At 43.9% G+C, this 72,089-nt stretch overlaps 2 gene segments (V, D, J or C); both read right to left on the bottom strand.

Moving 5' to 3' along the window:
• Positions 1 to 899: 899 nt before the first annotated feature.
• On the bottom strand, positions 900 to 41,917 carry LOC115510818. The segment is given in 4 exon segments: positions 900 to 1,430; positions 5,258 to 5,292; positions 41,133 to 41,445; positions 41,813 to 41,917. Coding segments are annotated over 4 exon segments (729 nt in total).
• A 23,532-nt stretch (positions 41,918 to 65,449) lies between these two features.
• On the bottom strand, positions 65,450 to 66,094 carry LOC115510820. The segment is given in 2 exon segments: positions 65,450 to 65,812; positions 66,009 to 66,094. Coding segments are annotated over 2 exon segments (372 nt in total).
• Between the last annotated feature and the right edge of the window lie 5,995 nt (positions 66,095 to 72,089).

A 72,089-nucleotide genomic window follows, 5' to 3' on the forward strand; every position in this document is an offset into this window, starting at 1 on the left:
TACTGTATGAATCTCTCTCCGCTTTCTAGAACTTGCCCAACATTTAAAATTTTTTATTTATTTTTATTTTTTAATCAAGTTTTCAAAGTTTATGTGTTTTTGAGAGAGACAGAGACAGCATGAGTTGGGGAGGGGCAGAGAGACAGGGAGAGAGAGAGAATCCCAAGCAGGCTCTGTGCTGTCAGCACAGTGCCTGATGCGTGGCTCGAACCCACAAAACCATGAGATCGTGCCCTCAGCCCAAACCCAAGAATGGAATGCCCAACCGATTGAGCCAGCCAGGTGCACCTTAGAACTTGCCCAACATTTTAATGAACATTTTTAACCTTGCAGTAAAATAAGGTTTAAATTAGGTTGTGGAAAGCACTCAGTATGGTTTTTGGCAGATCGAGAGATCACATTCCATTAAGTTAAAGTGCCATAATGGACTTTACCATTTCCCTATTGCATGTTCATTTAGATCATTTTCATTGTCTTGTTATTTTATGTAATGTCACAGTGAATGACTCTTTATAGATGTTTCTTTCTTTTGAAGAATTTGCTTTGAGTAAATTCTTAGGTAAGTTCAACTGGATCAGAAGATACGTGACTGTAGAAACTGTCACCCTTAAAAGGACTCTGAGGGTCTGCTGAGGAGGGGAAAATGAGGAAGCAAGCCTCTTACACCATGGCCCTGGGGGGTGGGCAGGATATGAAGACAGGTCGCTTATGGCTTTCATGGAGTGTCTCGTAGAGGACAGGAAGGTCAGGTAGAATGCGGGATGATGATTTTTATACGTGGTGGTGATTTTATAGCAACTGGGTGTTTAGTTCCTTAGAAGATAAACTGGGTAATTGGAAAAAAAAAAAAAAAAAAAAAAACAACTATACCAACCATTAACAGAGGAGGAAGAGGGAAATCACTGGTGCAAAGATTCACTTTATTTAATTCATTTCCCCCCAAATATTATTAGCATGATTAAAGCCAAAGAGGGGGAGGCAGTAAGGTGGGGACAAGGGCCTGCAATAGGTGTGGGTCTCCGATGGGGAAAGGTCCGGAGGCCTGAGGAGGGAGACAGAGAGTCTGGGACTGAGGCGCAGGTGATGAGGCCTGCTAGGCTACTCTCTCTGACACTCGCTCCTGTTGAAGCTCTTGACGAGGGTGGAGGCCAGGCTCTTGTGAGTGACCTCGCAGGAGAACTTTTCATGACTTTGGTATTCCGTACTGGACATCGTCAGGGTGCTGCTGAGGCTGTAGGTGCTGTCCTTGCTGTTCTGCTCTGTGGTGCTCTCCTGGATGCCTTTGTTTTGGACAACGCCATCCACTTTCCACTTGACGTTGACCTCTTTGGGGTAGAAGTCATTCAATATGCACACGATAGAGGCACTTCCTGTATGTAACTCGTCCAGAGATGGTTGGAAGAGAAAGACAGATGGCTGAGCATCACTCCCTGAGGAAGGAAGCACAGAGAATGGTTGTTAAGTAACAGGGAAGTTCTCCATTTGGGCATATTGTTTGTGGGCAATCCCGGAGCCCGTAAGGGAGACAGAGCAATTTATTCTGTGTAGCAATGAGGGAGACCAGGAAGCAGATTTATAATCTCCATGATTTTGAGTGTTTCTCTAGCCCCTATCTCTTAAGAAAGTTTTACACTGTTTTGTTTGAACTCTTTGCAGCCATTTTAAGGGCTTTTTTGCTTTTCTGACCTCACCTTCTTTCCTTCAGCTGTGTTCCCTGCCCCCTGCCATACACCCAGTACTGTAGGCAAAGAAACAAAGGCCATTTAGTCTGACTCCCTCAAAGTTTAGAAGAGAAAACAGGTCTTGGACTCCCTTACAGAGATCATTCCTCCATGCCTCTCCCAGAACTGTGTGGCAATATCGGGCTGCTTTTTCCTTCCAGGGTTTTCTTTGAATGTGTTAGAGCCAGACCCACCCTATAGAGTGACTTTGAGCCCCGAGTCTGTGCCTGGGCTGAGGCACAGCCCTGTTACCTTCTGTGATCAGGCTAGCAACTCTCCCACCTCCTTACAAAGGCCTTGAAGGAAGACTGAGCCCTCGTCTGACAGCTGTCATGATATGGGGCGATAACAGACCAGACAATGGGGGTCAACTGTAATTTTGGCCACCTGCCTACAAGGAACTAGCTAGCTTCGGTTCTGACCATGAGCAGCTGCCAGATGGCGTCTGGGAAATCCCCCCCTGTGGGCATTCAAGCTGTCTGGTCAGAGAGCAAGGGCTAAAATAACAAATCAAGAATCCTTTGCTGGGAGAAGACTGCAGATAAGTGAACAGGTTTTTATAAAGCTAACCTCCATTAACGAAGCATTTCAAAGTAAGATACTGAACTTTCTATGTTTTGATTTTTTTTTTCTCTTTTCACCTTCATTACTAATTTTTTTCTGAGAGTTTTATAAAATAGCATTGGCCACAAAATAGTGTGAATTTTAGAAAAAAAGGAAGGGAAGTATTCTAGAAAGACTCCTTGATGCCTTTAAAATATCCATCCTGCATTCAAATATTAAACGATTAGCACATTGATATGGAAAGTCTTACAAGACATTTTATTAGCTTTTAATGGAGTTTAAACTTCTAAAACAGGTTTTTAAAAGGCCCTAAAATAGTTTTAAAAAGCTACATAGTTTAAATAGTTCTAAAATAGTTCTCAGAGTTTTAAAACAGCTCTAAAATAGTCCTATAAAACTGTTGCAGACCAAAAATAATCTTTCATAAGCATGACTTTTGAAATCAGCTGAAGTAAACAACAAAAAATTAAACTATTTTAGAGGGTATAGAATTAAAATACTCAGATTAAAAATTTTCTACCACAGAATGAAAGTATTGGAAAATATATTTATATCAAGTTTTTATTAATGGCATTTGTCTATGATTTGATATTTCATACAACTGAAAAATAGTCCTTCCCAAGCCATTAATTTTTTGAAAATTAAAAACATGTCACAAATTTATTTTTTTATCTGATGGTATTTAATGTGAACTCAGTAAAAGTTAATTGATTAAAACTGGAATGGCCAGATGGCCTTAAATTCAGTTTTTGCTGGTAAGGATTTTACTCGGAAAGAATGATATACATTTCTTTCTTTAGGATTGTACTTTTATTATTTAAATATATTTGATGAGAGGATATTGAAATCATTACATGTCACTGAAAACAAAAGTAGCTGTAACTTTTTTATAGTCCTCTAATGGAAATTTTCATATAACAATGACTGAATTTTATTTCTGAAATTTCTAATAAATCAGACTTCTCCCTGTTTCTTCTATGTTAGCTCAGTGCCCACTACATTTCTATTCTTTTTCGTTAGTGCCATTATTCGTATCACTGTGTCGGGAGAGCCACCACAGTAGAGTTGAACAGGCGAACAAACGTGGAATGGCCGTGGCCTTTAGTGGCTAGGCGCACTGCCACACGAGTGCTGTGGCCTGATCACGAAAGTTATTCAGTCATGACAAAAGACCGCCATGAGGTCTATAGACCACGCAAGATGTGCCATGGCTTCCTTGACGATATAAAGTGGCCAAGTAATAACGGAGGGAAAGAAAAGAACACACTCACTAAAATATTTACTATTTTGCTACAAGTCCATGGGCATTCAAACATGCAATTATTTTATTTTACTTAATTTAAACGAATGTTTTCAAAACTGAGATTTTCGCGATAACCATCTTTTCACCATTACAATAAGAAATCATCTCACGTTTAGTCTAATATAGAAATTGGATTTTTACAAAGAAGGTAGCTATCAGGATATAGAACTTCTGTAGAATTTTTGAATATTAACAGTTTATCACTCGTCTTAGGCTCCAAAGATAGCATTGCAGCTGATTCTCAATTAAGCTGCAGGTTTTACATGGCAAACAACTACGCTTTTCTAACTTCTTACCAATTTTTCATGCATTCTATGGATTTTAATTGTTATCTTATAAAATTATTTATCAGGAGAGAAAAAAGACTAAGAAATAAATTTCTGTATCACACAGAACAAGCAAAACTCGCTATAACATCTGGTAAAACTCAGCGAAAATTAGTTCACTTTTTCTCTCGAGCTTCAAAGATTCCTTTTCATCTACACTAATTTTTTTTTTCCTTTTGAACAATGAAATTTAGATTAAATTAATCTTTTTGTCTAGAAATCCATTTTTGGAGCTGAGTTTAACTTTTGAAATTGAAGACACATCTGAAATGGTCTCATGTACCCGTCCGCACAAAATTCATACTTCAGTCTCTGAAAGTCATCACTGATATTTAGACCCAAATTTCAACAGGCAACAGAGAAAAATTACTTACGTTTAATCTCCAGATGTGTCCCTTGGCCAAAGGTGGTCCACTGTATTAACTTGATTACTTTTCCCTCAACAAAAACCTCTTTTTGCTGCTAAGCTCATTAGATTGATGGATACAGAGAAAATCTGGCAATTTAGATGCCATGTCAACTAACTGTCTCTTTGCTCTTCCTTGAGACAAATTGATTTTCAGTCCCTTACTCATCTGATTTTCAGAAGAATCCCGTGCTCTTCAGAATTGACCTCAACTCACACTCCACACATGAAAACCCCCAAATTTCACAACGCTACCAGAAAAAGGACTAGAAAAGTGTACTCATGTTTGATCTCCAGCTTGGTACCTGGGCCGAAAGTGAGCCACACTGAGGGCTTTGACACTTTAGCCCTCAACAAAAACCTCCTTCTGACGCTGATCATATAAGAAAGTCCAATTCCGAGAAAAATCCAGCTGTCTTTCCCCTTCTCCCCACAAAGCCTACTCTCATCACAAACTCAACGATTTGTTTGCTTAGCTGAAAAGTTGGCTATTTTCTCATTTTCTGCTCTTTTCTTTTGGGGCACCAGGAGTGGCTCATTTTACCAAAATGTCACAAACTTGAACAAATATTACAACAGGACGAAAACCTCACACATAATTGAACAAAAAGGTACTTACGTTTCATCTCCAGTTTGGTCCCCTGGCCGAAAGTGAACCATAGTGATTTCCCTTAACCTCCACCTCTATGAAAACCCACCCTGAAACGGTAGTCTCTCTCCCCAGTGACCCTATTTTGATTTGGAAATCTTAAAAATCAGCGGTCAGCTAGCCTCCAGTGGAATGATTTTCCCTCCTCTGTACCTGGTCTGGGAATGAGATTTGTTTTATCCCTGACATGTAATTAATTAGAACACGTGAAAAGGCAGGGGGGCGGGGGGAGAAAAAGCAAACCAATTAGACAAAAACAGTGAAGAATTAGTTGAAAAAAATACTTACGTTTTATCTCCAGCTTCGTCCCCTGGCCGAAATTGTACACACAGTAGTTCCTCCTAATCTCCTTCCTATACGAAAACTGAATTTCCTTTTCTGACAACTGAGCAAGGCTCTGTGTAGAACATATAATTATGCTCCCCCATAGATTTCTGAAACTATCACTTAGACAAGTTATTCTCACCCAATGACTGAATCCCGTTCCTCACAGAAAATGTGTAATCCACTTTTGAGTTTGTTTATAGACTTTATCTTTGCCTTAGAGGATGTCAGATCCTGGTTGCAAAACGTCAGCTTATACAGATTGCTTCATAGACCCGGGAATCACAAGACACAAACAACTGAAGAAGGAAGGTTTGGGTTTTACTCACGTTTGATTTCCAGCTTGGTTCCTTGGCCAAACGTCCACCACAGTGATAGCTCTCCATTGTGTCAATGTACAAAAACCCTTCTCACTGAAGGGGACCAGAGGCCCTGGGTCAGCTGCTGAAGCTTTACTCTGTTTTCCAGCAGGTGTCGAACCCTCAGGGCTTCCCTGATAGAGAATGTTTTTTAGGTAAGATCTAACATCTTGGAAGAGGATATATTTATGTCTACGGGCTGATGATCCCTTTCTTTAGCCATCTACCCTATCTGGACTGCCTATGTATTTATTTGAAGGTAGGCTGAATGGAAATGACAAAGAAAACAAATAAGTTTTAAAATTTTCACTCTTTTATACCTTCTCCTGGGGCAGGGTGCTTTTGCAAATGATAAACCTCATTCAGTATAATTATGGGATTCTAGTTTCTCTCAGTTAAGGATAATTAAAGAGTGTCTTCGTATTTGACCTCCCCTTTGCCATGATGTTTCAAAAAAGGTAGACTAAATGTATATCAGATCAGATCAAGGCCCATGTTTTACTTTGAAACATATTTTGGCATCAAGCTGTGGAGGACATCTGAGCCCAAAACAAAGATCAAAGATCAATAGAGTAGAAAGTAGACTTTACTTAGTTGATCATCTGTTGTCAGAGGGGTACCCACCATGTTTAATGAGATGAACCACGTACAGAATGTCTTTGGAGCTGCCGGGGAATCGTGCCATGCCATGGTGTTTCCGTGGTAACCCCATCAAAGTGTGTGTGTGTGTGTGTGTGTGTGTGTGTGTGTGTGTGTGTGTGTCATTTTGAGAGACAGCGTGAGGGAGGGGCAGAGAGAGAATTCCAAGCAGGCTCTGTACTGTCAGTGCAGAGACCAATGAATTTTTTCAAAACTCAGTTCAAGAGAGACCTTCTCTTGGATTATCCCCCAGCCAAGTGACTCTGCTTTGCAGAATACAGAGACAGATCTAGAACACCTAGTTGTTCTTATCTGCTGTCAGATTCTTTCTACCCTACTGGATTGTAAATTGTTTGATGTTTCATTGTCTTGTATTTGGAAGGCCCAGTCTAGTACCTTCACTTGGCAAATGTTCAACAAACATTTGCAGAATGAATGAATGAAAAAAAAAAAAGACATTCCACAATGAAGAGTTGAAAATCAATAATGAACCAGAGCTAATAAATTATAATAAACCAAAGACTAATACTAACCACTGAAATAGTGTGTTTCAGGGGCACCTGGGTGGCTCAGTTGGTTAAGCGTCTGACTTTAGCTCAGGTCATGATCTCAAGGTTCATGGGTTCGAGCCCCACGTGGGGCTCTGTGCTGGCAGCTCAGAGCCTGGAGCCTGCTTCGGATTCTGTGTCTCCCCCTCCCCTCTCTGCCCCTCCCCCGCTTGCACTCTGTCTCTCAAAAGTAACTAAACAATAAAAAAAAAAAAAAAAAAATATTTGGAGCTCCCGGCTGGCTCAGTCAGTTAAGTGTCCAATTTTGGCTCAGGTCCTGATCCCATGTTTCATGAGTTCCAGCCCCACATCAGGCTCTATGCTGACAGCTCAGAGCCCCCGGAGCCTGCTTCAGATTCTGTATCTTCTTCTTTCTCTACCCCTCCCCCTCCCTCTCTCACACTCTGTCTCTGTCTCTCAAAAATAAATAAATGTTAAAAAAAAATTAAAGAGATAGTAAGTTTCATAAGAGAAATTGTAACTGTAATTCTGAAAGGTAGGGGTAGGTTTCCTTGATTCTGTCAGCAAGAGCTTTGCCATTGTCTTTAATAGCAAAATCAGCAGTGGATCTCACCAGAAGATGAGGAAAGAGAGGAATCATGGAGGTAGACAGAAGAGAGAAACTGGCCAGTGGACATTTAGTGTGCAAAATGGTTGACTGAGGACATAGTCAACATAGATCCTAAAGAGGACAGAGTGATTTTTCTCTGCAGAGATACAAGCAATACTAGCCATATTACTTGACATTTATTGAGCACTTACAAAGTGTCAGACATTTTACATGAATCATCCACATTTAATTATTCCCCAGAATCTAAGAACAAGAAACTGATATTATCCCTGTTCTATAGATGAGGAAAATTGAGTTCAGAGATGTTAAGTAACTTCACCCTAATAGTGAGTGGCAGCGCTGGGAGCTCATGCACTTAATTGGCCCTGGGAGTAGAAACACCCAATGGAAGCAGCATGGATGGCCGATGACATTGGGGTGGGAGAAGGAAAAGGGATCTCCTTAGACTGTCCTAGGGATGGAAATGAGTAGATGACTGTGCTCAAATGTATATACAAGACTGATCATTGAAATGTTTAGAAGTTGAAGAAATGGAAAATAACTGAAATTTTCACCAATAGGAATTTGGTTAAATGGATTATGATAGAACTTTGCAGTGGTGCACTAAGCAACCAATAAGAGGATGAGGTCGGTTTCTATATAGTCACAAGGAAGGTGTTTGTGAAAATACAGGCCATGGAATGATATGTTTTTGTGTGATGTTGACTCCATTTTAATGGATATATATGGATATAAATACAGGATAATTCCTGAAAGAAATACAACAAGTTTTACTCAGTAGTTATCTCCTGGGCTTACAGAGGTATGTTGTTTGGGAAGAGGAGAGCAATGACACTTCCTTTTCCCCCTTCTGTATGTTGTAGATTATCTGATTTTTAAAAATTAGGTGAATACATTCATTTTGTGGTTTTCAGAAACAATAAGGCTGCAGCAATTTTGATAAAAAGTAAACTCTGACATTGCCTACTAGGATTCTCAATATTCATGTACAATGTATAAATATAATTTTAAATGATATATACACGTGCATGAGGGTTTTTTTGGTCAATTAGTGTTTTTCTGTAATCTTTAAATCAAGAATTAATCTGGTTCTGTATAGGAGATACAAATGTAGCATATGTGGGTGTGATGTAGGGGCTGGAAAGTGGGAATGATAAAGATGATATGGCTCTACTGGGGATTATGTTCCTCAGTGAATAATGTGAAATTGGAAACTAATGTGAAGTTGGGATCTACTGTGAAGAGTGCATCTAAATTATTGTACTAATATAGTATTTGCTACAGTATTTGCTTATCATAAGAACTATTGTGACAGAAACTATTTTACTGATCCCATATAGTTGTGATCAATAAGAATGGCTGCTGTGATGTTGTAACATAACACGGATCACTGAGAAATGGTTGAGATCCTTAATATGTGTATGGTTCATCATTCGAAGGTAAAGGTTGTCTTCAAAGCATCTGTGAGGTTCTGCCAGGATCTACCATTCTACAAAACGCCCATGATGGACCTTGATAATACTGATTTACTGAGGAAAGGCACACTGTCAGTACACTAGTCTGACAGGTTCTTGGATTTGTGTATAAGAGTGACGGAAATAAAAATTTGGGGAGAGCATTCCAACAAACTCATCACTGAAGCTGTTTCCCATTTGATCCCCAGCAAAGTTAGATTCTTAGAATAAATTCTAAACTGCTTGTGGAAGAGAGAGAGAAAGCAAGGGAAAGAGAGTGAAACAAGAGAGACCAAATGCCCACCTGTAAGTCATCCTGAAAACTATTGCTAAACTGTCTAATCAATGTTTTTCACATCTACCATTTCAAGAAACACTACTTTTGCCCTTTAGTTGGCATAATTGATCAGGCTATTTGGAGACATCCGCTTCACTCACACCGGTAACATACAGTAAATCAGCTAACTTGTCCGGGACACTATGGCATAGTTTTGCTTTTTGCAAGGTTTGAGGATGGTGGTTTCCTTACCTGGCTCTGGAATATTTGTGTCTGATAATCCATCTTGAAGTCTGTGGTTCAGTATTTTTTTCTAGCTCATCAATCACAGTGGAGTCCAAGATAGGTGCTTCTTTTTACATCAGCTTTACTCCTCCTTAGGATTGTAATGGCTATCATTTATACTTGATTCAAGTTGATATCCCATAAGGTAAGGATGAAATTCTTGAGTCCACATTCACTGATGCCTAGAACTTGATCAATTGGTGGTCTTCCAGCTAGAGTGCCACAAATTGACACCTATCCTGAATTCCTAAGGGCAAGGTGGCCCCATAGTGAGAAGAAGGGAGGCAGAGGAGGTTACTTGAGAAATTGCTGCTTCCTTAGTCCTTTGGAGCTGTATCTGTTTCCACTCATCTCTGAAGGAAGAGGTGCTGAAAGAAGCAAAATCCTTTGTTCTAACATGTGCACATGCTTGTGCCGTAAACATGACCCAAGATTTTGGACCTGCTCTGGAAAATGTAGATGTTCATCATGTTTCCAAGAAGACATTAAGGCTGCGGGTATTTTCTGACTTCCTAGAGTGAAAAAGAAAACAGCTGTAACAGTGCAGGGTTTATTACCCTTGGAGAGGCTTGCCACCCAGATTTACATGTCAAGTGTTGTGGTTTCTGGTTGGTTATACACAAGCGATGAGTCCCTCGAACTCTGCTCTGGAGTTCCCTGCCCCCCTTTGTTTGTCCCCTTGGCATCTAGCCCTAGCCCTGTGTCCTCTTTTATCCTACTACTGAGAAACCTATCATGGACAACTACTTTGATTGGGCTAGCTCTGGATGCAGTTGTGAAATTGATGATTTCAGGCTTGATTCTTCATACTTGTTTTCTTCCCCACTGTCAGATCTTCAGGTCCCTCATGGGCACTCTGCTTTGCTCCCTGCTGGCTCAGGACCCAGCCCTGAGTGCCCTCCACCCCCCACCTAGTCTTGCTCATCTTGGGTAAGGACCTGGGCTCTGGATCTTCTCTGCGGACAGTCCCAAACTGCCTTATACCTTCAATGTGTATAATCCTGATCCCATGCAGAAGGATTCTGATCTCTCACTGCTTTCTGTTCCCATTAGCTTTTCTTTTCAGCTCTGTGGGTCTTGGTTACCACTTGACCTAATATTGTATTGTTTTTGCCTCTTGCCCTATTCTTCCTGTTCTTGTGGGTTTATTTCTTTAAAATAATATTCTTAAAAGTCTTTTTTTTTTTGTATTTTAGGGTGTTTAAAAAATTTTTTTTAATGTTTATTCATTTTTTGATATTCATTTTTGATAGAGACAGTGTGAGTGGGGGAGGGGCAGACAGAGGGAGACACAGAATCCGAAGCAGGCTCCAGGCTCCGAACTGACAGCACAGAGCCTGACGCAGGGCTCGAACTCAGGGACTGTGAGATCATGACCTGAACAGAAGTCTGTCAGAAGCCCAACCGACTGAGCCACCCAGGTGCCCTTGTTTGTTTGTTTTTAACAAGCAGGTATTGTGATGGAATGTATGTGTTTAGTCCATCATCTTAACCTGGATCCTCTCTTAATTGACTTCTTTGAGTTCTAAATGGGGTTACTAGGCCAGGTCCTGGCTCTCTCTCCCACCCTAATCAGCATACACATTCTAGGGCTATTAGTCTATTGTTGGTGAAAGAGGAAGCACAGATTACTCCTTTCTCCATCACTGCCACCCCCCCAACACCCCAAGTATCCTGATTATCCTGGCTGATAACACAGAGTTACAAACAAGGCAGAAGGATGGGAAGAGGGTAGGCCTACAGGAAAACGAATGCACTTACACACAAAAGCAAAACCGAAACCCAACAGATTGAAACAAGGAACAATTTGGACTTAAAAAAAAAAAAGTTTATTTATTTATTTTGAGAGGGAGTTGGGGAGGGGAGGAGGGAAAGGGGGGGAGAGAATCCTACGCAGGCAGGCTCTGCATTGTCAGGGCAGAGCCCAATATGGTGGCGCTCAATCTCACGAATCTTGAGACAATCTCACAAACCTTGAGATCATGACCTGAGCCAAAACAAGAGTCAGATGCTTAACCAACTGAGCCACACAGGTGCTCCTGATTTGGACTTTTAAGTTGAGTATAATGGACCTGTCCACCACTCGTTCAAAAATCCCCCTTGCAATGACAGAAGAAATATAAAAATGAAAATAAAGCTATTTTGTGATTGGAGAATCATGCAGGATCCCATTAGCAGAAACAAAGTTGTGGAAAATCACAAAGATTTAAATTTTTTTTTTTTTTTTACAAAGATTTAAATTTTGTGATTCAATTGATGGAGAAACTGAAATCTAGAATCTTCCATTCCATTGCAAAAATAGAAGGGGTCTTTGAGTAGCCAGTACTAATTTTCCCTCAGAAAATCGTGGAAAACACGTACCTCAGAGTTATTAGGGACTGGGCCTGTGTGTGGGATGGGAATAACACCTGGGCTGCCCCCATTGAGTTTGCACTCACCCACCCTTCAGGCTATGGTGATAGTGATAGGAAGAAAAAGAGGCCAAGTTACAGGCATTCAAAAGCAATGGGATAAAAATCTTCCAGGCCACTAGAAGAAACAAAAAATGGACAAAGCAAATTAAACCAGTCTGGCAAAATTCAGGAAAAGGAAATAAAAAAATCAAGAGAAAAATGTTAGATAAATAGAATTACAAAATAAGATGGAGAGACTAAGTCCAAACAGAACAGTCATAAACTGTAATAAATGCTGTTAAGTTATTCAAAACTTGAAAATGAGGCACAAAGATGACTGTCAGTGAAGACTCTTTCCTTGACCAAACTGTACTCTGGCTCCTCTGAGCTCTCTTCTCAAGTGGACCCCGAATTTTGGGCTTCTGTGTTCATCTTTGCATTGTCCAATTTTAGCAAGAACCCTGTTAAGTCAGTTTAACCAGAACCCGCCTCCTTGATATCTGATCACTGATGAGGGAGCATAAGGCAAGCTGAGGACAAAGCACAAGCTTACAACACCCCCCCAACCCTGCCCTCCCCCCCTCTCCCACCCCAGGTAGGATATGTGTGATATTCCTCAGGTACCCTGGCCCCTGGCTGCCCATCAACAAAGGAAAGGACAGAAAACAAATGGTTAAAGGATAGAGTCTCCATCAGTTTACAAATATCTCATCCCCGAGGGCCTAATCTCCAGGAACTCCCTACTGGTTTAATGATAATGCTTTGCTAGAGGGAAAACCACTTTAGCTTGACAATAGCTAGGCCTCCAGTAATCCTGAATCTTCTTCAGCATATGGAAATCCCTTCAAGAAACTTCCTCTTGACTTTATCTCCCCCAACTCCACTGTGTATAAGCAGTCACTCTTCACAACCCCAGTGCAGCTCTTTCTGCCCACTGGTCCTGTCCCCGTGCTTTAACAAAATCATCTTTTTACACTAAAAGATGTCTTCAAGAATTCTTAATTGGCCGTAGGCTCCGAACCCCACCAACACTCCAAAACCCAATCGATCACCATCAACATCTGATGGGCTCCTCACCTTCACTGTGCCCAGGCGATGTCTGATCACTCTGGCGTGCCTTCAGCAAGAGTCTTGTTAGGTCGATTTTACCAGATCCTCCCTTGAACTGGATGTTTTCTCTTAGTCATTTTTCCATCCGCTGACCCCCACTCTGCTCCTTGGCTATAAACTCCCACTTTTCCTTGTAGATGGAGTGGGGCCCAATCTCTCCTTCCCACTGTGCAGTGTTTCCTACACATTATCTTGATGATCCTACGTCTGCCTTACTTTTCTTCAACAAATGTCTTGAGTAATTGTTTCTTTAACACTATGTGTCCTTTCAGGGTCATTTGACTTGCTAGAGAAATGAAGTTTTTAAAAATTTCTAATTATACCTAATTAAAAACTAGATTTCAAAGAGTTGCATGTTAACCTAGAGAAAACTGATATCATGAAAATGATAAATTATTTTTGTCTGGGGAGACAAAAGCATCTGACTCTTGGTTTCAGCTCAGGTCATGATCTCATGATCTTAACGATCTCATGGTTCATGAGTCTGAGCCCACATCGGGCTGTGCTGCCAGTGTGAGCCTGCTTGGGATTCCCTGTCTCTTGTCTCCCTCTCTCTCTGTTCTTCCTCGCTCACACTCTCTTTCCAAAAAAAAAAAAAAAAGTATCCAATCAGAAAGGAGAAATTCCTTAAAAGGTGAGGTCAGTGTGTTCTTAGAAAATGTAGGGATGCAGTTAGGAAATGGAACGTCCATAGTTCTCTGTTCCTTCTATGTATTTTGAACCCAAAGTCTGTGAATTATGGTATTTTGATGATAGATAAGAGTTCTTACTCACCATTGTGCTTTCAGTGACTAACAAGTGTCTGGCCTCCAGTTGGTGCCCAATACGTATTTATTGAATAAATGAATGAAATGAACAAGTATTGTTGAGGAGTCACGGGAAATCCTTGTTGTTTTCTCTTTGTTTGCTATGGTCCCCTCTGGTGTTTGTCTTTGGTAGTTTCTGAAGCCCTGGAAACTGGACAGTGGTGCCTTAAACCAGGATTGTCTTCATGACAGCAGACCCAGAAACCATGTTAGACTGAATAGAAAATAGACTGGGTGCCTCCTTGGAGGGGTTTTGTAGGTTTGTGGACTGTTTGAACTGGCAGAGACAAACTGTGTCTCTCCCCATTGGTAACAAACAGGAGGAGGCTAGGTGTCTAAGAGAGGAAGTGATTCACTCAAGGCTACACAGGTAGGGAAGGACTGGGATGGGGGAAGAACCAGATGTTTTGCCTCCCAGTTAAAGCACTTCTATTACATTTCCTGAGGCACTTGGAAAAATATTTGCAGACCAGGAAAATTCTCTGCACAGTTGCCATCTGGTCCAAGTCTGACGGGGCATTTTTAATGCACTTTCTGAAATCCAGTGAAAGAATGAAAAATGACCCTGAGCAACATGAACGTATGTGTCTTTCTTCAGCATGTCGGCTGCTGTAGGACTCAGGATACCAAACAGTTTTTAAAACTGGAAAGAGCTGCAAAGTTATATTGCAAAAAGCATGGGTAGAGGGAGGGGTAAAGATTTTGGTCTCAAGGCTATCCTCGTCCCGTGACATGATTTATATTTCTAAATAATGGTGGTCCACACTCCTTTACTATTTCCTGGACAGGTTTTGTAAAATAGAGGGGTTTTTTTTTTTTTTTTTGAGGTTTTGGTAAAACTTAATTAACCATACATTTACCTGGACCTGGACCATGATTCAAACAAACTTACTGAAACAACAGTGTGTAGAGATGATCAAGGTGGTTTGAATAAAAACTGGGAATTAGATAATATTAGAGAATTATGTACCATAGTAGCATAGCACTTAATTTTTTTAAAGTCCTTTTCGGTGAGCAATGTACTAAAATTCTTAACGGATCAGCTTCAAAATACTCCAGTGTGTGTGTGTGTGTGTGTGTGTGTGTGCGCGCACATGTGTGGACATGTATATGATCTATCTTTGTATATGATTGGCCATTGCTGTAAACATTAAAAATGAAAATAATGGGGCGCCTGGGTGGCGCAGTCGGTTGAGCGTCCGACTTCAGCCAGGTCACGATCTCGCGGTCCGGGAGTTCGAGCCCCGCGTCAGGCTCTGGGCTGATGGCTCAGAGCCTGGAGCCTGTTTCCGATTCTGTGTCTCCCTCTCTCTCTGCCCCTCCCCCGTTCATGCTGTCTCTCTCTGTCCCAAAAATAAATAAATGTTGAAAAAAAATTTTTTTTTAAAATAAAAATGAAAATAAAAAGAAACAGTGTCACATTTCCTAGAGCGACTCACCACACACTAGTCAGGGTGCAGTTGTGAAGTTATGCCAGTAGATGGCAGTGTTGTATAAGCCAACAAACCTACATAGGTCTAACGGGATGATTGAGGTTTCTGGGTAACAAAACTATTACAAGCCAGGTCAGATTTTATTGTTTTTAGACAAAAAGTCATGGAAATATTTGAAGAGAGAGAAAAAAAAGCAGGTATAGAGCAATCTTAAATTATTTTTAAAATAAGTGATGTATAAGTCTTACTGAGAATTTAGATAGGATAGTAAAATAAAACCCCCTGTAAACTTACTACCCCTGTATAAACATTTGGTCCACCCCTGTCCCCTCTTTCTGTTTCTCTACCTCCAGCTCTGTTTCTTAGTGTATATTGATTTTCAGTGGTCAGCCCCACTTACAGAAGTATCAGTGGGGACTGTTTAATTTGTGGCTGTAGTATACTTGAGAGAATTTGATTCTGTGCCCTTTCTTGGGCGTTGTGTCTCAAGCTAGGGTGACAGGGATTTTCAGAGGTATAACATTTGTGATGAGAATATTTTATAGTAAAACGCAAATGGACCAATCGTGGGAAAGAATGCAAAATTTCTCTGAAGGTTTAAAAGAAATAAAAAAAAAAAGAACCGAAGGAATGTTTCCTCAGAAAGCTTTAGGGTAAGTCCTCAGAATCCTAGAAGATACCCATTTTGTTTATTCTGCCACTAGGTGTGGTCAGCGAGTGTGAGAGGCAGTCATAAAGCTTGTAATTCCAGAACATCAGGGGGCACCTGGGTGGCTCAGTAGGTTAAGCATCTGACTTAGGCTCAGGTCATGATCTCAGGATTCCTGAGTTTGAGCCCCCCATCAGGCTCTATACTGACAGTGTGGAGCCTGCTTGGTATTCTCCCTCTCCCTCTCTCTCTCTCTCTCTCTCTCTCTCTGCCCCTCCCCGGCTTGTGCTCTCTCTCAAAATAAATAAATAAACTTAAAAGAAAAGAAATACAATTGGATTTTCCCTTAAAATTTTTCCCCCCAGGGGGAGAGAATTGGAGAGTACAGACATGTCCCACACTGTCTTGCCTGGATTTCCCATATATACAGCCCAGCAGATGAGTCCTACCCCGTGAGAGCTTTGTCAAGTAAGAGAAGGAATAAGAATGGTCTATGGAAAGAGCAGTGGGGAGGCAGGAACGAATGCTATGCCTGGCATTCTTACAGGTGGGACCTGAGGGATGTGAAGAGTGTTATCAGTCAGGGTTCTCCAGAGAAACGGAACCAATAAGATATCCATGGAGAGAGAGATTTTGAGAATTGAGAGTGTGGGGGTTGGTGAGTCCAGAATCTGTAGAGCAGGCTGGCAGCCTGGAAATTCAGGTCAGTGTTGATCTTGCAGCCTTGAGTTGGAAATCTGTAGGCAGGAAACTCAGGCTGAGTTTCTATGTTGCATCTTAAGGCAGAATCACTTCTCCTTTGGGAAACTTCAGTCTTGCTTCTTAGAGCCTTCAACTGATTGGATGAGGCCCCCACCCTCATTACGGAGAGTGATCTGTGTTATGCAAGGTCTACTAATTTAAATGTTAATCACACCAAAAGCTACCTTCAATGAGAAAGAATGAAATACGACCCTTTGTAGCAACATGGATGGAACTGGAGAGTGTGGTGCTAAGTGAAATAAGCCATACTGAGACAGACAGATAACCATATGTTTTCACTCTTATGTGGATCCTGAGAAACTTAACAGGAACCCATGGGGGAGGGGAAGAAAAAAAAAAGAGGTTAGAGTGGGAGAGAGCCAAAGCATAAGAGACTCTTAAAAACTGAGAACAAACTGAGGGTTGATGGGGGGTGGGAGGGAGGGGAGGGTGGGTGATGGGCATTGAGGAGGGCACCTTTTGGGATGAGCACTGGGTGTTGGATGGAAACCAATTTGACAATAAATTTCATATATTGAAAAAAAAAAAGCTACCTTCAGGACCACATCTAAACTGGCAATTAACCAAACAACTGGGCACCATAGCCTAGCTAAGTTGACACGTAAAATCAACCATCGCTAGGGGCGGATTGGGGGGCTGAATGATGGGAGAATTGACCCTTTGTCAGGGTGAGGTATGGATCCCCAGCTTGGATCTACTTGATACAGAGTATAGCTGGGTCTTAGGAAATTTCTCACGTCAAGGAGCAGTGCAGAGGCCACGTGGATGCCCACAGAACAGCCAACGGACCACCTCACGGAGTGAGCACCAGGCATCTGCCGTACTCAGAGACAAGATTGGAAGAGTTTCAGTAGCTGGATACCTGAAGCCACAGAAACCTATGCCGTCCTTATGGGGATACACACTCAGTTTCTTAAGGGAATTGCACACCCCCCACCCCCACTCTTCCCTCTGCTGGAGAATCAACAGCAGGACCAGGAACAGGCAACCCTGAGCTGACTTCTGAAACCATTGGATGGAACTAAATTTTTCTTTTCTTTTCTTTTCTTTTCTTTTCTTTTCTTTTCTTTTCTTTTCTTTTCTTTTCTTTTCTTTTCTTTTCTCTTTTTCCTTTCCTTTCCTTTCCTTTCCTTTCCTTTCCTTTCCTTTCCTTTCCTTTTCAATGTTTATTTATTTTTGAAAGAGAGACAGAGACAGAGAGACAGACAGAGTGGGAACCTGGTAGGGGCAGAGAGAGAGGAGGAGAGAGGATCCAAAGCAGGCTCTGTGCTGACAGCAGCAAGCCCACTGTGGGGCTGGAGACAGATATGGGGCTGGAACTCATGAACTGCAGCATCATGATCTGAGCCAAAGTCAGATGCTCAACTGACTGAGCCACCCAGGCACCCTGGAACTAAATTTTCTTGAAAGAACCTAGATTTCATTAATTCGCTAATTTAACACAAAATGGAAATACTGAATTGAAAAAATAGAATAACTAAAATTCAGGATTCAGACTTCCCTTAGCTCAAATTAGGGTCCTGCTTTTCTCCTTACGTGAGTAAGTTCTGATCCTGTCTTCCCATCTCTCTGGCCCTTTGTACAGCCCCAAAACCGAGCTCAGGGGTTTGTGGCATTCTTACAGATCTGCAGCATAAAAATGGCTTTAGAGTCCCAATATCTTTGGTCAGAGATTTTATAAAAAGTTGAGCCCAAAGTTCTCCATTTCCTTCTTGTGCCTTCCATTCCTTTCTCCCTCCCTCCCTTCCTTCCTCCCTCTCTACCTGCCTCCCTTCCTCCCTTCTTCCCTCCCTCCCTACCTCCCTCCCTCCCTTCCTCTCTTCCTCCCTCTCTCCTTCCCTCCCTCCCTTCCTTCCTCTCTTCCTCCCTCTCTCCTTCCCTCCCTCCTTCCTTCCTTCCTTCGTTCCTTCCTTCCTTCGTTTCCCAGCATATTTTATAATTTTACCAGGATTATTGATATGAAGAGCCTAGCTCATCATTTCTGGAAACTCAACCCATTTAAAAACATTCTTGAATTTAAAATAGAAGCTCAGGGCGCCTGGGTGGCTCAGTTGGTTTGGCGTTTGGCTTTGGCTCAGGTCATGATCTTGCGGTTCACTAGTTCAAGCCCCACATCGGGCTCTGTGCTGACAGCTCAGAGCCTGGAACCTGCTTTGGATTCTGTGTCTCCCTCTCTCTCTGACCCTCCCCAGCTCACACACTGTCTCTCCCTTTCTCTCAAAAGTAAATAAGCATTAAAATTTAAAAAATAAAATAAAATAGAAACTCATCATTAGATCTTGTAGCAGTTTGTCATTTTAGAACTTCTGAGTTGTTCTAAGAGCTTCTAAGTTGACTTCTGTGTCTCTAGTCCTACAACTATATTTTTGGTGATATTTTTGGCTCTTTAGATTTACATTGGATACTTTCATAACCCACTGCTCATGCAGTTTGCTTCTTAACTCACCAGCTGCTTTGCATAGGCCCCTCCAGGCCCAGACCAGCTGCTCAGGTTTGATAAAAGGGGCCTTTGCCATGTGAGCTCAGCTGCATCGGGCAGGCAGGGACAGCACGATGGTGACCCAGAGGCAGGTCCTCATATCCTTGTTGCTGTGGGTCTCAGGTGAGAAATTTAAAATTTGCCACAATCCTTTTGGAGTAGTATCAGTTTAGAGTTAAAAACATTTTTTTAAGGTATAATGAGAAATACTGGCGATTTCCAAAATAGACCCAATTATGCACTGACAGGTACAACGCTTTTCAGACGACGTATTTCAGTGTCACGATAAAGTGCGTATGTATCATCATTATCTACTCGTGCTTGCAGGTGCCTGTGGGGCGATCACGATGACGCAGTCTCCAGGCTCCCTGGCTGGGTCTCCAGGTCAGCAGGTCACCATGAACTGCAGGGCCAGTCAGAGTGTTAGCAGCTACTTAGCCTGGTACCAGCAGAAACCAGGGCAGCATCCTAAGCTGCTCATCTACTCAGCTTCCACACGGGCATCTGGAGTCCCCGACCGATTCAGTGGCAGTGGGTCCGGGACGGATTTCACCCTCACCATCAGCAACCTCCAGGCTGAAGACGTGGCGAGTTACTACTGTCAGCAGTATTCTAGCTCTCCTCCCACAGTGCTTCAGCCTCGCACACAAACCTCTTCTCCTGGGGCCGAGGGTCAGGGAGGCTTGGCTGCACCTGCTGCTTCCTCCCTGCTCGGCCCTGAACATGCACATTCCTGTATCTGCCTGAGAAGCCACCTCTCCCGACTTATTCCTTGGAGAGTTGTTCAGGGCCCAGGGGAAAATTGAGGGGGTTGGCTTTTTCTGGATCCCTTTTGTGGGGAGATTAGTGAAGACAAATGCCATAAAGATGTCTCAGAGAAGCTGTCAGGAGTTTTTGTGTCGCAGGAACCTGTGCGTTTTTCACAGACGGACGGCATAATTGACCCAGTAAGGTTGTCTCTACCCTTTGGGGAAGGGTCCGGTGGATTTTACACCCTGATGGATGAATTCTCTCTTCCCTGTGCCTCCTTGACTCTGGAACATTTCTCTTTTATTTCCTTATTCTCTTGGTCTCCTTTCTTCACCCACAATCACCTTCCGACTCAGGACCTTCCCAATATTAAACCTTTGACCTCTCCCATTCAGAACCTCCTACGTGGACGGTAGCATCCCTCTCTCACTTTTTCCTTCCGTGGACCGTATTTTCCAGCTTTCCTGAGCAATGGCCCTGACGTTTGTTTCTGCTCTGTCTCCTTCCGTACCTCCCTTCTCTCTCCTCTCCGTGTCTTCCAGGTGTGCTCTTTCTCACAAAGGCAATTCTCTAATTCTTTCACCCCGTCACTCTAGAAATATGAGCTAGTGTTCCTCAGCACCTCGTTCTCGTCATTTGTCACCTCTTTCTTTAAAGGCATCCCTTAGGCATTCAGGTCTAACCTTGTGACTGAAGGAAATCATGGCTCTAAGTGTTGCATAACCTGAGTCCCTTGGAAAACATTTAATTGACATGCCCATTTCATTGTAAAAACAGAAAAAATCCCAAGCCTTTTAAGTATGATTTCTTTACCTCCTTCTGAGATACATGGGTTCAGGAAAAGACCACAACAAACCTGATCAGGGTGCTCTGAACACTCTTACCTACAGAACAGCTTCTCATAATGATTAGAAATATTGTTAAAGTACCCATATTAAGGAATCCATATAATTCATTCCAGATGTGTTTTATTTTAAAAAAAATTTTTTTTTTTTAATGTTTGTTTTTGGGGGAGAATCAGAGTGTGAATGGGGGAGGGGCAGAGAGAGAGAGTGAGACACAGAATCCGAAGCAGGCTCCGGGCTCTGAGCTGTCAGCACGGAACCCGACCTGGGGCTCGAACACAAGAACTGTGAGATCATGATCTGAGCTGAAGTCGGACACTTAACCAACTGAGCCCCCCAGGTGCCCCCTCCCCCAGGTATGTTTTCTGAGTGCTTACTATGTGTCAAGAGCAGAGATATTTGCTTTCACCCCAGCCAGGGGAGACAGACAATAAATAACCTGCATCAGTGAACACTTACTATGTTGTTTTGGAAGTGCTATAAAGAAAAATGAAGGGGATCAAAGCTTGCTGGGGTAAGAGCGAGTAGAAATTTAAAATCAGATGATGTATCGGTTAGCTATTCTCGTGTAATAAATCACCCCCAAAATGTAGTGACTTAAAATGGTAGCATTTTTATTACCGGCATGTTTACTGGTTGGCTGAGTAGTTCTGTTGCTATGGGCCAGGCCTGATTGATCCCGATAGGTCTTGGCTGGCTTGCTCGTGTGTTTAAGGTTAGCTGACAGGTCAACTAGGTGCTCCGGTTATAGAAAGGCTCACATTTCTTTCCTGTCTTTCACATTGCCGTGGTTGGCTATCAGCTGGGGCTGTCTGGGCGACTGGGCGTCATGTCTCTCATCATGCGGCAGATTAATCCCAACTTTCTGTGGCAGGTGGCAGGGTCTGAAGTGAGGAAGTAAAAGTACACGAGGCATCTTGATGCCTAACCTTAGTGCTGACACAATTCCCTGTCTGATGCGTTCTAAAGGTCGATACAGTTGATCCTGTTGAAGAAGAAGGTGAATAGACCCCAGCTCTTGATAGGAGGAGCTGCAAAGTTATACTGCAAAAAGCATGGGTTGAGGGAGGGGTAGAGAGTGGGGGATCTGTATTTGCAGTCAATCTACTATAGACGGTCATAGAAGGCTGCACTGAGAAGGTGTAACTTAATCAATGTTTCAATGTGGTGAGGAAAGGAACCATAGGAATACTCCAGACAGTAGAGTTGTAGTTGGTTCTAAGTAGAGGAAACAGCACATTTCCGAGGCAGGAATGTGATCAGCATGTTGGGGAAGTAGAAGGAAACCAATGTTGCCAAAGTGGAGTGTACAAGGGGGAGAGGACTAGAAATGAGATCCAAGAAATCACAAGGAGGCCACCTGATACAGGTCTTTGTAGGCTCCTCTAAGGATTTGGCTTTTATTTTGAATGATGTGGTAAGTGGGAGAGTTTTGAATAGAGCAGGGCATACTTTGGTACATAGTTTAACAGGATCTCTCTGGGAGGCAAGACTGGAAAGATAACAGTTGGGAGGCCATTGAGATCTTCCAAGCTGGAGAGGATGACAGCTCAGGTCTGTGGCAGTGGCAGTGGAGGAGGTGAGAAGTGGTATATTTTGAAGACAGAGATAACAATATGCTGATGTTTTGACAGGGAGTGTGAGAGAAAGAGAGCTCTCAGGGTGACTCCAGAGTTTTTCTCTGAGTACTAGTAGGAGGGTGTTGCCATCTGTTCCAATAGAGAAGACTGTGGGAGAGTGGATTTGGGGAAGGAGATCAGGAATTTGGTGTTGGACATTTTAAGTTTGAGATGCATATTAGATCTCCACATGCAGCTGTCAAGTATCCATTGGATATACAAGTCTAGAGTTCAGGGAGAGAATCGGACCGGAGCTTGGAATATGATAAGCAATGGCGTGAGCGTTGCCTAGATCAGAGGCCCAGCAAGATGGTGCAATGCTCTGGAGTCCAGAGCAAAAGGCATATCAAAGAGGAAGGTGTTGTCAGTGTGTTAAATGCTGCTGATGGGTCTAGCGAGACGAGGACTGGCATGCGGCCATTGGACTTGGCAATATGGAGGTCACTGGGGACCTTGAGAAGTTTTGATGAGATGGTGGAAGTAAGAACTTGAATGTAGAAAGCTCGGGCAAGAATGAGGGTAGAACATTTGGGGACGGCGGCTGTAGATAGCTCCGTCAGTGAGCTTTATAGTGAAGGAGAAGAGTGAAATAGGCCATAACTGGAGGGAGATGTGATGTCAGAGAGGTTTTTTTTGTTTTTTGTTTTTTAATGTTTATTTATTTTTGAGGCAGAGAGAGACAGAGCATGAGCAAGGAAGGGGCAGAGAGAGAGGGAGACACAGAATGTGAAGCAGGCTCCAGGCTCCGAGCTGTCAGCACAGAGCCTGACGCGGGGCTCGAACTCACGAACTGTGAGATCATGACCTGAGCCGAAGTCAGATGCTTAACCGACTGTGCCACCTAGGCGCCCCCCAGAGAGTTTTTTAAAAGATGTTCACATACTGATGGGAATGATGCCAGAGAGGGGAGAATGCTGATAATTCAGGAAAGAAGGAGAAGTGCCAAGCAATTCAGTTGAGGAGGCAAGGGATGTGGGTTCTGAGGGAGTGGCCTCAGATGGGAGGGCTGTCTGCCTCCCCACAGTGCTGGGAAGAAAGGCGGAGTGTGGCAACACCCAAACCAGCGGGTCAGAAGATGGACGGGCAGCCCATGGATGTTCTCCTCGGATCCCCTCTCTTGACCTAGGAAATAGGAAATGGGGTATTTGGCTTTAAGGATGGGGGAGGAGCTGTTAGGACTTGAAGAAAGAAGGAAAGAGAAAGAGTGGAGACCGAATAGATCAGGGAAATGAGATATGATTGTGGGGCAGGATTAAGGGCCCTCAGGAAGTGATTGGTCATGAATCTGAAGTTGGCAGAAGTCAGAATTGCTGTGTGTTTTTCTCCAGCAGGCATGTGGGATTTTGTTGCACAAAGTGAAAGAATGGAAGGCTGAGGAAGTTCTTGTGTATAAGGGAGTCGTTATAAAGAAGGATCGTGGAATTTAAGCTGAGTAAAGAGGGAAATGAGAATATGAGGGACGTAGGGATAGAGAAAATGTAGAAAGGTCAATAGATATGTTAAAAGATAATTTTCAGAGAACAGTAAAATTATGACTCTCACGGAGATACAATATTAATGAACGCATGTTAAATTATTTTACTCACATGATGAATGTGGAACTACGAAGATGTTCTAACTGGGTCAAAGGAAAAGTGGAGGCAAACTGGTTTTCCAAGGTGAGGTAAGAAGTCAATGAAATTACTACTAGACAGGACAGAATCATGCATCTATCAGTTACCAACAGTTTATAAAGAGTTGCAGGATAGCTCAAAGACAATGAATAGGGGTAGGATCTGATAACCCGGAGAGGTACACCACAGACACGCCGAATTTTCCATGGAAAGAAAACATATGTTTTCCTAGAGATGTCAGGTCTCAGTCTAATGAAAACGAGAAATTATTGGCTATGGCCATGCCAGGTGGAGTGAGCTGCAGAGCCCTTAGAAGTGGGCAAGCCTGAGATGCTTAACATTTTAATGATGGAGAAGCTGCTGTTGTTTTCTAACGATGTGTCTGAGGTGGGGCCATGAGAGTGAGTGATCAAGATTGGGTGGGGAAGAGCCAATTGGAGGAGAATCAGTCAAACAACTGAGAGAGCAGGATAATGGAAGGCTCATACACAAATGTATTGAAACCAGCAGGCACGTGACAGGGTCTATGAGCCAGGAACTAAAACACCGCAGAAGTGAAGACAGACTTTGGGCCTGGTGTTTGTGTGCACTAAGGAGTGATACTGGGTGACATAGTCTACCTATATTGATTTCAAAGACTGTGTTTTCACTTTTTGGGTAGGAGGTCTAGAAGTGGCAAATGAAGGGGGCAATAGGAGCTCCTGAGACGTCTGCCGAGGAAGCACAAAAGCTGAGGGAGCTTTTAGAAGAGACCGAGGCTACGGAGCATGTCAGCGGTTCAGAGGGTGTGAGTTGGGAGAAGGTTTTAAAGGATCAAGTCCTGGTGGCTCAGTTGGTTAAGCGTCCAACTCTTGATCTCGGCTCAGGTCATGATCTCACGGCTCATGAGATCGAGCCCCATGTCAGGCTCCGTGCTGACAGCGTGGAACCTGCTAGGCATTCTCTCTCCCACTCTCCCTCTCTCCCACTTTTGAGCACATACTCGGTCTCTCTAAGTAAATAAATAAAAGAAAAAACCAACAACCACTCTTCTTCAGGAGCACAAGGACCTGCCCCGAGGGAACTCTCCACTTGGGGACGTTCTTTCACCTGGAATGCAGGAGCAGGGGCCCGAGGGTCTGGGATGGTGGCACCACCTTGCTACCTCTCACCTTCCCCAGGCTGCTCAGACCCTGTCCCTGGAAAAGACCCATTTATCAGCATCTGGCTACAGGGCCGGACCTGTGGCAGAGGCATTTGGGCCGAGGTTGATGCAAATCCCCACGGAGGACGAAGGTAGAGAGGTGGAGCTACCAGAGTCAAGGCTTGTGGTGGCCCCTGTGCTGCTGCCTTCCAGCCCCTCCCCTGGGCTGCCTGCCCTCGCCTGGCCCAACCCCTGACAGATGACAAGCAACTAGAATTATGGGTTAGGAGATGATGAATCACGTGTGGTTGAGCCCGCTCCTGTTTGGGGGAAGGTACTTGGGAGGGCATCTTGCAGAAGACAAAGAATTAGCCCATGGGAGAGAAAGCATTTAGGTGGTAGGTAAAGCCTGTCCTCTTGACCTGTGAGCTTGAGTTCACATGGGTTTTTCTTCCGTGCTTGGTCCCAGTGCCTGTACATGACACATTAATGTTAGATACAGGGTGAACGGGAAGTTGGGGACTGGTTGTTCTCCACTCTGAGTAGGAGTGACCCGTCCATCTGTGAGGGCTTGGGGGGGACATGACATTGGTTTTCAGGACTGAGCAACTGGAGAGCCCCAGTCTTACCCAACGGAGGCAAGTTCACTGATTAGTGTAGGTCTCTAGCCTTCACCAAGCTTCCATGCTCACCCCTCCCACCCTTCCAGGTCCTCATGACATTTCAGGACTTGGTTTCAAGGCCATCTACTCAGTGGAGCGGACTTCCCCTCCCCATCTGAACAAGGCCCCCCTGTTTCCATCTTTTATAATCCCACAGCTTCCTCTTCCTGATAATAATCACAACTTGAAATACATCATTGTGCTTATATGAAGTTTTAATTGTAGGGATTAAGAGAAACAACTTCTATCCTAACGTTAAGACAGCCGCAGGTCACTCCCACACAGGGTCTGTTTCTCAGACAGACTAGAAGATAGAGATTCAGGAAACTGGTCACAAAGTCCCTTGGGACATGCTTGAGCTCCACTTGGAAATTTCTGGTGACCCCAAGTCCCACAGGGTGCTGTGAGAGCAGGTGTCCCCCTTGAGCACAACCTCAAGGTCTTCTGAGCTGATTTGCATGTTGTGTCAGTAGACAAAGCTCCAGGCTGCTCTCGGCATCCTTAAAGGCAGAGCTGGTCAGGGCCCTTGAGGAGCAGCCTGTAGTCCAGCTGTCAGAGACGGGGTCCGGGGCTCCCCTGATCTTCATCCTGCAGTTCTGGGTTCCAGGTGAGAAGGGGCACATGGAGAAATGTTGGGCAAACTTACTGTGGCCATGATGCCTTCGGTGTCTTTGGGCTCCTGCTGGCTAGAGCATGAAAGCTGCATACACACACACACACACACACACACACACACACACACACACACTCTACATCTTCCTTATTCATTCATCTATCAATGGACATTTAGGTTTTTTGCCTATCTTGGCTATTGTAAATAATGCTGCAGTAAACATAGGGGTGTATATATCTTTTAAAATTAGTTTTTGTTTCTTTGGAATAAATAGAATTTATTTGTGGAATTATTGGACCATATAGTATTTGGATTTTTAATCTTTTTTTGAGGAAACTACATACTGTTTTCCATAGTGGTTGTGCCCATTTGTATTCCCACCAACAGTGTTAGAGCATTAATTTGGGGGTAGATTATTTTTTTAAATTATTATTATTTTTTAATTATTTGTAATTAAATACAAATGGGTGTAATTGACTGCACAGAATCCTTCCCATTAAAGGAATATGATTGGGGGCAGGCAGAACACAGGTCCTGGATCTTTTGTGTTATTTGATTGGAATGATGTGTTCACCTATGAAGGATTAATGAATGAAAACCAATGCCTCTTCTTCTTCTCCTATTATGAATGTCATATTGAAATTATTTTTGGAATACTTGATTAAATCCTAACTCCTGTAGTATCTGACAGAGTTAGACAGAAAATTATGATGTTACAAAATGTCCAGACTAACGAATTTCTTATAATATTATGTCTGGTTTATTTTTCATGCCTCCTTCTGAGATGATAAAATCCAGTGATAGCGAGTGGGGTAACATTCATGGACTATGGACCCTTTGGTTTGGTCTAATCAAGATCTGGCTGTCTGTCTCCAGTGTTTCTTTAAGCATAAGACTAGAATACAAGTGTCCCCTCTGGGCATTTTTTACTATCCTTAGTAATGAGGTGCAGTAGATTAGGTGGATAGGTAGCTAGCTAGATGCTATTCTTTTTTTTTTAATTTTTTAAAAACGTTTTTATTTTTATTTTTATTAAAAACATTTTTTAATGTTTTATTTACTTTTAAGACAGAGAGACAGAGCATGAGTGGGGAGGGGAAGACAGAGAGGGAGACACAGATTCCAAAGCAGGCTCCAGGCTCTGAGCTGTCAGCACAGAGCCCAACGCGAGGCTTGAACCCACGAACTGTGAGATCATGACCTGAGCTGAAGTTGGACGCTTAACCAACTGAGCCACCCAGGCACCCCCACAAATGTTTTTATTTTTGAGAGAGAGAGAGAGAGAGAGAGAGAGAACGTGAGCAGGGGAGGGGCAGAAAGAGAGGGAGATACAGATCTGAAACAGACTCCGGCCTCTGAGCTGTCAGCACAGAGCCCAATGCAGGGCTCAAACTCACAGACCCCAAGATCATGACCTGAGCCAAAGTCGGATGCTTAACCGACTGGGCCACCCAGGTGCCCCTGGCTGCTATTCGTATAATGCTACTGTAGTAACAGTGTGGGAGACCCAGGGGATGTCCGACAGATGCATACACTTGCCCACATAAACAACCTCATCTGTGCTATCTACTTTAATAGCTACCTCTCATCAGAAACCACTGGTGGTTGCATATATGGTGCAAGGCAGTGATTCAGTGAGGAGACAGCTTGCAGGCATACACTAAATGAATCTATATAAAGAAACACTAACCAAGGTTTCCTATGCATTCCCCTGAGGTAGAAATGCATTTATGTGTCCCCTGTGTGAGCACATGTATACGGGAGCACAGACTCACAAAAATTGGTAGTTTTCTTTTGATCTAAATACTTCATAATCCCCACCCTGACATGTGTATTTGTATATATGTATATAGATATATGTACAGTTTATATATATACCACCTTTGAGATGAACCATACTATTTATTGGTCTTATTGATGTTAATTCCAGAAAGAGGAAGAGAGATTACTTTAGGCAAGAGAGGCTTAAGTCATTTCTAAAAACTGACAAACACCAATGTTTCTACTTACTCCTCAAGGGTAGAAATTAATATTTATGTCACCTTTATATTGTGTTGACTGCTGTTATCAATGAATGTCTTCAGAAGAGGATGAGAAATTACTGTAGAAAAGAGCTGTCAGAGAAAATGAGATCCCAACTTGGGTTTTTTGGTTTCTGCTCTTTAAAAAAAAAAAAAAAAAAAAAAGGAAACATTTCTTTCTTTCTTTTTTTTTTTTTTGGAAAGTTTTATTAAAAATTTTTTTAATGTTTATTTTTGAGAGAGAGAGAGAGAATGAGCAGGGGAGGGGCAGAGAGAGAGGGAAACACAGAATCCAAAGCAGGCTCTAGGCTCTGAGCTGCTAGCACAGAGCCCAACATGGGGCTTGAACTGGTGAACCATGAGATCATGACCTGAGCTAAAGTTGGTCGCTCATCAGACTGAGCCACCCAGGGGCCCCAAGTTTCATTTATTTTGAGAGAGAGAGCATGTGCAGGAGCATGCGAGTGGGGGAGGGAGAGAGAGAGAGAGAGAGAGAGAGAGAGAGAGAGAGAGAGAGAATGAATGAGAATCCCAAGCAGGCTCCATACTGTCAGTGCAAAGCCCGATGCAGGGCTCAAACTCACGAATCGTGAGATCGTCCCTCATGAGATCATCCCTCTACTGTTGGCCTCCAGGATTTCAGCCCCATTGAATGGTGGTTAATTTAGGAATGTGCTTTTACTTTGGAGCTTATTATGGAGCACATCATTACTGGGTACAGTGGCTCTTGCTGGCCTTCAGCACACCACGAACATAAACGAAATCATCGTTATCATCTAACGAGTTCCTTCCTTGGCAGTATTGTTGCCGCCACTGCTTTCCTTGTTTGGTGGTTATGAACTACTAAGCTGAGTACTCAGTAAACAGTCGCAGAGTCGGGTGTAACTTCAGCAGTATAAAGTCCAGCAGTAAACGCAATCTCCCCTCTCTCTCGAAGCACACTCACACTTAGTCACACGCTCATTTAAACTCTTCCCTAACTGGGGCGCCTGGGTGGCTCGGTCGGTTGAGCGTCCATGAGCTCCATGAGGAGCCACAAGCTTTTATAGTCACACGCGAAGCTTTTCCTGGTAGTGGCCTGTAATGATACGATAGCATGAAAGCCGCCATAGGCTGGGAATGATGGGGTCAACACATGGGTATTACTTTGGTGCCATTATTGCTTTCTCATCAGATCCAAGCGAAGTGCCTTTAAGCAACCGATACTCGATGAAATAGCATTGTCCCCATGCTAGAGGGAGAAGGTACACAGATCTGTGGCTCCCAGGTACTCGGAGTTCACAAATTTAAGGTAATCTCTTTGATGTTTATGTATGTAGCCTTCAGGTTTGGAAAAGTATTTGGGATTTCAGATGAAATTTAGGCAGCGGCACAAAGGCGTTAAGCCCAAAGTCAGCAGATGATAGTATTTGGGGAGGATGTAGGGGATAGCTGTTCAATCTTGGAATTATGGAACTGAACTGTTTCCAAAAGGAACAAAGATCTAAGAAATAATAATAATTGACATTCTAGTGGTCATCATAGCAAGAGCAAACCAGGAGAGAGAGAGAGAGAGAGAGAGAGGTAAGGGGCAGAGAGAGGGAGACAGAAGATCTGAAGCAGGCTCTGCACTGACAGCAGAGAGTGTGATGTGGGGCTCAAACTCACCAACTATGAGATCATGACCTGAGCGGAAGCTGGACGCTCAACCCACTGGCAACCCAGGCGCCCGTTAGGGAAGAGTTTAAATGGGCGTGTGGATGAGTGTGAGTGTGCTTAGAGAGAGAGGGAAGATTGCATTCACTGCCGCAATTCGGAACCTAACCTGGATCCATTGGTGCCTTTGACTTCTTGGGGGGTGGAAACGATAGGTGTGGCAGAAGACAGGGACACAGCCACGTGAATTTGTCTCTGCTTCAACACGAGATCATCGGCTCAGCTGGACAATGTCGTGGAAAGTTGTAATAGTCTCTCCCTTATCAAGTGTGTCAGGTCCAGCCTGGCAAACAGAGAAAGGAGGCGAATGTGCATTCGCATACCGGAACTTTGCAGGTACCAATGGGTCACAGAGTTCCACATACTGAACATTCTCACTGGCAGCCAAGGCCGTCCCACTGATGGCTTCGGAGGTTTTTGTAACAGAGTATATCACCGTGAGAGGTGCGTGATCATCTCGTTGACAGAAATAATATGCAGCATCTTCAGATTTCACCTTATCAGCTCTCAGGATAAGTCTGTTCTACACCCACTGCCACTGAACCAGGATGAAATCCCAGAGATAAGAGTGGAAACACATTTAAGAATAAGTGTAGGAGCTTGTCTTGGTTTGTGTTGATGCCCGTGTACGTCATCATCAATGTTTTGGCTCGGCCGGCTTTGCCGTTGATGGTGACTCTGTTTCCTGGAGCCATTGACAAACGTGGGAGACCACGGGGCACCTGGGTGGCTCAGTCGGTGAAGCGTCTGATTCTTGATTTCGGCTCAGGTCGATTGAGCCCTGTGTCCAGCTCCATGCTGAGCATGAAGCCTGCTTGGGATATTCTCTCTCTCTCTCTCTCTCTCTTTCTGCCCTCCCCTCCACTTGTACTCTCTCTCTCTTTCAAAAATAAACAAACAAACTAACTAAAAAAAGTTGTTGGAGACTGTGTGAGTATTGTGTCTGCCCTGATGTCCGTTTAGGGAAGAAAATAAGAAAGATACACTGAAAGCATCATGCTTGGAGAGAATGACAAAAAATCAGTTTCTTTCTTTTTTTTGAATTATTATTTTTTTGGAGAGAGAGAGAGTGCATGAGTGGGGGAGAAGGTGGGGAGGGAGGGAGGAAGGAAGGGAGGGAGGGAGGGAGAGAGAGAGAGAGGAAGAAAAAGGGAAAGAGAAAAAGAGAACGGGAGAGAGAATCCCAAGCAGCCTTCATGCTCAGCATGGAGCTGGGCAGGGGCTCAATCCCACAACTTAGAATCATGACCTGACCTGAGATCAAGAGTTGGACACTCAACCATCAGAGCAACCCAGGCACCCCAGGCAAATCAGTTTCTTATGAAGATGTAATATTTTTTATAATTTTTTAAAAGTTTTTACTTAATTTTAAGAGAGAGAGACAGAGCGCGAGCAGGAGAGGGGCAGGGAGGGAGGGAGACAATCCGAATCAGGCTCCAGGCTCCGAGCTGTCAGCACAGAGCCCGATGCAGGGCCCAAGCTCATGGACCGTGAGATTATGACCTGAGCCGAAGTCAACACTTAACCACCTGAGCCACCCAGGTGTCCCTCTGATAACCAACTGGCTTTTATGAAAATTCATATTGACACTTAAATATTAGACAAACTTGGAGACCTTACATGGCTGGGAAAATGTGGGTATTTTCCTTTCTCTAGTTCACATTTGCTTTGAGGTAATTGCCCTGAGTTCCTCTCAGAAAATATTGAAGCAAATGTTCTCCAAACATCTGTGGCTAAATTTCAGGGTCGTTTCTCAAGAGGATGTGGCCTCAGCTTCAAGCAGTGCTCTCTGGCACATGAACTGCCTTAGATCCAGGGACTGAGTCAGAAGATGTGAGTGCGGGCTTCAGCTCACCTGACCTAGAGTTTTCCAGTCATATGCATGAAATTCTCCAAGGGTCTACACATCAATTTAATCCCTAGTAACCCATGGTCGATTAGTCACTGCTACAGATCCCTATTTCTGACGTCACTCGGCACCTGCTGTCCCTTTTGGTAATTATACACAAGTTCCCTGTGAAGGTTATCACTACAACCTGGCCTGTGCTGCTCCCTGATTCCATTTGTCACAGGGCGACAATGGGAAATCCATTCCCCATAGGAATCCCAAGATTCCCTGAGAAACCAACTCTGAGAGAGTTTAGACTGTTTATTAAAGAGTGTTCTTGAGATGAGCATCCCTGGAGAGACAGGAAGCAGGATTGGACAGAGAGAAATTGAGCTGTGAGTCTCGAGAAAAGCCATGGCCAACGCCATAGGGAGGTCTAGAGAGGCAGTGGCTCTACAGAATTGATTTGGATTGGCGTAAGAGGGCTGGGCCTTTGTACCCTTGCATCGAGTAGTTATTGTCTTTCCTGGAAAAGAAGTGTTACCTTGGGCTAGGCGGTCTTCTTCAGCCAAGGTGATCTCCTCGGAGGGTGAACAATGGAGGGTGGCCTGCAGGAAGCCCTCACAGCACCTGCAGGAATCCTTTATCATGAAGGGGGAATCTAAGCAGCTCACCACAGGCCCGCCTCTCTGTCCATTCCCATTAAATCAGTGAACACATGTCATTGGAGGCATCTCATGCCAATATCCCCTGGGTAAATGGACCAATGTCAATCCAGGCGTGCACAACTAAGAAATTATTATCATTTGTGGTTATATCCATAGGCACCGAGAGGTATGTTGGTGAGGATAAGCTACCTCCCCTCAATCTGATGACCAGAAAACAGCGCAAGCAAATTTCAGACGTTCTGAGCCACACATGAAGTCGCTTACTAACAAGAGGGAGCAAAATAGACATCAGATCTGTTACACAGACCCACCTGCCCCCACACCAAATGGCAGGAGAAAGAAATGAAAAAAGATTAGGTCTCATTAGAGTTAATAATTGCTTTTCAAATGTATCATTAAGGAAGTAAATAGAGAAACCGTAAGATGAGAGAAGATATTCTCATGCACATTTCTGACAAAAGATTCATTTTCAGAATACAAAGTACTCTCCAAAAAAGACCCAACTATGTGTGTGTCTGACTAGAACAGGCACTGCCCAAGAAACAAACTGTCTAAATAGCAACTCAGTAGTAAATATGGTAAGTTACTTAAAATCATTAGTCATCAAGGAGATGTAAATTTTAACAATACTCCTTCAGGATCCACCAATATGGATACAATAAAAAGTCTGACAATAGCAACTATTGGGAAAGGATCTACAGCAAGTGGAAATGTTATACATGGTCGGTGGAGCGTAAAGACGTTCCCCATTTCAGAAAGTTGTTTCATAGTATCTACCAAAACCAACCTTAGGCTAACGCTGTGACTCAGCGCTTCCATGCCTAGGAACACACCCATGGGAAGTGAGTGCATAAATCCACCAGACTTTGAAAGAGTGTTCTTCACAACTGTATTGATAACCCATTGAAATCTGAAACAATTCATTCATTGAAAAATGCAGCCGTCGTGACGTATTCTTGTAACAACAGACTATTCTGCAGTGAGAAGGAACAAGTTACTGCCCCGCTGACAACATAGAGGAAGTTCAAAGAACGTGTTGGGGCCAACGAAGCAAGGCACCAGAAAGGACATACCTTATGATTCCATTTGTATGAAGTACAAGAACAGGGAAAGTCTGCTCTACACGGTTAGGAAACAGAAAGGTGGTGGTGGCCTCTGGTGGCGGGGGGGGGGGGGGGGGGGGGGGGGGGGGAACGGAGCATGGAATTGACCGGACGGAGCATGAGGGAAGAGTGTGACGCTGGAGACCGTCTCTGTCTGAGTCCTCGTGCAAGGGGGGATGCATATGGTCACATTCATCCAGGTGTATGCTTTAAACTCATGTTATACACAGCAAATGCACTTTATTTTTTAAATGAATGAATTCACCAATGAGTAGGCATTACAGACTCAAGGATCAGATTGTTTTTTCCATCTTCTTCCCTACAAGCACTGGTACCTGAGCCCTGAGCCCTGAGCCCCTCTGATTTCTCATCTCTAGAGGATTATTGTGCGACTGATTACTCGAGATGGGTAAGGCCTTAGTGCATCGTTGAATGCGTAGCAGGTCTTCGAGACTTTGGCAAATGGCAATAGACTGTGTAGTTATTGCTGTTTAGTAGTGGTAGTAGCATTTTCTTGGATATAGGCTCCCTTCCCCTCCCCGCCCCCGCCCCTAGTTCTCAGAGTGGATCTCAGAGATGGGATTCTAAGACCATGGACCATGGACAAATTTCTTTGCAGGCTCCCCTAGAGATCTCAATATTAGATTAATTGAAGGTTTGAGGGTTTGGAGGTATCAAGAAAGAAAGCTTTGGAAGGACAAAGTCCCTTGCAGGCCATCACCCTTGAGCCCCGCAAGCCCTTCCCCAGAGCACGCCCCGCCCCGACCAACAGACCGCAGGGCACAGTGCAGCTGCTGGAACCCCGGCCACCTGACAACCGTCGCCACAGGAGCAGCCCCAGCCCGGGAGGAGGGTTTATGTTCGGGGCTGCAGCACCGTGGGAGGAAGCACATAACCCTGCTGGCAGTAATAAGCGGCGGCGTCATCAGCCTCGACTGTGCTGATTTTGAGGATGAATTCTGTGCCAGACTGAATCCCAGAGAAGCGGTCTGAGACGCCAGACTCTAGGTCATCGGCATCATAGATGATAAGCTTGGGAGGCTGGCCTGGTTTCTGCTGATACCAGCTTAAGTAATCACTAACGCTCTCATTGGCCCTGCAGATGAGGGACACGCTGTCTCTCAGGGACACAGAGAGATGGGTGGGAGACTGGGTCAACTCAGCGGTCCCGCCGGCAGCTGGCAAGGAAACAAAACACAGAGTCACCATTGTTTACGAGATCCCACTCCCTTTCCTCCCAGAAGGTTCTGGCGTCCCGGTCTCCTAAGCTGAGAGCACCTGGGTCTCCGAGGGGAGGGGAGACCCCGGGTCAGAGATCCACGGAGCCCTGGGGAGACCCCCCAGTCAGGAGGAGAGAACGGCCACCATCTCGGGGATGTCCCCTGCGCCGCCCTCCTCACCTGGGAGGCAGGCCAGCAGAAGGCAGAGGAGCCGGGTCAGGACCCCCATGTTCAATCCAGGGCCTGCCTCACGTTCTTTTTTTGCCCCGAATCACTGAGCAGCCTATTTATGGGGATCCTGAAGAGCAGAAATGTGGATTCTCTGGGGGAAACATGCAAATCAGTGAGGGGTTGGGCGGGTCTGGCTGCGGCCGCAGAACCAGGGCCCCTGTAGGACCCAGTGCCAACTGGGGTTTCTCATGGGACGCAGGATTCACATCCAGTCCCAGAGGAGCTCCTCCAGCGTGTTTGTAAGAAGAAAGCATCTCTAATTTTTCTGATCCTCTTTTGTCCACAAGGTTTAAGAGTTTGTAACTGGAAGCGAGGAGGCACCTTTTTTTTTTTTTTTTTTAATATAATTTCTTGTCAAGCTGGCTCACATACAATGTATATGGTGTGCTCTTGGTTTTGGGGGTAGATTCCCGTGATTCATCGCTTAGACACAACACCCAGTGCACATCCCAACAAGTGCCCTCCTCAGTGCCCATCCATCACCCACTTTCAAGGATGCACCTTCCAAGAATGAGAAGAAAAGTTAGATGGCCATTCTAAGTTTTAAGCTTTAATATGAACATAGTAAAACCATCTTCTGGAGATGGGTGTGAAATACCAGTTCTGGTTCGATACGTTCCCTAGAATAGATACTATGAGCTATGGGGGAAAAGAAGAAGGGAGACAGCTGACGTGTTTGGAGGAAGCCTGGGCTCTGCCTCTGGAGCCCTGCACAGTGAAGCAGGCTCACAGCCTCCTAGCACCTATTTCCATGGACGCTATCATTCTTTAGTGTGGAGGTGAATTTATTTCGTATATTACCTTTTTCTCATTTTGTGTATTAACTTTCTCTCTTTGCATAATCATGGCTGAGGTAATTGTGTCTTCTTTTTTGCCTGATACAGCTCCAGAGTTCTCATCCGGAGCATCTTCTCTTTATTTTCATAAATGAGTCCGTTTGAAAAGGTATGTGCATTCTAACTCTTGCTATTCCTAGTATACTAAGAGACTTCGTAATTAAAAATTAGAAATATATGTGAAAGTTTATCAGCTATCTTCCGATCATTTATCCATATGATTGAATTAGTTTTTTCTGTAACTCATTATTGTGTTCAATTACATTGACAAATCATCTGGGCTCACTGGAGCTCCAGGATCATCGTCCTGCTTAAACATACAATGCTTTGGAGATGCCCTTCTTCTTTTTTTTTTTTTTTTTAAGTTTATTTATCTATTTTGAGAGAGAGAGTGAGTAGGGGAGGGGCAGAGAGAGCGTGAGAGAGAGAGAGCATCCCAAGCAGGCTCGGTGCTCGAACTCATGAACCAGGAGGTCATGACCTGAGCGGAAACCAAGAGTTGGGCCCTTAACCCACTGAGTCACCCAGACAAATTTCTTACAATACCGTGCCTGGTATACTCTTCCTACTTCCTCTCCTGAGATGATAAAACTCATTGATAGCAGGTGGGGTAGTATCCTGGACTGTGGACCCTTTGGTTTGGTCTAATTAAGGCCTGGCTGTCCCTGGCGTCTTTTCTAGGCACAAGGCCTGAATACGAGTGTCCCCTCTGAGCGATTTTCACTTTCCTTGGCAAGAGGTGCCTGAATCTAAGGGAAGGCTGCCAGAAAGCATGTGATTCAGACAGCTCTATGCATCATTTTGAGTCACTATATGTGATAGAGGACCCAGGGCCACCAACAATGAGAAAGCAGTGGTAGAAACAGAAAAAAGAGAATGATTACGAAACAATTATAGCCTACATTGTACCATTATTGTGCTCGTGAATGCCTGACAACCAGATCTCCAGAAAAGTAAAATTCTGGTTTGTAGTATTTGCCAATTTCCATAAAAGTAGTCAAATATCTAACACACTTCTTTCAGCTCATGATAGAACAAGACTAAAACTATTAGGGAAGAGAAGATGTAAGCAACATTACCAACCAACTTAAAATCATTGCTAAAGAACGGTCTAGCACAAGTGGAAAAATGTGTATCCTGGTGTAGAGTGCATGGAGCGTGCACCAAGATGAAAAACTAAGTAAACGTAAAAGTGTGGAGAGCAGACAGAAAATGTTCTTTGGCAACAAAATAATTAAGTTAGAAGCAGTTACAATAAATTATTCAGAAAATCCTCAAATATGAAGCAATACCTTTCTATATCACTTATGTGTAAAATCATAAATTGTAATAATGGTAAGTGAGTATTAGATAATACTAAGTATCCCTAAATGATGAGAAAAGCACAGCATATCAAAATTTGTGGGATGTTGTTAAACAATACCTAGAAGGAAATTAATAGCACTAAATTCCTGTATTCAGAAACAGGAAATGTTTATTTACTTATACTTACTTATTTAATATTTTTGCAGCATAAAGCATATAGTCAGTGATATTGTAATAGCATTGTATGGTGACAGCTCTGAGCATAGCATAATGTATAAACTTGTTGAATCAGTATGTTGTACACCTGAAATAGTATAACATTGTGCATCACGTATGCTCAAATAAAAAAGAGGAAACATTGAATATCAATGATCCAAACTTCTACCTTGAACATGCAAAGAGAAAGAAGTTCTGGTCCAAGACAGTGGGGTAGGAGGCTCCTGAACTCACCTTCTCCCAGGGACACCGGGACAACTCCCACTGCAAGAAATCCAGAAACGAGCGGAGGGACTCCTACACATGGGGTTAAGCAGGAAACACCCAGATTGAAACAGGTGCACAAAGCTGGGACACATTCTTGCCATAAACTCCACCCTCAATACAGTAACATACGATCGGGAGGGGACTTGTAACTCCCTGCTTTTCCCTGAAGAGTGAAGAGTTTGGACCCAACGTCTAGGTCCCCAATTTGTAAGACTTCTACCTGAGGAAACCCCCTTCCCCCACACACCACCAAAAACACTGTGATCTGGAAGCCAGCGGGGCTTGCAGAAGACCCACAAGACAACAGTAAACAAAGAAACCGATCTCAGGGCTCAGCACAGAGGGAGCGGACAGAAACGCCCACCTGCCAGCTTTACCCTCAGAGAAGCCTGTTTTCGTATCTTCAAAGCTGCTGCCCGAAGGTTAGGCTTTCTAATATAGAACACATCTAGGGGCTGACTGCATTCCTCGCTGGAAATCAGGGAAACCCTTGTTTGCACTGTCTCCCCATTCTCTCTCTGCCCAGCGCCAGGTGCCTGGGGTCGCCCTGGAAAGAGCCTCTGCACTTGTCTGGCGCCTCTGTTTATACAGCTGTCATCCAGGGGATGTGCCCCTTGATCTCCTGGCTCTGGTGGCCAGCGAGGACATACAGGACTGCAGCAAACCAAGACAAATAAATATTAGCAAAAATAATATTTGTGTGTTACAACTTGCAAAATAATACTGGGAATAAACTTGCAAATATTGCAATAAACCTGCAGTAAGTTTACAGATAAACTTGCAAAAATAATATTTGTGTGTTATAATTTTATAAATACAACAAATATGTACATATAATAGGTGATAATACTTGATTAATGTGACATTTTGACTGGTTATAAGATTTTTCTGGATTGTTTTTCTGCAATTTCATTTATTATGGCATCAAAATTTGTACTTTTAGCAAATTCAATTTCCATATATGATTGAAAATGACATGAGTCTTTCTTGGCAAATACAAGACCACAAATGTCTTTTGATCATTTTTAATTCTGATAGGGAATATTTTTTGCTGTTGCAACTGTCACTTGAACTTTGAGGAATACTTTATGACAACATTACAATACATTTCTGATGAATCATTTTGAAATATAAATTTTAATATATCTAGACCTGATGATGCTTATAGAACCATGTTTAAAAATGATTTAGCTCTTCACACAAATAGTTTTGTGTAAATCTGAGTTTAATTAAAAAAATTTTTTAATGTTTATTTATTTTGAGAGAGAGAGAGAGCAGGGGAGGGACAGAGAGAGAGGGAGAGAGGGAGATTCCCAAGCAGTCTCCAAAGGTCAGCACAGAGCCTGATGCAGGGCTCAATCTCCTGAACCCTGAGGTCATGACCTGAGCCCCAACCAAGAGTCGGATGGTTAACCGAATGTGCCACCCAGGCGTCCTGATCTATACATTTTCAACGGAATATACAATTCAGATTCATTTTCAGATAAGACCATGTCCTATAAAACTAATGCCATTGTATGGGGCGCCTGGGTGGCGCAGTTGGTTAAGCGTCCGACTTCAGCCAGGTCACGATCTCGCGGTCCGTGAGTTCGAGCCCCGCGTCAGGCTCTGGGCTGATGGCTCAGAGCCTGGAGCCTGTTTCCGATTCTGTGTCTCCCTCTCTCTCTGCCCCTCCCCCGTTCATGCTCTGTCTCTCTCTGTCCCAAAAATAAATAAACGTTGAAAAAAAAATTAAAAAAAAAAAAACAAAAAACTAATGCCATTGTCTATTTCATGAAACCTTTGTTGGCATTATAGTACCAAATTTGTTGCTTCAAAAATAATATTTAGGCTAAATGGTCTTAAAATGTTACCTTTTGGGAAAAAAATTTTGTATCATTTTGCATCCTTCCTGTGCTATATGAGGTACATTCTCTGCTCTGCCTCTTTTAGGTTATTTTGAATGCTCAGAACCCACTCTGAAATTCCAAGAACTCCATTTTTCTCTCGGAAAAAGGGAACTGAGACACAAATAAAAACTTCTAGGATTAGGTTCTTTTGTGTGTGAGCCCATGCGTGTGTGTGTGTGTGTGTGTGTGTGTGTGTGTGTGTAGTTGTTGTTTTACTGCAGTATAGTTGATACTCAATGTTCTAGTGGTTTCTGGTGTACAACATAGAGATGTGACAAGTCCATATGCAACGCTAAGCTCACCCCGAGTGTAGCTACCGTCTGTTTCCCTACACTCCTATTACGATATCAATGACTATATTCTCTGTGAAACTTATTCATCCCATGATTGGAAGCCTGTACCTTCCACTCCCATTTGGCCATTTTGCCCTTCCCTCCTGTCTCCTTCCCCTGTGGCAACGACCAGATTGTTCTCTGTATTCATGGGTCGGTTCCGCTTTTGTTTGGTTGGTTTGTGGGCTTTGTTTTTTAGATGTCACATATAAATGAAATCCCATGGTGTTTGTTAGTCTCTGTCTGGCTTATTTCACATTGCATAAAACCCTCGTGGTCCATCCATGCTGTCACAGACGGCAAGATTCCATTCTTCTTTGTTGCTTAGTAAAATCCCATTGTATACACAGACCGCATCTTGTTTATCGGATTAGGGGCGTATATGTGCTAGGAGCTTACAAAAGTCTATTTTGATGCTTGAACATCAAATCCTTTTTTTTTTTTTAATTTTTTTTTAACGTTTATTTATTTTTGAGACAGAGACAGAGCATGAATGGGGGAGGGTCAGAGAGAGAGAGGGAGACACAGAATCGGAAGCAGGCTCCAGGCTCTGAGCCATCAGCCCAGAGCCCGACATGGGGCTCGAACTCACGGACTGTGAGATCGTGACCTGAGCTGAAGTCGGAGGCTTAACCGACTGAGCCACGCAGGTGCCCCTCAGATCCTTTTATTAATCATTCTCAGCCACGTTTGCTGTAGGGATAGTGTGTATGTAATGCTGTCTAAAGAACACAGTAAAAGAGGGGTTAGTGTAACTTGTAAAGTAGAAGTTCACAAAGTGGGAAAATAAAAATAATAATGCTGAACAATACCAAATATTATTGTATCCTAATATATCCAAATATGGCAAAATTTATTATCTCCAAAATGTATTCAACTTGTGTTGTCACCAATATGCCTCCATTGCTGACCCTTCAGTGACGAAATGTACTTGACGCAGGCACACAGCGGGGAGCGTCTGGACGGGGTGCAGGTCTGTTCTCCCTTTCGTCTTACTGCTCAGAGGGCTCTGTGATCACCTCCGTTCCCGTGCGGGTCATGCCGCGCTGGGCTGTCGCAGCTGAGGGGCCACGGCATGGTCCAGAGCCCGCAGCTGCACATTATGCCCTGACTTCTCCAGCATCTGCCTCGCAGGGCCACTGAGAGCCTCTGCTGTGTCTGCCTCCCACTCAGGCCACACATGTGGAGGGAGGTGACGCGCCAGACAGAAGGTTTGTGTTCGGGGCTGAACCACTGTGCGAGGAGCGTGTGTACTTTGGTAGCAGTAATAAACTCCAAAGTCGTCAGCCTCCACCCTGCTGATTCTCAGGGTGAAATCTGTCCCTGACCCGCTGCCACTGAACCTGTCTGGGACCCCAGAGGCCCGGTTGGAAACCTTATAGATCAGGAGCCGTGGAGACTGGCCTGGCTTCTGCAGGTACCAACTTAAATAGGTGTTTCCATCACTGTGCAGGAGGCTCTGACTGGCCCTGCAGGAGATTGAGGCCGGCTCTCCAGGGGTGACGGGCAGGGACAGAGGGGTCTGCGTCATCACGACATCCCCACTGGACCCTAAAATAATGAGAGAGAAGCACAACGTTATGCAGAAACCTTAGAAGCCACTTTTATGATTTAAAATGTTTTTGTATTTAAGGCTAAATCACTTTTGGTGATTTGATTCCTACTCTAGAGATATCCAGTTTCCAAAGATAAGCCAAGAATTGCAGGCACAACGTGGCCTCTTCCTTTCCAGCATCTCACTAAATGTCTCACTTCTTTGTTCCTTTCAGTTTCTTCTTGATTTCCCAGGCCCCCAAATTAAATTCCCCTGCCGGGGGGCAGTCCCACCCGTGGGCAGAACACACGTGGGGAGCAGTAGCGCCCCCAGAGCTCTCCCTCCACACCCCGCTGTCCTTTCTCATCCCCCCTCTGCCCTCACCTGGGATCCAGAGCATCAGCAGCCCCAGCAGCTGAGCAGGGAACCTCATTTTGAGAAGCTGAACTGGTGAGTCCTAACAGGTAAAGAGAAGGTCAGAGCTGGCCTTTATGTCAGAGGGAAGGTCCTCCCCAGGGGACAAGATGCAAATTCCCTGGTGGGTGTGGCAGAGTGGAAAGAGCCAAAGGCAGGGGGCACAGGTGCCTCTCCTGTGAGCAAAATAACTTCGAATGTCTTCTGTGTTGGGAGGAAAACCAACAGACAAATTCCTTACTGCCTGAGTGGGCAGAAGGCTCTAACTGTGAAGGTCAGGATCTCTGGGAGGACACGGTGCCCATAGCCCCACGGTTCTGAGAAAGCTCCAGATACCCTGAAGATGTAGACTTGAGTGTCCAGAGGCAGTTGCTGGCAGGTGAATGGCCGTCCTGCTTGGATTCCTCTCAGCTAATGTCCGGGACAAAACAGTGTCACCCCAATCCAGCTGATTGGCAGAGTATCTCCAAACCACAGGATGAGCTGGAGAGAGTTCTAGAGCCTCTGGTATCTGCTGTTTCCAGGTTGATGGTTTAAGATAATTTAATCATGATTAAATAATGAATTAACTCACCCTGGGACCTCGGGAATTATACTGTATGAGAAGACGAAAGTAAAAAGAACTTGACATATAGAAAAGAATCTCTCACTCACAGGTAGAAAACTAATAGCCCTACCTAGGAGACTAGGAAAGGAGAAAGAATTTTATACTTCAGGCAGTGAGTATGCAATTTGTGGTAACCATTTGTTACTATGTGGCGTGTATCCTCTCATACTTCTCTGTCTCCCCCTAGATATTTAAGTAGACAGATAGTATAGACAGATAACACACAAACCATATGGTATATATGAAATATATACAACCCAAATCAAAGAGATTTCTTAAGGTAAGCACTTTCTAAGTAGATTGGACAGCGTGAACAATGTTTCGTTTTGAAATATTTTACTTTATTGTCATTTTCTTTTTTAAAAATATTTATTTACTTTTGAGAGAGAGAGAGAGAGAGAGAGAGAGAGAGAGAGAGAGAGAAGGAATCCAAAGCAGACTCCAGCCTCTGAGCTCTCAGCACAGAGCACGACGTGGGGTTCGAACTTGGGAATGGCAAGATCATGACCTGAGCTGAAGTCAGACGCTTAACCAACTGAGCCACCCAGGCACCCCTTCATTTTCGTTTTGATGCTTATAAAATCCCTTCCTATACAGAGACTTTCTCATCATGTATAACCAGTTTCTGTCAGAGGCTCTGGTCTCTTGTTAGTGCTGTCTGAGAAGCTAAGTCTCGCACTGGTTTATGTCAGGCAGCAACAACCATGAGTCAATGAGTTCAAAAAGAGATTCTGTATGTGAGAATAGCAAAACGTGGGATAATTATTTAATGTCTGGGTATAACTTGTATCCATGACTGACATTTTCTTGAATCTTCATTTCAGGACAGTCACAGTGGAATCGGGCACGGTTCAGAGCCACTGGGGGGCATCAGTTTACCAACCATCCTTCGTTAAATAGGGACATGATCTGATGATTCTAACTGTGTCAGCCTGACGTATGGCATATTGACTCGTTTGTGAGAATTGTGTCAGCCTCAAATGATCTCACAACAAAAGTCACTGTCCTATAAACAAAATCCTGGAGAAACTGAAAGTAGAGAGTTTGTGGTTTTATTAGATCTCAGGCAAATTAACCCCAAATCATACTGAACTGAAAAAAAAATCTGAATACGTACAATTGTGGACATGATTACACAACGTAGGTCAGTGTGAATACCTTCTAGAAATCCTCCAGGAATAAGATTTTCAAACCAAGGTTTGAAGAGATACTGTGTAACAGTGATATTCAGAGTGAACCCTGGGGCCCTTGGGTGATGCAGTCAGTTAAGTCCTGGAGTCTTGACTTTGGCTCAGGTCATGATCCCAGGGTTGTGGGCTTGAGTCCTGTGGCGGGCTCTGCACTGAGTGTGGATCCTGCTTGGGATTCCCTATCTCTCCTTATGCCTCTCCTCCACTCGCGTGTGCTCTCTCTCTCTCTCTCAAAAAAAAAAAAAAAAAAAAAGGAAAGCCTGAACTCTGTGGAGGGACCCAGTTGCTGATGACATATTGTGATAGAAGTAAGAGTATAATAGACCGTGTCCCATATTATACTAGTTGACATTTTATTTACCCTTTTGTGTGTTTTCTTCATTGATCTTTATAGTGGTACCCAATGCAATCCTGAATTTTCTTCTTGACAATTCCAGCCCTCTTAATCAATCCTGCTAGTGAATGAATTAGAAAGCTAAGCAATTGAAAATGAAAAGAATAAAGACCAAAAAAAAGGAAAATTACAACACAATATTATAAACCTTAAGATGAGTTTGAAGAACTACTCATTACGGGTGTTAGATTATGAATCACATAACACTGTCAACTATACTAAAAAAAAAAAAAGAATCACATTACACATTATCATATATGAAACCTCAAAGTGTGGAAAATCGCTGAAACTTATTCATGTATCATGTTTCTTTTTTGTGTGTTTCAGTTTTGAAAATGTTTGTTTTACAAAGTAGTCTTTAGAATGCTTGAATTTCAAAGAGTATCACTATTTCCTACAAAACTGAACTTGAAATCTTTAAAGGTTTCCTTTCCCGTTTGGTTTTGGTTATCTCAAAATGTCTTGCCTGAAAATACCCAGGAAATGTGAAATCTGATAAAAATTCTTTCTTGATCAGGAAAAGGCTTTGAAATTTTCCTATACTACCTGTAGACTGAGGGAAGAGGGCTCCTAATTCCAACGAAGAATCTTTCTGTCCCGTGTGTTTATAAACTACGTCGTACCCTGGGCAATAAAACGGACCCCATCAAAGCTTGTCACTGCACATTCGTGCAAAGAAGAAGCATTTGTAAGTGGTGTAAGAAGAATCTCCATGGGGTCCGGGTAGGGAACAGGGCTCCAGGCATCTCACTCTTGGCCACCGTCCACCAAACGAGCAAGGACTTACCCAGGTGGCTTTCACTGCAGTTTTGTTTCTGTGCCGCAGGGTGTTCACTGGGACCCGTGACACTGGAAGCCAGGGTGGGATTTGTGTACCTCGAGAAGATGTCTTGTGGGTGTAACCATGTGCGTTCATTATCCCCGGGGCCAGAGTGTGCGGGGTGGAGAGTGTGATGCTGTTGTACGTCCTGTCGACTTGGATCTATACATTTTATCTACCCGAACAGCTCAAACCCCTCCTGCCTTGGCTAAGATGAGAGACAGAAGCCTGTGTTCTGAGTTCCAGTGCAAGTTCTTTCTGATAAAAGGGGAGCTTTCTTGCCTGAGAACTAACTGATGCAAGCCATCCAGCAGAGGGAGCTTCTGCAGTTTCAGGCCTGTTGAGTAGATTCTTGGGACGTGCGTGAAACTGGTCACCTTTTCTAAGTAACTGCAAATTGTCACCCACCAGAGGACAAACTCACGGATAAATATTCTGGTCACAGGCAGCTCACATACACCTACGAATGCGTCGATCTTCTGACTTTATACGTGACGTCTCGGCCATGTGAAGCAGGTCACTTATGAGCTTCAGTGACCTAGAACCTTCACATCCCTGGCTCTGCCTGCGTAATCTGAATTACTTCCCAATATGGTAATTTCTTTTTTTTCTTTTTCCTTGGAATAAATAAATAAGGAAATACATGTTGTCGAGATACCTGAGATTCATCTGGGTCCTGTGGAGAAATGGTTGCAATGTCTTACGTCGCCTGTGAAGGTTATTCTTGTAAGAATGCTACTCCCTCGGGAGGCCCAAATCACCACAGTCTAATAGGGAAAAGTGAGACAGAAGTTTCCTTTGGCCACATGCCACCTCGTCATCTCTCTACTTTTATGAACTCTTTACTCTCTGTAGGAATTTTTATTCTGAACCCCAAAGCCTCTCCCGTGAGGGCTGGAACTTCTGCTCTGAGAAGTCTGATGAAATCCCACAACTTTCTTGTCATTTAAAAAATATACTTCCACTGGTTTGTTTTTTTTTCAACATATGAAATTTATTGTCAAATTGGTTTCCATCCAACACCCAGTGCTCATCCCAAAAGGTGCCCTCCTCAATACCGATCACCCACCCTCCCCTCCCTCCCACCCCCATCAACCCTCAGTTTGTTCTCAGTTTTTAAGAGTCTCTTATGCTTTGGCTGTCTCCCACTCTAACCTCTTTTTTTTTTTTTTCCTTCCCCTCCTCCATGGGTTTCTGTTAAGTTTCTCAGGATCCACATAAGAGTGAAACCATATGGTATCTGTCTTTCTCTGTATGGCTTATTTCACTTAGCATCACACTCTCCAGTTCCATCCACGTTGCTACAAAAGGCCATATTTCATTCTTTCTCATTGCCACGTAGTATTCCATTGTGTATATAAACCACAATTTCTGTATCCATTCATCAGTTGATGGACATTTAGGCTCTTTCCATAATTTGGCTATTGTTGGCTGTAAACATTAGGGTACAAGTGCCCCTATGCATCAGTACTCCTGTATCCCTTGGGTAAATTCCTAGCAGTGCTACTGCTGGGTCATAGGGTAGGTCTATTTTAAATTTTTGAGGAACCTCCACACTGTTTTCCAGAGTGGCTGCACCAATTTGCATTCCCACCAACAGTGCAGGAGGGTTCCCATTTCTCCACATCCTCTCCAGAATCTATAGTCTCCTGATTTGTTCATTTTGGCCACTCTGACTGGCGTGAGGTGATATCTGAGTGTGGTTTTGATTTGTATTTCCCTGATGAGGAGCGACGTTGAGCATCTTTTCATGTGCCTGTTGGCCATCCGGATGTCTTCTTTAGAGAAGTGTCTATTCATGTTTTCTGCCCATTTCTTCACTGGGTTATTTGTTTTTCGGGTTGGAGTTTGGTGAGCTCTTTCTAGATTTTGGGTACTAGCCCTTTGTCCGATATGTCATTTGCAAATATCTTTTCCCATTCCGTTGGTTGCCTTTTAGTTTTGTTGGTGGTTTCCTTTGCTGTGCAGGAGCTTTTTATCTTCGTGAGGTCCCAGTAGTTCATTTTTGCTTTTAATTCCCTTGCCTTTGGGGATGTGTCAAGTAAGAGATTGCTACGACTGAGGTCAGAGAGGTCTTTTCCTGCTTTCTCCTCTAGGGTTTGGATGGTTTCCTGTCTCACATTCAGGTCCTTTATCCATTTTGAGTTTATTTTTGTGAACGGTGTGAGAAAGTGGTCTAGTTTCAACCTTCTGCACATTGCTGTCCAGTTCTCCCAGCACCATTTGTGAAAGAGACTGTCTTTTTTCCATTGGAAAAGACTGTCTTCTTTCCTGCTTTGTCAAAGATTGGTTGGCCATACATTTGTGGGTCTAGTTCTGGGGTTTCTATTCTATTCCATTGGTCCATGTGTCTGTTTTGGTGCCATCTTCCACTGTTTGAATGTGAGATAGATAGATTGTTTTTTATTTGTATGCTCGCTTTTTGTCTCCAGGAAAGTTTGATTCAACTGAGAGAGTATGAGCGAGAGAGAGGAAAGAATACTCGAAGAGGACACTAATCTGTTTGATCTTTATGTGATTTATTGAAAGTGTCTATTCTGTCAATAAGAGAGGTATGATTTGAGTGCAGATTTCCACAGCAGTAGCATATCCTGTCAATGCAACACTCCAGAAGAAAATTCTGGCACCATTAAGACAACTATTTACATTAGAACCGTCAGTTTTGTCCCTTCTAATTTCTCAAACACTAAACACTAAACACTAAGCACAGAGAAATGTTTCCTTCTCCACCCACTGGAGCATGGCCTTCCCCCTTGTCTCCTCCGAGCAGAGAGCTCCCTCATCAGTGCAGAGAAAGAACATTCTGAGCTCAGCCCTGAGCTCATAGTTCCTTAGAGAAAATAAGGAAGCAAAACTTGCTCAATATATCTCTGGCAACACTTCAGGGTCCTTCTTCCAAGACCTGGCCTTGCCCTCAATCGGTGAGCTTGAGACGTTGAACTGGCTGAGGTCGAGGACCTGAGTCAGAAGCAGTGACTTTTTAGGCTTCAGCCCACTTGACCTAGAGTTTTCCAGTGAGAGAGACAAAATTCTCTAAGTGTCTGCACATTGATTTAATATCCTCCAATATGGGATCAATTGTCTATTGCCACAGATCCCTATTTCTGCCATATTCTGCCCCTGCTCATTTTGGAAAATGAACACCTTTTGTGTATGAAGGTCATTATGACAATCTGGCCTGTGTCACTCTCTGACGTCCTTGGTCACGGGCGTTATTCCCTGGACAGCAGACTCACATCGAATTTAGCACATGGGACGCTGATTGGGGAATATTCTTGGGATGAACATCTCCGGAGGGAGGAAGGAGGACTGGGGAGAGGAGGAAGTTGGGCTGTGATGCAGGCGGACAAAAGCCGAAGCCGTCTCCACAGGCAGGTGCAGAGCTATGACGGCTCTCCAGAGTTGACGCGAATTGGAACCCATGGGCCAGACCCTTGTCTGTGGTATCATCTCTTCCTCTTCATCCTGTACCTTTTTTATGCCTCTTTGATCCACTTGTCAGAGAAGCAGGCCCTTTAATATTGGTTCCTAATTTCCTCTCAGGTTGCCTCATTTTCACTTTTATTTTTGCTTTTTATGGAAGGCAAGAAGAGTTTATAATATTATTTTTGCCGTCACTCTAGCATTTTGTTTATATATTAGGGCAAGTTTTGAACTTTGTGATGGGAAAGAAAAATGACTTTCAACTTGGTTTCAGGGAAGACCTCAAATTTGGTTCCAGGTCCATCCTATGTGAATGTTTAGGGAGGAGGCAGAGTGCCCCCTGCACATTGTGGGGAAGGTGTCACAACTCACAGACACAGGGCACCGATAACCACCCGGTGGTGGAGACGCTCCAGTCCATAAAAGCCAGGTGGCTGTGTGTGACCTGCTGTGTAGACGACACCAAGCACATACATGATGAAGTCTCGCAAGGAGCACAGCCTCCTGGGTCCGGGTCTGCTCTTGGGCGGCTTGTGTGTCCGCACTTCACCCGCTACAGCAGCTGCCTGTGGCTCCTCAAGGCGGGTTGGAGACCCAGCTTGAGAAGGACCAGCCCATAAGGAGTCTCAGCGTCTACCAGTAGGTGAAGAAGAAACTCCTGCCGCTCACCAGCCGTGGATGGGGGCGGGGGCGGTTGCACCATCTCTCCCTGAGGTGATTAATTTGCTAGAGCAGCTCACGGAACTCAGAGAACACCTACCTATGTTTCCAAGTTTAGTAAAGGATATGAGAAAGGTTACAGATGAACAGCTAGATGGAGAGACACACAGGTGAGCTCTAGGCAGGTCCTGCGGGCAGCAGCTTCTGTCCCCATGGTTTGGGTACATCACCCTCCAGGGTGGATGCGTTCACCAACCTGGGAGCTCTTGGAGCCCCGCACTGTTGGGATTTTATGGAGGCTTTGCTCACATTGACAGGATCCGTTATTATCTCTGTGTCCAGCCCCTCTCTTCTCTCTGGAGGATGGGGGAGGGTGCTGTAAATTCCATGCTTCTAATCATGGCTCGGTGTTTCTGATGAGCAGCACCCATCTAGGAGCCCACTCAGGGTCATCTTCCCAGAATAAGACCTGCTCCTAGTGCCCTTATCACTTAGGAAATTAGAAGGGGGTTAGGACCTCTGTGCCAGGGATGGGGCACAGAGACAAATACATGTATGTTCCATTATCTCTCAGGCATAAGTCAGGAATTCTGTAAGGTCACCATCATTTCAGAGGTCGGGTGGCCTCGCCTGGCTGCTCTACCACAGTCTCCAGGGCACCAGAGCAGAGATCTGGACTGTGGTTCTTTAGCCCTCCTTCCTTGTGCACTGCCTGGAGGGACAGCGCTGCCCGAGGTCCTCTCCTCACTTGGAGCGCTTTTTGGTAGCACAGATGTATTTGTGTATTAAAAAAATGAAATATGGAATACAGGTATTGTATCTAAAAGAAAGTATGCTAAGTAAACAAAAAAGGTTCTCGTTAGGAAAGGAATGAGTTCTGCTTGGAAGAGAACTCCAAGTCCCCTTTCCCTCTAAAACTTCTGCTTATGAAGTCCAATTAAGAGAGAGAAAAGGGAGGATCGAAAGTTATTTGTATGTTCTCTTTGGTGGGAGAGCAGAGAAACTTTACACGGGTTTCTGCTTTTATGGGGTTCAACTGAAAACAACAACAATCATTTAGAAGATTTTGTCCTTTTACTCCAGTTTCCGTTGCTTTTACCTAATGACCCATGGCAAGGCATTCTCTGAACCCCAGATATTTTTTTTCCCGTGTGAAATGTTGGAGCATCCCCACCTGAAGCTGGAGGGAGCAGGAAAACAAACAGAGGTGGAAGGGACAGAGAGGTGACTGGCGGAAAGAGTTTGTAATCTTTACTAGGTAATGTAGGTGACTGATCATTAAGGGAATTCCAGATGGAATGGAGTCAAATGGAGACAAACTGGAGCACCTTCAAGGGTCCGCAGCCCAGCTCTCCCTTCCACTCCTGTTCCAGCAAGTAAGTTGGATAAAAGACTCATGAATCACAAGCTGTGAGCAAACTTAGGCTCCATTCTGGGTGGTGCTTGGGGGAAGGTAATGATACAATGTACCCAGATAGATTGAGAGAAATCGAGAAGAACTCAACTATTCAATGTGTTGGCAAATGAAAGACTTAGTTGAACACCTCCATCAAAAATAAATAACCTTGGGGCTCCTGGGTGGCTCAGTCGGTCAGGCCTCAGACTCGGTTTCGGCTCAGGTCATGATCTCAGGGTTTTGTGAGTTCGAGCCCCACGTCACGTCTGTACTACCAGCACAGAGCCTCTTGGGATTCTCTCTCTCTCTCTGTCTCTCTCTCTCCCTCCCTCCCTCTCTGTCTCTGTTCCTTCCCCACTCACACTGTCTCTTTTGCTCTCAAAATAAATAAATGAATAAACTTTAAAAACAAGTAAATAAATAACCTCTAAGGAAATGGCATTTCAATGAATTGCTGTGTTTACTGACAATAGCCAAGGAGAAGAGGCAGCAATCTGCAACACACTAGGGTTTTATAGAAGTGACTTCTGTCAGGTGATCCAGCCAGCAACCTTCTGTTTTTCATGTGTCCCAACCTTTTTGGGAGAGTGTCTTCTCTTCACTATTTAGTCACATACGAAGTGAGATCTCCCTCTGTGTAGTCAGATTTAATCTATGATGCCTACTCACACACACACAAAAGTTTAAAAAAAAATGCTTATGTATTTTGAGACAGAGAGAGAGAGAGAGAGAGACAAAGGTGAGGGGGGGCAGAGAGAGAAAGAGCAAGATAGAGAATCCCAAGTAGGCTCCACCCCCATTAGCACAGAGCCCAATTTGGAACCGATCTCACAGACCGCACAATCATGACCTGAGCTGAAATCAAGAGTTGCATCCTTAACCGACCTAGTCACATCGGTGCCCTTCACAGAAATGTTTTTAAAAGCAAAAGCAAAACAAAACAAAACAAAAAACACATAAGATTACAAAGAAACTAATTATATTTAAATACTGATATCAAAATGTTTCAAAAATTAGCAATATAGTGATATATTCTTTATCAATGTATGAAATAACAAGGTCCAGTTGCAATAAGAAAAATTACTCTGTAAAAGGCATTCTCCAGAGTATAAGGAAACAAGTCACAGACTGGGAGAATATACTTGCAAAAACACATCTGGCAAAGGATTGTTATCTCAATTTACAAAGAATACTCAAAACAACAAAAAGACACAATCCAATTCAAAAAGGGGGAAAAGGTCTGAACAGATACCTCACGCAAAAAGATATACAGATATCAAACCGAAATCGGAAAGATAACCAACATTATGTGTCATTAGGAAATGTAATTAGAGACGCTACTATGCACCCATTTATTTTTGTTTGCATATATATTTTAAATAATTTATTGTCAAGTTAGCTAACATACAATGGAGTCTTGGCTTCAGGAGGAGATTCTTGCGATTCATCACTTACACACAATACCCAGTGCTCATCCCAACAAGACTATACGCCTATTTAAATATCCAAAATCTAGAACACAGACAGCTCCAAATGCTGGTGAGGATGAGGAGAAGCAGACTAGCGTTCATTGCTGGTGGAAATGCACAAATGGAACAGCCAATTTGGAACACAGTTTGGCAGGTTCTTACAGAAGTAAACGTACTCTTACCAAACAATTCGGCAGTCAAATTTTTTGGTATTTACCCAAAGGAGCTGAACACTTATGGCCACAGAAAAACCTGTACACCTATGTATATAGGAGATTCGGTCATAATTCCAAAACTCGTATGCAACCAAGGTGTCTTTCCAAAGGTGAATGGATAAATAAACTATGGTGCGTTAAGCAATGAAACGTGATTCAGCTGAAAAGGCATAATCTGCTGTCCATGGAAACAGTAAAAAGTTCAGCGGTTGCCAAAGCTTAGAGGGGAGAGAGGGGTGAATAAGCAGAGTACAGCGGAGTTTTAGGGCAGTGAGATTATTCTGTGTGATACTGTATTGGATACACAACATGGTACATTTGTCCAAACCCTTCGAATTGTCAACATCAAGAGTGAACTCTAATGGGAACTGTACATTTGAGGTGATAATGATGTGTCAGTGTAGCTTCATTGACAGTAACGAATGTGTCACTCTGGAAAGGGATATTGATGGCAGTGGGGCTGTGCATGTGTGGAGGCAGGGAGTCTATGCGAATCCCTGAGTGTTAATTACATAGGCCATGGAGTCCAGTATCTTGGAATAGGCAGTTATAGGCAATAGAGAAGCTTTATTTACTCACCCAGAATCAGGATCATGTTACTGTGGTGATTTAATCGTTCTTTTACTTCTAGTGCACCGTGTTATGACAGGAAATTGACATGAGCCCAACTTAGGTCAGATAGAATTTTTTTTTTTTTTAATTTTTTTTTTTTCAACGTTTTTTTTTTTTTTTATTTATTTTGGGGACAGAGAGAGAGCATGAACGGGGGAGAGGCAGAGAGAGAGGGAGACACAGAATCGGAAGCAGGCTCCAGGCTCTGAGCCATCAGCCCAGAGCCCGACGCGGGGCTCGAACTCACGGACCGCGAGATCGTGACCTGGCTGATGTCGGACGCTTAACCGACTGCGCCACCCAGGCGCCCCAGGTCAGATAGAATTTTTGAGCACTGTTTTAATTGAGATCTACTCAAAGCATATAATTTATATATTTTTTTCAATGGAACATACAATACGGGTTCATTTTTGGGTAAGACCATGTTCTGGAAAACTAATGTATTTATCTATTGCACGAAATCTTTTTTGGCAATATCGTACCAAATTTGTCACCTGCAAAATAATATTTAGGCTAGGTGATCTTAAAATGGTCCCTTTTGGGAAACAAAGTTCGTATCATTCTGTACACTTCCTGTGGTATACGAGGGACATTCTCTGCTCTACATCTTCTCGCTTGTTTTGTTTTCTCAGAACTTACTTTGGAATTCCAAGAACTCCCTTTTTCTCTCAGAGAAAGGTCATTGAGACAAATACACTCTTTTAGAATAGGTTCTTCTGTGTGTGCGCACAGGCATGCGTGCATGTGCGTGTTGTTGTTGTTGTTGTTTTATTCAAGTATGGAGATACACAATGCTACATTGGTTTCCGGTGTACGACATAGAGACTAGACAAGTCTGTACGCTACGCTGTGGTCACCACAAGAGTAGCTCCCGTCTGTCCCCACAGACACCAAGAGAAGAGCACTGACTGTATTCCCTATGCTTTCATCACAGTGACTTACTCGTTCCATAACTGGGAACCTGTCCCTCTCATTCCTCTTCGCCTGTTTTTTCCATCCCCTTTGGCCACCTCCTGTCTGGTGACCATCAGTTTGTTCTCTGCATTCACGTGTCTGTTTATGCTTTTGTTGTTTGTTGTTTGTTTTGTTTTTCAGGTTCCATACATAAATGAAATCCTCGTCATATGGCCTTGGTCTTTCTGCGTCTGACTTATTTCACCTACACAATACCGTCACGGTTCACCCATGTTGCTGCAAATGGCAATATTTCCTTCTCTTCAATGGCTGAGTAAAATTCCATTGTATATGTAGACCACATCTTCTTTACAGGATTAGAAGCTCATATGTGCTGTGAATTTACAAAAGTCTATTTGGTGCTCGAACCCCAGACACTTTTAAGAATTCTTCTCAGTCATATTTGCTGTGGGGGTAGGGCGTATGTAATGCCATCTGGAGAATATTGTACAAGAGGGATTAGTGTAACTGGTAATGAAGAAGTTCAGAAAGTACAAAAACAAAAAATAATTTCTACACGGTACCAAATATTACCGTATTGAAAAACAGCAAAATTTGTTACCTCCAAAATGTATTCAACTTGCGTTGTCACCAATATGCCTCCATTGCTGACCCTTCAGTGACGAAATGTACTTGACCCAGGCACACAGCGGTGAGCGTCTGGACGGGGTGCAGGTCTGCTCTCCCTTTCGTCTTACTGCTCAGAGGGCTCTGTGATCACCTCCGTTCCCGTGCGGGTCATGCCGCGCTGGGCTGTCGCAGCTGAGGGGCCACGGCATGGTCCAGAGCCCACAGCTGCACGTTATGCCCTGACTTCTCTAGCATCTGCCTCGCAGGGCCACTGAGAGCCTCTGCTGTGTCTGCCTCCCACTCAGGCCACACATGTGGAGGGAGGTGACGCGCCAGACAGAAGGTTTGTGTTCGGGGCTGAACCACTGTGCGAGGAGCGTGTGTACCTTGGTAGCAGTAATAAACTCCAAAGTCGTCAGCCTCCACCCTGCTGATTCTCAGGGTGAAATCTGTCCCTGACCCGCTGCCACTGAACCTGTCTGGGACCCCAGAGGCCCGGTTGGAAACCTTATAGATCAAGCGCTGTGGAGACTGGCCTGGCTTCTGCAGGTACCAACTTAAATAGGTGTTTCCATCACTGTGCAGGAGGCTCTGACTGGCCCTGCAGGAGATTGAGGCCGGCTCTCCAGGGGTGACGGGCAGGGACAGAGGGGTCTGCGTCATCACGACATCCCCACTGGATCCTAAAATAATGAGAGAGAAGCACAACGTTATGCAGAAACCTTAGAAGCCACTTTTATGATTTAAAATGTTTTTGTATTTAAGGCTAAATCACTTTTGGTGATTTGATTCCTACTCTAGAGATATCCAGTTTCCAAAGATAAGCCAAGAATTGCAGGCACAACGTGGCCTCTTCCTTTCCAGCATCTCACTAAATGTCTCACTTCTTTGTTCCTTTCAGTTTCTTCTTGATTTCCCAGGCCCCCAAATTAAATTCCCCTGCCGGGGGGCAGTCCCACCCGTGGGCAGAACACACGTGGGGAGCAGTAGCGCCCCCAGAGCTCTCCCTCCACACCCCGCTGTCCTTTCTCATCCCCCCTCTGCCCTCACCTGGGATCCAGAGCATCAGCAGCCCCAGCAGCTGAGCAGGGAACCTCATTTTGAGAAGCTGAACTGGTGAGTCCTAACAGGTAAAGAGAAGGTCAGAGCTGGCCTTTATGTCAGAGGGAAGGTCCTCCCCAGGGGACAAGATGCAAATTCCCTGGTGGGTGTGGCAGAGTGGAAAGAGCCAAAGGCAGGGGGCACAGGTGCCTCTCCTGTGAGCAAAATAACTTCGAATGTCTTCTGTGTTGGGAGGAAAACCAACAGACAAATTCCTTACTGCCTGAGTGGGCAGAAGGCTCTAACTGTGAAGGTCAGGATCTCTGGGAGGACACGGTGCCCATAGCCCCACGGTTCTGAGAAAGCTCCAGATACCCTGAAGATGTAGACTTGAGTGTCCAGAGGCAGTTGCTGGCAGGTGAATGGCCGTCCTGCTTGGATTCCTCTCAGCTAATGTCCGGGACAAAACAGTGTCACCCCAATCCAGCTGATTGGCAGAGTATCTCCAAACCACAGGATGAGCTGGAGAGAGTTCTAGAGCCTCTGGTATCTGCTGTTTCCAGGTTGATGGTTTAAGATAATTTAATCATGATTAAATAATGATTTAAACTCACCCTGGGACCTTTCGAGAAGATGAAAGTAAAAAGACCTTGACTGAAAAGAATCTCTCACTCACAGGTAGGGAACTAATAGCCCTGCTTTGGAGAATAGGAAAGGAGAACAAATTTTATGCTTCAGGCAGTGAGTATGCAATTTGTGATAACCATTTGTTACAACATGGTGTGTATCCTGTCATTCTTCTCTCTTTCCCCCTAGATATTTAGGTAGGTAGGTAGGTAGATAGATAGATAGACAGAAAGACCGACAACACACACACCATATGGTATATGTGAGATATGGATACACACACAGAAACACACAAACCCCAAATCAAAGAGATTTCTTTTATTTAAAAAAATGTTTTTTAACATTTATTTATTTTTGAGACAGAGAGAGACAAGCAGGAATGGGAGAGGGTCAGAGAGAGAGGGAGACACAGAATCTGAAACAGGCTCCAGGCTCTGAGCTGTCAGCACAGAGCCTGACATGGGGATTGAACCCATGAACTGCGAGATGATGACCTGAGCTGAAGTCGGACACTTAACCGACTGAGCCACCCAGGCGCCCCTCAAAGACATTTCTTAAGGGAAGCAAAATCCAAGTAGATTGGACAGAATGAACAATGTTTTGTTTTGTAATGTATCATTTTCTTCATTTGATGCTTAGAAAATCCCTTCCTATATGGAGGCTTCTCATCACACATTAGCAGTTTCTGTCAGAGGCTCTGGTTTCTTGTTAGCGCTGTCTGAGAAGCTAAGTCTCACACTGGTATGTTAGGCAGCAAAAACCATGAGTCAATGAGTTCAAAAAGAGATTGTGTATATGAGAATAGCAAAGCCTGGGATAACTATTTGATGTCCGGGTGTCACCTGTATCTATGACTGACATTTCCTGGATCCTCATTTAAGGACAGTCACTGTGGAATCGGGTGCATGTTCAGAGCTGCTGGGGGGCATCGGTTTACCAACCATCCTTCATTAAATAGGGACACGACCTGATGATTCTTCCTGTGTCAGCCTGACGTATGTCATATTGAATCATGACAATTGTGTCAGCTTCAAGTGACCTCACAATGAGAGTCACTGTCCTATGACCAAAATGCTGGAGCTTACAGGAAGAATAGATTTGTTGTTTTATTAGATCACAGGTAATTTAAACTTAAAGTCATACTGAACTGAAAAAAACACAAATACATACAATTGTAGGCATGATTACAGAAATAAGGTCAGTGTGAATATCTTCCAGAAATCCTCCAGGAAAAAGATTTTGTAGCAAGGTTTGAGAGATATTGTGTAAAAGTGATATGGAGAGTGAACCCTGGGACACATGGGTGGCTCAGTCCATTAAGTGTTGGAGTCTTGAATTGGGCTCAGGTCATGATCCCAGGGTCGTGGGATTGAGTCCCATGTCCAGTTCTGTGCTGAGTGTGAAGCCTGCTTAGGATTTTCTGTCCTCCTGCTCTCCCCTTGTTGAGTGTGCTTTGTCATTTCTCTCTCTCTCTCTCTCTCTCTCTCTCTCTCTCTGCCTCTCTCTCTTCTCTCCACACACACAAAAAAAGTAAACTCTGTGGAGAGAGTTGGTTGCTGATGACATATTGTGATAGAAATAAGAGTATAATATCCCATGTTCCATATTTTGCTGGTTGACATTTTTTTTACCCCTTTGTGTGTTTCCTTCCTTGATCTTATTTACAGCCCTAGCCAAGGCATGCTGAATTTTATTCTTGGCAGTTCTAGCGCTCCTAAAGAATCCTGATAGTGAATTCGTTCAGAAAGTTATGCAGTTGAAAATGGAAAAAAACAAGGACAGAAACAGAGAGGAAAGATACAAGACCATCTTAGACATCCTAGCTGAGTTGGAAGAACTATTCAGTACAGATGTTAGATTACGAGTCACATTATAGAAAAGTGTGTCAACTATACCGAGAGAAAAATCACACTCCACATTATTGTGTGTGAAACCTCCAAGCGTGGAAATATGGCTGAGAATTATTCATCTGTCAAGTTTCTTTTACTGTGTATCCATTTGGAAATGTTATTTTTACAAAGTATTCTTCAGAATGCTTGATTTTTCTTTTTTTTTTTTAATGTTTATTTATTTTTGAGACAGAGAAAGACAGAGCATGAATGGGGGAGGGTCAGAGAGAGGGAGACATAGAATGTGAAGCAGGCTCCAGGCTCCGAGCTGTCAGCACAGAGCCCGACGCGGGGCTCGAGCTCACAGACTGTGAGATCATGACCTGAGCTGAAGTCGGATGCTTAACCGACTGAGCCACCCAGGCGCCCCAAGAATGCTTGATTTGTCAAAGAGTGTTACTATTGCCTATGAAACTTAACATGAAAACTTTAAAAGTCTCCTGTGTGGTGGCTTATCTCTAATTTTCTTGCCTGAACACATCCAGGAAATATATAATCTTTTAAAAATTCTTTCTCGGGGCGCCTGGGTGGCGCAGTCGGTTAAGCGTCCGACTTCAGCCAGGTCACGATCTCGCGGTCCGGGAGTTCGAGCCCCGCGTCAGGCTCTGGGCTGATGGCTCAGAGCCTGGAGCCTGTTTCCGATTCTGTGTCTCCCTCTCTCTCTGCCCCTCCCCCGTTCATGCTCTGTCTCTCTCTGTCTTAAAAATAAATAAACGTTGGAAAAAAAAAATTAAAAAAAAAAAATTCTTTCTTGATCAGGAAAAGGCTTTGTAATTTTCCTACACTACCTGTAGACTGAAGAAGAGGGCTCCTAATTCCAAAAAAGAACCCTTCTCTCCTGCGTGTTTACAAACTCTGTTGTACCCTGGACAATAAAATGGATGCCATCAAAGCGGGTCGCTGCACATTACACTCAAATAATAAACATTCGTGAGCGGTGTAAGAAGAACTTCCATGAGATCCAAGTAGGGAGCAGGACTCCAGGCATCTCTAATCTTGATGACCATCTACTGAGACCAAGGACTCAGGCAGGTGACTTTTATCGCAGTCTTGCTTCTGTGTCACAGGCTGTTCATTGGGATCCGTGAAACTGGAAGCCAAGATGTGATTTGTGTTCCGTGGGAAGAGGTCTTTTTAGTGAAAGTGTGTGAGTCCATTATCCGGGAGCCAGAGTGCGAGGGGTGAGTGTGTGAGGCTGGTATACATCCTGTAGACTTTGACCTATAAATTTTATCAGCCTGAACGGCTCAAACTCATTCTGCTTTGGCCAGGATGAGAGACACACAGAAGCCTGTGTCCTGACTGAGCCCAAATGCAAGGTCTTTCTGATAAAAGGTGAGCTTTCCTGCATGAGAACTGAGATCAAGCCATCCAGCAGAGGGAGCTTCCCCAACTTTAGGTCTATTGAGTAGATTGTTGGGACCAATGATTGAAACTGTTCAACCTTTCTAAGTAATTGCAAATTGTCACCCACTAGAGGATAAACTCACGGGTAAATATTCTGGTCACAGGTTACATACACCTACGAAACTCTGAATCCAGTGGTGGAACCAGGACGCCCAACACTTAAAGCTGGAAAATTGTCGCCAGTAGAGTTTTTTTAACCCTCATGAGAAAACCCAGCTAATCCCATAGTGACCCACGATTCCTTATGAGAAATGCCTAGATCCAGGTTTCTCTGCTGTTCCAGAAATTCATGCAGTGGTTTCTAACTGAGGCAGAGATTGCAGGAATTTCCAAACAGCTAACAGTGGTTAGTATATCGATGGTTTCAAAAGGCCAACCTGAATTTCCTCATATTGATGACAAACCTGTAATCAACAGAGTTGCAAAATATCTAAGTTTCTTTGTTTTGTTTGGAATTCTATTTAAAGAGTGTCATGATTTACATTTATTTTTTTTTTAATTTTTAAAAAAATGTTTATTATTGAGAGACACAGACAGAGACAGAGCATGAGCATGGGAGGGGCAGAGACAGGAGGAGACACAGAATCCGAAGCAGGCTCCAGGCTCTGAGCTGTCAGCACAGAGCCCGATGCGGGGCTCGAACTCGCAAACTGTGAGATCGTGACCTGAGCCGAGTGGACTGCTTAACTGACTGAGCCACCTAGGCGCCCCTCGTGATTCACATTTCTGATGCAAGGCATAGGCCATTTGTTGACAAAAAAGGGAATAAGGGAATGAGAAAGTGTTCTGTAAAGAAAATCATTAGAACATGTAGTTCAACAGGAAAAATCATAACTGAGGTAACCTTTGAGGGAGAAAGCATCTGGGACCACAAAGTGGCCTTCAGGAGTGGAAGCGAGGCGTGCCTCGGGGAAACATGGCTTGTTCCGAACGCCCTACACGACAGGTGCCAGAAGAAAGAAGTGGGCTGTGTTCAGGTTCAAACAATGAGATTCACACTCCTTCACTCACGCTTTACACTCTCATTTCTTTCAAATGAGGCACAAAGGCACGAGATGCTGCGTGAATCTTGTGTTCTGACGCCTCTTTAGGGACGTTCCTTGTTCACTGTGCCCTCACGCCTCTAGGGTTTTCCCCCTCTGGCCCCTAGGACAGCTGTGGCTTCGTGTGCAGCACGAATAGTGCAGGGGAGGCATCGTGTCCGTGTCCCGCTCAGGTTGGCCTCGGTAGTCCCTGCACAGGGCACCACTACACGTGTTTTCAACCACCTCCAATACTATGGCTGACGTGTAAGAATGGGAAAAGAGCATCTCTGCGTAGTGACTGCGGTTTCTGCTCTGAGTCTATCTGCACAGTCACCCTGAGTTCTCATCTTGCTGAGCTGCTATTAATGGATCCCCGAGGGAGGAGACAGCCGGAGTCCGTCAGATCTCAGAGCCAGATGGCATCTCTGTCCCTGCTCTTGTATTTCCTGCTGCTCTGTGTCCCCGCTGAGAAGAGGAAGAGGACAGCGGAAATGTTACTCTGAGTATCCTCGCCACGGGAGCCGGGATTGGGAGTCCCGGAGGGTCTCATCACATTAGGTATGTGCCTGAGAGAATTTTTCTCCACGGAAACGGATCCTTCAGCCAAAAGTGTGTCCTTTGAGAATTCAAATATATGCGCGTATTCATATGGACCAAGTCAGGGTCTGTATTTGTGTTGAGTTGTGGATGTCTTAGAAATTGCAGCTTTAAAAATAGGCAATAGTATGAGGCATTCTCCAGCCGCCCAATTACACATCCCAATTACAAAAGCAAGGTTGCTTGGTACCCATAGAAACGAGGCAGGATTCCTCAGGTCCTGCTATATGACACTTCCACGGGGGCCTCAGGTGTCCCAACACCCTTGAGTGGTAGTAGCTCCTTTACTCTCACTCTCAGCAGTGTGGGGACAGCTGATGCTGCTACCTATGACAGTCACGAGTGGCCAGGACCCCACAGTGTGACCTTCATAAACAAAAGTCTGCAGTGCTTTGGGGCACAGCAGTTTCCTGCATAATGCATGGGTCCCAGCTTCCTAGGTATGACTGCCATTCTCCTGTGGGACCTCCTTGGTCTTGCATCGGGGGATGAATTCCTTCCTTATCAATGAGGTTATAGTCCTTCTTTATCTAAAGACCTCACACTACTGTCACAGAGGAAAGATAGTAAAGCATAATGAGCTTCCTGAATAAGTCTAGTGATTCGGTCAATCATAGACTAGAAGAATACATATCGACCTACCACCTAATATTCACAAGGAGACACTTTCTTACGGCCTGAGGCCACAGTGATTATCAAGGCTGCAAGGTTCCTGTCCAAATGGAAAACTGAATTTTCGTAACGGAGACGGACATTCAAAGCAAAAGTTTTCAAGGATAATTGATTATGTTGGCAATTAGAAATAAACTGTAAGCTGAATGTACAATTGAGAGGAAATGCATTCTTACGTGCCAGGGACCAGGCACCATACAGACCTGAGGGTAATAAAACTTTGCTAAGAAAGAGTAAAGGAGACCTAAATGAACAGAGAGATAAAACACATTCATGCATCTCAGGACCCAATATATCTATCTCAACAAAGTGATCTGTGGCTTCAATGTATTCCCGATAAAAACCCAATTATTATGTATTCTGTAAAGCAAATTCTAAAATGTATAGGGAATTCAGAGAACTAAAAAGAATCCAGGCAATTTTGAAGAGGAAGAAAGAATGTGGGGAGAATACTCTAGTGACTATTAAGACTGATTTAAAGACTCAGTAATGAGGACTCTATACTTGTCACAAAGATATTCAAAGAGACCAGGGGAATAAAACATAGTCCACAGATTTATATCTCTTGAGATACTTAATTTGCGATCAACGTGGCTCCTCAGGCAACTGGCAAAAGAACATTCTTCCTCACGTAGTGTGATGGCTCAAGTGGGTATTCATACCGAAAGAAAAATTAAATCTGACCCCCTACTTTATACCATATCAAACAATCCAGCCAGATTATAAATCTAAAGTACAGTAATAAAGCTTCATATAAAAATAAGTAGTAATGTATTCATCAATTTGGTGTATGAAACGGCTTTTCAGATAAACCTTGAAGAGCACCACACATAAAAGATTGATAATTTGGGCTGCATTGAAATGGTCACAGGTTTCAAAACTATTGATAGGATTAAGTACAGAGAGGAGAAGGAAATTTGCAAGGATCATAATTTAGGTGTCCATTCCATGCTTTTCTTTGTGTTTATTTATTTATTTTGGGAGAGAGAGGGAGCTGGTGAGCAAACGAGGGAGGGGCAGAGAGAGAGAGAGAGAGAGAGGGAGAAAGAGAATCCCAGCAGTCTTCATGTCACCAGCGCAGAGCCCCGACGCAGGACTCGATCTCACAAATGGTGAGATCATGACCTCAGCCAAAATCAAGAGTCAGTCGCTTATTGTTATTCTCTCTGTGAATTACAGGAGCTGTGACCTATGTCATGAGGGCATTAATAGATTTCGCCATAATGAAAAAAATGATTTGTTAATATCTCGTACCTGGAACTCATAGCATGAATGAGGACATAGAGACCATGGGACTTTCATAGGCTGTGATGTTTACTTTCTCACAGTAGGAAAAAAATGCCTCCATTCATACCTCTCAGATCTCCACAGAGTTAGAAAACATATATTCAGGTAAGTATGCCAACTGGTGTATTATTTAGAAACAAAGATCACAAAATTTCGTTTAAGTTAGGTTAGGTACTATACCTAGTCCTGGACACCAATTTTTGATGGGGAGTTACTGGAGTCATATTAACCCATTTGATTCCTAAGATAACTGTATACACACATCAAAAATATGTACCCCCATGTGTGTATATTATATACAATTACACATACATGCATATGGACACGTGTTTGCATATGTAATTTTATTTATAAAATTTAGACTTAATCACTTAAGTCTGAATGATCTATAAAAATTGTCATTATTATTACTCTATGTAACCTTAGTTAGATGTTTCTACCAAGGGATAGATTTTACCCTTTTAATTCAAATATTTAATTTTATAAATATTTCCTTATGTTTTTATATCTTCTTATGAAGGGCTTCACAAGTATTCATTTTTATGCCATTGGTTTCAATAAAACCTGTTGATCTCCATGCAAAGATGCGTAAAAATTGTATTAGTCGGATTTTACACAGGATTTTAACAAATCAGCCAAAAACTCAATGGCTTATAATACTAAGCATTTGTTTCTACAGTCACGGGTGTTCATGTTAACAGTGGTTTGGATGATGGACACAGGGCTCAGTGTGTGGTTCTTCTGCAGGCAGACGAATTGTTCTACAGCCTATAGATTGTGTTTGATCTGGCCAAGACGGAGGGTGTGGTGATTACCCATGGTACATCATTCTCATGGCAAGTTGTAGGAAGGCACAGAATCCCAAGCCCAGCAAATTTAAGTCCAATCATGGCCAACACAATCGCATATAATTTTGATTTATTCTTAAGTCTTCATAATTCTTTAAGTAGTTAAAACACATTATGCTATTTAATTTTTAAGTCATACGGTCATGCTATTTCCAAATAATTATATGTTTCAGTGTTACGATCTAAATAGAAGCTTATGGGACACCTGGGTGGCTCAGTAGGTCAAGCTTCCGACTCTTGGTATCAGCTCAGATCGTGATCTTGCAGTCGTGAGATTGAGTCCCACGTGGGTCCCCGCAATAAGCAGGGAGCCAGCTTAAGATTCTCTCTCTCCCTCTTTCTCTCTCCCCTTCCCCTGCTTATGCATACTTGCTCTCTCTCAAAAATAAATAAGCATTAAAAAAATAAAATAAAAACAGGTGTGAGATTTAATTTTGTGTGAATTAGAAAATAAAATCGGATATGTTGTTAACATGTGGTTTTTTTAAAAAAATTTTTTAAACGTTTATTCATTTTTGAGACAGAGAGAGACAGAGCATGAACGGGGGAAGGTCAGAGAGAGAGGGAGACACAGAATCTGAAACAGGCTCCAGGCTCTGAGCTGTCAGCACAGAGCCCGACGCAGGGCTCGAACTCACGGATGGTGAGATCATGACCTGAGCCGAAGTCGGACGCCCAACCTTCTGAGCCACCCAGGCACCCCTAACATGTGGTTTTAAACAGAAACTTCATAAATGAAAATAGAAAAGACTGCTTAGCGAAAGTAAATGTGCTCTAAAGCGGGGCATCTTACACCTTATACACGTCTCCTGTATCTTGATAGATGAAGCTCCGTGTAAGTAGTGTCAGCCAGAGCCTGCTAGTTTGCATCTGTAACGGCTTCCAGGGGTGTCCATGATGCTCTGGCTTCTGGAAAATTTTGAGCAAGGAGATATTTTCATATTAAGGAAACACAATGCTTCACCCACATTTAGTTTGCTTTTTAATCAAAAAAGTCTTTCACGGTGTATCAAATTATTCTTATACCATGTGATGCAATTTCCTCTTTTCTCTGTTTTCTGGGCCGCTTGACAAAATTTTCTTGTTATGAATTCACACCTGCTGATGGTAGCTAGAAGCATGTCCCAGTGTATCTGGGGCCTTCCCCTGACTGGGAGAATGCTGAGGGATGTGACAATGGCGGCCATCCAGGCTGTCTGCTGTCACCCCCCACCCCTCCCCCCGCCCCCCATCACCGCCATCACTTCCGGAAGCACGTTTCCCAGAGCCAGCCCCTTCCCTCCGTGGTTTCCTACGGGGCTGCTCGCGGAGAGGCCTTACCTTAGATGGACGTCAGCAGAGGAGGATTCAGGACCGTCCATCAGCACCTGCAGGCAGAGGCGAGGACAAGGGAGGGTCGGAGAATCACCTGGGGGGTGCTGCAGAGACTACAGCATCAGCACCCCCATCCCTGGCCTTCCTAGACAGTCCTGAGGACCACGTAGTTAGGCAGCCTCTTACACCTCATACAGTGTATAAGGCAGTGGCATATGTTCTCTGGCTTATGGGGGACCACGGAGGAATCACTTATTTTTAGTATCTGCTTCCCTTATTATTATATACCCAGGCCTTTGAGAGAGTGAAGTTTAGATATTACTTCCCTATATTAAGCAATTCCTGCTTGGAATATCTAGAGTGGCTTCTCTTTTGCTGCGTGAACCCTGATGGATGCCATTGCCCACATCTCCATCTGGATTACATCGGGAGAGACATTGTCGTGTCTGTGCCGCTGGACTGAGGAGGGGGAAGGGCAGTCAGGGGGCCGAGGCGCCTCCCTGCCCTTCTCCCCAGCCTCCCAGTGACCCCCCCAGAGCGGGGCTGCGTCTGACAGACTCTCTGAGCAGATGCAGCCACAGGAGGAGCGGCGGGGGCAGCCCGGCCTCTCACATCTGCGTCCCTGGTGGTTTATGGTCTGGTCTGTAACACTGTGCGAGGGAAATTGTTACTTTGCTGGCAGTAGTAAGTGGCAGCGTCTTCAGGCTCCAGGCTGCTGATGGTGAGGGTGAAATCTGTCCCAGACCCACTGCCGCTGAACCGCGACGGCGCTCCCGAGACGGACTGGGAAGCATACTTCACAAGGAGCTTCGGAGCCTGATTTGGTTTCTGCTGATACCAGTGCAAGTTGGTGCTGATGCCCTGATTGGCTCGGCAGGTGATGGTGGCTTTTTCTTTTAGAGTCCTGGACAGGAAGGCTGGGGACTGGGTCAGCACAACCTCACCACTGGAGGCTGAAACCACACATGAAAACCATTAGCAGAGCCTAGAAGCCCACATTCTCTGGTTAGGGAGGAGAAAGAATACTATTTATTTAAAAATTTTTCAGACTTAGTACGCCATATTCGTTGTCGAAAGAGTCTCAGGAAGAAAGAAAATCGGTGATTGAAAATAATCCCCCCACTTTTACCTCGGTCCGAATATTCTCACCCGGAACCCAGAGAAGCAGAAGCCCAAGAAGCTGTGATGGAGACACCATCTTGCTGTTTTCGCTGGGTCTACTTTGCTCGGGCCACTTACCCAGAGAGAGACTCTCTCTCTTATAAGCTCCCGAGAGGCAGAAACACTTCAGATCTAAGGGGAAGAGTATATGCAAATTATGGGCCTTTTGTATTGTTCAAAGGCTCAAAAGTTATGTTGGGTCCACAGAAGCCCTTGCCCTTCTCTGGCTGGGTCAAGGCTCCCTCTTCTGGCCTGTGGGGGTTTTGAAAGAGCTTACCCCATGCTGGACCAAATGCAAGATCCCCCAGCAGGGTAATGACACCTCATCTAACGCAGTCCTCTGTTGGAGTCTCCATGCATCCGCGGTGAGCAGCAGGTCACATCCTGAGTCCTGGCCCGGGGCTATGTGAACTCTCTGCTCTCTGTCACAGTGCGCTGTGTGAACACAACGTGAAGCGTCCCACCGTACCGCACTCTTTTGATAACATTATGGTCATTAGACCCGATGGCCAAGAAACGGCGAGGACGTAGATATCCTGCAAAAACACATGTGCTCCGACAGTGGGGTGCAGATCCTACAAAAACCCCTGGGCCCGCCTCGCTGGTGGCTGTGTCAGGGGTCCAGACGTCTGAGCGTGGCAGGCACATCCTCTTCAAGGTAAAGGAATAGAAATCGCATCTTGTACCTCCGGCCACTGAGAAGGAAGCACAATATTTTGTAGGCATCTCTGGAGGGTTGAAGCAACACATTGGAGAAACTACAACGTTCCGCGTGTCAGCCAACTTTGAGGTCACCAGGTTAGAGTGGGCGCAGAGCCGGGAGGGAACCTCTATCAGGTTTAGGTAACGATGCAGGTGGCTCTAGCATTTGGGCCCATCGCCTGGTGGCACGTGCATCTGTGTTAGATGAGACACCGTGTGGACGCTCTGGCCGGCCCAGACAAAGAGTCGTAGCATAGACGTCAAAGGTTCTACAGCAGGACTTGGCCCTTCGCAAAATCAACTCTTCACTGTTCACAAAGCGGTTCCCAGAATGGCACGGGCCCCGGTGGACATGTCCGTGGTTCATCAAGTGACCGTGTGTCTCAGCTGCCCAGCATAAACTGGAAATGTCAGAGACCCCAAATGGTAAGATTGGGTGGAGCTCAGCAGCAGTCAGTCCCAGGAAGGCGACAGCACTGTCTTTAGTTTTGGACCCAAGCCGGTTCAGTGGACACACTCAACTCACAGGACAGGAGTCTCAGCTCTCTACAGTACTTGCCACTCTTGCCCCAACACCTCTGCCTCAGCTCATGGTTTTAGCCTCACGGAGGTTTATATCAAATGTATGTTCGTATTTCTGCATTCTTGGTGCCTCGGCCATGAAGGAACTGCCTCTCCCCAGCTTAGCGCATTCCCCCAAACAGTAAAAGTCTTGCCCAAGCGCACACCTTTGATACGCAGGCCGGACAATCCCCACATCCCTCCGTGGCTCCTTTCAGTCAGACCTGTGGTCTGTGAAGTGTCCCCTGCCCTAATCGCCCCAGGTACCCGGCTGCAGGGGACACTCCTGCGGTGTGCAGCCTGCTGCAACTTTCAAACTGTCCAATCTTAGGCCTAAGTGGCTTGCTTACTTTGCATCCCTATTTCTTCTCACGAAATACACAGTAAAGTACACGGCCTACGGTTCCTCTCTCTGCCCACCCCTCTCACCTCCGTGCTGCCGTGTCGCCTTGGGACCCTGCTATGTGTTCCGTTTCTGTGCGTATAGTAAAAACTACTTACTGCATTATAATAACCTTCCTGTCTTTGTTTCTTAAAATATCTGGTCAAAGACATAGGGCTTCCCAACCGGCTGACGCCAGAGAAAGAACTCCAGGCTCCGTCCGGGTTGGCATCATACGTTGGTGTATGTAAAATCGGACAGTTCCCATACTGGAGCCGTAACCACAGAGTGTGAAGTAAGATGCTGACGTAGTAGATACTCAAAGAGTGTGAAGAGTCGTCGACGTGATGGGGCTGGAGAAGTGGCCTCAAGGACGTGCACGCACTACTGGGTGGTGGCCAGTAAGGGCCTGGAAGGAGAAGGCTGGAATGATAAAGGAGGAAAGATCAGAGACAAGAAACTACCCGGTCTAAACAAAAAGGAGAAACTAAGCCAAAAAGAAAAGAAGAGACAAGACAAGAACAGAGTCTCTGGGATACACGGGACCAAACGGAAGATCTAACATTTGTGCCACTGGAATCCCACCCTGAAGGAGGGGGGAGAGAGGATGGAGATGAAAAATATTTTGAACAAAAATCGCTGAAAGGTTTCCACATTTGGCGAGCCCTCGGCAAGATAAACCCGAAGAAATCTATGTGAAGACACATCACATTTTAATTTCTGAGCACCAAAGGAAAAGAAAAAAATCTGAAAGTCGGAAGGAGTGAGATCGCGCTTAGCCATAGGAGAAAACCAGTTGAATGACAGTAATTCAATTCAGAAACCATAGAGGCCAGGAGGAAATGATGCGGCATTTTTTTTTTCTGGATTTAATTGACATACGACATTGTGTAAGTTTAAGTTTTACCAAATGTGATAATTTGATATACGTTTACATTGTGAAATGATTATCACAATAAGGATAGTTAATGCGACCATCTCCTCACATAATTTTCCTTTTAATTTTGTGTGTGTGTGTGTGTGTGTGTGTGTGTGCATGTGGTGAGAACATGTTCAGTTAGCCTCTTGTAACCTTCAAGTGCAATACAATACTATTAACTACAGTCACCATGCTGTACATTAGATCCTCAGAAATTATTTATTTTATATATGGAAGTTTGTACTTTTTGATCAGCACTTAAACTTCCCCATTTATCTCACCAGCCAACCCCTGGCCACCACAAATCTACTCTCTGTCTCTACGTACTTGGCTTTTTTAGATTCCACATCAATAAGTGATTATTATACAGGAATGTCTTTGTCTTGCTTATTTCGCTTGGCATATTACCATCAAGTTTCATCCACGTTGTCACAAATGGCAAGATTTCCTTCCCTTTCGTGGCTGAGTAGTATTTCATTGTGTGTGTATGTGTGTGTATCACATCTCCTTTATCCTTTTATCCATCGATGGACGCTTAGGTTGTTTCCATAGCATGGCTATTTTAAATAAAGTGGCAACGGACACGGTGATGCATATATCTTTTTGAATTACTGTTTTTGTTTTCTTCAGATAAATACCCAGAAATGGAATAGGTGGGTCATATGGTAGTTCTGTTTTTAAGTTTTTGAGGAAACTCCATACTGTTTTCCATAGTGGCTGCACCCATTTACATTCCCACCAATTTACATTCTCCACCTCCCTTTCTAACGCTTGTGATTTCTTGTCTTTTTGATCAGTGGCTACTGAATTTTATCAAATGCTCTTTTTGCATCTATTGGGACAATCCTATGTTTTTACTCTTAATTTTGTTAATGTGATACAACATATTGATTGATTGATGGCTGGTGAGCCATCCTTGCATCCCTGGAATAGTCCTACCTGATCGTGGTGTATGATCATTTTAATGTATTGTTGAATCTGGTTTGCTATTATTTTGTTGAGACTTTTTGTATCTATGTTCGTCCAGGATATTGGCATGTAATTTTTTTTTTCTTGCGGTATCCTTGTCTGGTTTTGGTATCAGGGAGATGCTGGCTTCATAAAACAAATTTGAAGCATTTTTCCTCTTCAACTTTTTGGAATTTTGAGAATAGATAAATTTTATTAAATGTTTATTTTTGAGAGAGATACAGACACAGAGCATGAGCAGAGGAGGGGCAGAGAGTGAGAGAGGGAGACACAGAATCTGAAGCAGGCACCAGGCTCTCAGCACAGAGCCTGACACGGGGCTCGAACTCACAAACCATGAGGTCATGACCTGAACCAAATTCAGGCACTTAACTGACTGAGCCACCCAGGCGCCTTATGAAGAACAGATCTTAAATCTTTGAATGTTTGGTAGAATTTACCAGTGTATCTGTCTGGTCCTGGACTTTTGTTTACTTGGAGGTTTTTGATTACTGATTTAAAGATGGTATAATTTATGATGAGGAATAGTTCATGGAATGCATGTGGACATATACAGCTAGTGCAAATGGATAAACCATACCTGCTATCAAGTTGGCTATGATTATTTTATGACAACGTGTAGATATGTGTGTGTGCAGGTGAGCGCACGTGTGTATATGGTCCGATCCTTCCCGTGTGCTGTGCTCATTCCTGAAGGAGATCATGCTCTCTTTCAGGATTGTAACTACGATAAAAATAACTGAATTTATACTTTAAGTAAGGGATTTTTAATGGCTTAAAAAACAAGTTTTGACAATCTAAAGAAAATAATGATCTTTTCCCCGGAAAAGCCTGATATCACCATATTGGCTTGCATTTTTCATGGTTTTCCGGGTTAGGAACAGACCATTGGAAACAATGCTTCTTTCGTATTTTCTGTGGTGACACTTTGCGGGCCAAAAAATAAAATGGAGATATTTCCAATTTCATTACCTTATTAGGTTGGTCCCGAGTACAAAATCTTTTGGCAAATTTTCAGTTGCAATTAGCAGGAACCTCAAATTGCACTGTATTAAATAGTAAAGGGAATCTGGGCACTTAAGCTAATGAAAAGTCCAGAGTGGAAGGCTTCAGGAAAGGTTTGATCCTGTCACTTATTTATGTCACTACCAGTTCCCTCCTACCATTCCACGTTCACTGCCGTGGTGCTAGTTCCATACGAAGGGAAGCTTTAGCATGGATGCCAACGGATTCTGGTGTTGTATGCTCCTTGTACATACAGTATTCATTCCTCACATCCTATCGGGAATTCTGAGATTCTCTCCAGATGGTCAAGCTTCAGTAATGACCATTCTTGACAGATTTCTACAGACCACTGCAGTCAAGGAGGAGAACTTGCTGAAAGAAAAATCTACTGTCCTGCATTTCATCCTTGGAATCAGGTTGGAATCAGCATTACCCAAACCAAGTTTACCAAAGAGTAACAGAGAGTCTTGAGCAGAGAAGCTAGATGGTTTGGAGGAAAGAATACAAATGTCCACTCTTCCATCTGTACCCAGTGCTCTGAGTTAAGGATTATAGGAAGAAACAGTGAGCGCTCAAAGGGGAAGTCACTATAATCTGAGGCAAATTAAGAATCAATGCTTACCTCTTCTATGCAGATAAAGTTCATGTTTCAAGAAAAAATGGAAAAAGAGAAAATGAAAGGTGGTTCTCTTCGCTAGAAATGAGTATTAACCATACCAAGTGCTCTGATGAAACTGGGTCTAGTTCATTTTTATATACAGTGTTAAGGTATTGATTTTTGTCATTGGCCTGTGTCCGGGGTAGTTTCAGGCTGTAGGGAAGTGGTGAATTGAAAGACTACTGTCCGTGATCAAGAGATGATTTAGATACGTGACAATATGTGAGACTACAGTTGACTTTATTTTTCCAGAACAAAAGTGTTAGCTTGCACAGACGCGTCCTCTCTTCTTCTGACTCTGTTCATGCTGAAGGATGAGGTTACACCAAATGGACTTGGACATCCACTGCCCCATTCACCCTGAGTGATGACACTGCTCCAGGGAAGGGACCTCATAGGGTAGGAGAGGCAGCAGCAGACATGATATCTGTTTCTTTGTTATCTGTCCCTCCCACTGAAAGGAGAGAGCTAGGAGGTCGGAGGTTCTGTTTGATTTGTTTTAACTGCTCTATGCCCAGGAGAGTTCCTGATGCTGTTCCTCATGTAATTCTGGAAGTATTGTTGATTTGGAGTCTGAATAAATGAAAACTGCCCCACAGAACTGGGAGCTGAAGCTATTTCACCTACCGCCCCCAGAGGAGCGATGACCCCATAGGTCAGTCAGTGAATGGGGGGTGGGGAGGATCTGAGATGTTGTTTCAGACACTGGTTGACCTGCGGAGCAGCGACAGGGGTGATTCATAAGTATGTGGTGACACAGTTTCTGGGATGGTGTTTGTGCAGAGGGACCTGTAAGAGGTCTGCTTTGGATGAACCGAGGCGCCTTTGAGTTGTCCAAAAGCAACTTCAAATACGTATTTAAAACTCGGAAGA

The sequence above is a fragment of the Lynx canadensis genome, chromosome A3 (genome assembly GCF_007474595.2).
Source record: "Lynx canadensis isolate LIC74 chromosome A3, mLynCan4.pri.v2, whole genome shotgun sequence".
In the NCBI taxonomy this organism is placed as follows: Eukaryota; Metazoa; Chordata; class Mammalia; order Carnivora; family Felidae; genus Lynx; species Lynx canadensis.